Below are 72089 nucleotides of genomic sequence, written 5' to 3'. Positions count from 1 at the left end.
GCTTGACACAATAGGTGAAGAATTCATTTAAAAGATATAAACTGGTCCTCAGTGTTGTCAACTATGAAAATTGAGGGTTGGACCAGATGATCAATAATGTATTCGGTGCTATAACCCCTTGATTTTTTTTTTAAATGTATTTTATTGATTTTTTACAGAGAGGAAGGGAGAGAGATAGAGAGTTAGAAACATCGATGAGAGAGAAACATCGATCAGCTGCCTCCTGCACATCTCCCACTGGGGACGTGCCCGCAACCAAGGCACATGCCCCTGACCGGAATCGAACCCGGGACCCTTCAGTCCACAGGCCGACGCTCTATCCACCAAGCCAAACCGGTTTCAGCATAACCCCTTGATTTAATGGTGATTTGATTCGATTCTTTGATTAAAAGCTGGGTGTGAATAAGACTGTGGAGGAGATTCCTGGAGCACTCTGCTAAGCTGATCAAGAAGACTGCACGCCTGGACTCCACAGGACTCCGGCTGCATAAGGCCACACCACAGAGACTGGGCGTCATAGCAGGTTTATCTAATGTATAGAAACAAACCCAAACAGGCAGCCCTAATGGGGAGACAAAGAAACAGGCCTCCGATGAAAGGACAGGAGAAATCTCCAGAATGAGAGCCAAAGGAAATGGAGGCAAGCAGTTTATCACCAATGTGCCAGCCAACACTGCGGCTCTGATCATTAATGTCACTCAGAGCCTCCCAGACCACTTCAGGAAAGTTCCTCTCTCCAAAGTTGGCTGCTGAGGTATGTCACCCCTCCTGGCAGGCACACCTCTTCAAGGCACCCCTCTGAAATTCAATTAGACCCCACTCCTGAGATACGTTCCAAAATAATCACTTTGATATATGAAGTCAACCTTATTGTTCTGTCCTTTCAGACTAGCGTGTAAGGTCAATTTTCTCTTGAAGAAATTTCTACTTCATTCCTGTTTTTATCGCTCACCTGTATAAAGCCCACTTTACAAGAGAAGACAAGAATATTTAATATTGTTTATAAACCACTTGGTCTTAACTTTTATGATTATTTTTCAAATACTATTACGCATCTTAGAATTACTTCTTCTTATAACTTCCACTATTTTGCTACCAATACAAGTTTATATTAAAAGGCAGTTAACTTGGGCAGGTAATCCCAGCAAACAAATGTATCATTCTTGTGTTATTAATCAACACACTTTAAACCATAAGGAATTATCTCATAGTATCAAGGAATATACTGTCTATGATAGTATCATTTTTCAATATACTTAACTCCCAATTGCAAACTATTGACGGTGAGTAATTTTATAGTTCTGATCCAGTCCATTGTCTTATCTGTTTCTGTGGCCCAATGCTTCTGCTCTGGACTTGAACTAAGGAGAAGTTGCTCTTCACCTTCCATCCTAGAGCAGGACCACTAAATCATTCCAGCCACCGTCTTCCTCTCCTTACCATTTGCTCTGATTCTGAAAGTCTTATGCCTTGGAATATTTCTTTATGCCTTCTTTACCTTTTTCACTTTTGTTAACATGGTAATGACTATGTGTCATTTCAAAAAACATTCTTTTTTTTTTTTTTTTTTTTTTTTTGCTTACGTGGTTGTTCTTTTCCTCGTGTGGAAGTGTGCACCGTGAGCTGGGCCAACTGTACTGTTCACTGTTTCCACGTGCCGGCTCCAAGATCAAGCCACTGGAAAACAGCTGCTCTAGAATGGGAAGGGCTATCCCTGAGAGCGTAAGGTCAAAAGCTGCCCCGCCCTAGCCGGGTTGGCTCAGTGGATAGGGCATCAGCCGTGGACTGAAGGGTCCCAGGTTCGGCCTGTGAACCGACGGGTCCTGGGTTTGAGTCCCATCAAGGGCACGTACCTTGGCTACAAGCTCCTCCCAGGCCATGTCCTGGTTGGGGCACATGCAGGAGGCAACCAATCGATGTGTTTCTCTCACATTGATATTTATCTCTGTCTTGCCTTCTCTCTTTCACTCTCTCTAAAAATCAATGGAAAAATATCCTCAGGTGAGGATTTAAAAAAAAAAAAAAAAGCTGCCCATTCTTGCAAACTACCATAACATTTAAAATACATTTTTATTGGTTTCAGAGAGGAAGGGAGAGGGAGAGAGAGAGAGATAGAAGCATCAGTGATGAAAGAGAATCATTGATTGGCTGCCTCCTGCATGCCCCCTACTGGGGATCCAGCCTGCAACTGGGCATGTGCCCTTGACTGAAATCGAACCCAGGACTCTTCAGTCCACAGTCCGACCCTCTATCCACTGAGCCAAAACAGCCAGGGCTACCATAACATTTAAAGAATAATTATTTAGATGGGTCCAGTCCTTTTGTCTTTGAAATGAATGTGTTTGATAGTTCAGTCAACATTTTTTTTAAAGGAACATTTATACAATGGGCTACTCAGCAATAATTGAAACGATCTTTATTTCAACATTTTAATGATATGGTAACATCTTTATGCTATAATATTAAACAAAAAATAAAAGACATATTAAGTGAGGCAGGATAGTAAGAAGTAGGTCAATTCCTTGGCTGGCAAGTGGAATGGGGAAACTGAGACACACAGCTGAACAAAATGGCCCAACAATTTACAACCAGATACAGAAGGTCACCAGGGTGTTAGCAATGGTCAAAACCAGTGCCAGGCCTGGCCGGCATGGCTCAGTGGTTGAGCATCAACCTATAAACCAGGAGGTCAATGGTTCAATTCCCAGTCAGGCCACATGCCTGGGTTTTGGCTCAATCCCCAGTGTGGAGTGTGCAGGAGGCAGCCAGTCGATGGTTTTCTTTCATCATTGACATTTCTCTCTCACTGTCCCTCTCCCTTCCTCTCTGAAATCAATAAACATATATATATATATTTTTAAAAAAAAACAACAGTGCCAGACCTTGGCTCCAGGTTTTCCCTGGCTTTTTACTGATCATTCAGGTCAGACCCTCCCCGACCTTTCTTCCCCAGGGATAACATGGAGGCCTCAGTTGTAGTTCAGCTCCAGGCCCAGAAAAGCAGCAAAACCAGAGGGACATCGCCAGGACCAGCTGCAGTAACTAATGACCCCTGCCCTGAAAGGGCACACCTGGAAAAGCTGATGAATATTCTATTGAGACCCTCCCCTAAGATTTCTCCTAAACCCCCAGCCCTTAAAAACCCTCAAAGCAAAGGTCCCAGTGCACATGCTCCTTCCTGGGAGCACGCCCTCACCTTTCCCTCCCCCCCCCCCCTACTTCCCCCACAGGAGTGCAGCTCCTAACTTGCAGCCAGGAGAGCAATGGGCAGCAGCAGCAGCTCATCCCGGGCTAAACCCTGAACCTGTCCCCAAGGCCCCTTCTCTCTGACTCTCCAGTGAGCTGACAGCGGCTCCGCCTTGGCTCACTTCTTTCTCATAACGTTTCAAGAAAGCTAAAGTGTCCCCCATAGTCTGTCTCCTGTGGCTTCTTCTACCCTAAGCCCTTCCTTGTTTCCCTGTCCCCCTCTTTAATAAAAGTTCTCTCAAAATTACCTGGACTGGTGGTGTGAACTCTTTCCTGCATGAAGTCAGCAACCCACACACTACAGGCTGGCCGGAGGCAGACCTGCTTTGGGCCTGGGCCCTTTCTGATAACATTATGTATGATCTTAACTGGGTAAAGAAAAAAATTCATAAACAAAAGACAGGATACAAATCTGTCAAAATGTTATCCTCTTAGTATGGTGAACAGTTTGTTTTCCTGCTTCTTTAGACTTCCATGGATATTACCAGCCTTCTATGATGAGCATGTATTCTATGATTACGAGATAAAGACATTGTTAAAAAATTAGCTATAAATAATGAAAATTAATGTTCATCATAATACTACTTGACCATAGTTTAAATACTTATGTGTCATTCAATTTGCCTGTATCATCATGGATCTTTATAACGTATATTGCAAGGGAAGCATCACCTCCATTTTACAGAAGGTAAAACAGATCAGAGAGATTAAATAACATTTCCAAGGCATCACTGAAGAAACCAGCAAAACTAAGATTCAAATACAAATTTGTCCCTTTTAAAGGCTGTTCTGTTTCCATTATACTATGGAGGGCTAAAATAATCCCTGTAGTTTCCACCTTCCTGATACCTTTTGAAGAAATACAGAGGAAGAAAAATAGGAATCAGTCAGTTTAAAGATGAAAGGGGTTAGCACGGGTCAGTTTGGAATGGATCCAAAGCCTCATGGGGCAATATGCAATAAGGAACTTGATTCTGAAAAAAAAAAATCCTTTAGGATTTTCCTTAGGCAAACCATGATTAATTATTAGAATTACTTTTTTTAACTATAAAGAAATGAACATGAACCTTACTAGTATTTTTAAAAACTCATTATTCTGCAAGAACTGATTTAGCATATCACTACAGAGAGAACTATTTATTTCAAAAGAGTTTCCTCTGACAATTCCAGGATCAAGTCATTTCTGGGAAAAGTCAAGTCTATTCCTTCAATTGAAGAAAATATACTTTATCGGGGACTGAAGAGAGAAACTTATTTGTCATTGATTTGTAATGTTCTGAATAAATATTAGCCTCAAGTTATTACTCTTTCTAAAGTAGTCTGGTCTTTATCAGTGGTTTGAGGCTTCCCAGATATAATGCTGTACTAGTTTTGCAAGTAACTGGTCTTTCTTCTACCCTGTTATTTTAGTATTACTAAGGCAGTGTGTGCATAATGATGTCTTTTTAAATATCAACTTATATTTCTTTTATATTAATTAGGGTGTTTTGGGGCTTAAACTGGATGTATCCAAAGCAATTGAAAGATAGTGGGTAAAAAAGAGAGAGTTGCCAAAATTATTGAGCTTGTGCATGAACAAGAATGAAATGAAAGCGAGCACAGAATTTAATGTGTTTTCTTAGAGCTGACCAGATTTCAGTACATAGCACCATTGGGGGAAAAGCAGGAGAATTCGAGAGAAGCAATTTCTTTGTAGACCCAGTCTCATCTGTGTTTTGTTTCTAGTCTTCAAAATAAGAGATTTATTTATTCAAAATACTTATTCAGTCATTCAGTTGACACATCTTACTGAACACTTACTATGTCCTAGCAAAGGCACAAAGCCCCATAGTCAAAAGGGTTCTGCACTTGTTTTTCATGTTCTGCTCTTGTTGTCTTGAAATTCTTAATAATTTTTGAACAAGGGATCTCATAGTTTGATTTTGCCCTGGGCCTTACAAATTTTGTGCTAGATACCGGGCTATAGCAGGAAACAACAAAGACATAGTTTGCTTCCTCACATCTTTCATAGAAATAATAAAAGCATTATTCAATTAACAAAACTGTATAATAGGAAAGTACAGAGAAATAATGTGAATATTGACAGTGTTTGGAAGAGCTATTATGTTGTTTAGAAAAGCAGTGAAACAAAATCCACTATCAAAATGATAATAGACATATACACTTTCTATTTTTTCCCATTGCTTCAATCTTGCTCTCTGATGAGAGTTGAAACCCAGTAATTTTGTGGTCTATCCCCTCAATTCTGCTGACCGTTATCTTGCAATAGTTAATATACTTAAGGGAAATCTAGGACGTTACAAGCCAGAACCACATTTGTGGCTTTTTCTGTCTTTGCCTTAGCAATTCTTATTCACAGTGCTTGATCTTGCGGTAAAATAAGGTTGTAATCTGGGGTTGCAGTTTTGGTAATGTTCAAAAGATGAGTCAAGAGAGAGTGCTATCATTAGTTCTTGTCATGTGAAGTTAAAAAGTGCCTTGTCCTGCCATAGTTCAGGGGAAACTCTGAGTATATCTGCATTCAGCATTTTAAGCAATTAGCTATTTCATAGTATGTTGGATTTTTTCAGGTTGTTAAGGGAAAAAAGATACTCTCAACTTAACATAGGTCATGGCTGTTTGCTATAAGAATAAACAAGAAAAGAAGCAAAGGAAATCTAAGGTTTTTTTAAATAAAATTTTTAAAAAGGGTTTTGTAAAATCTCTTGGCTTCCTGGTGCCTTGGATTAGTACTGAATGCACAGTACCCCTTCCAGAGAATGTTGACCTAGTGATTCAACTCTTTTTTCTTTCTAAAGCTGCTCGACTAGCCCGGCCTCTGTGGCTCAGTGGTTAGAGCATCACCTATGCATCAAAGGGTCTCGGGTTTGATTTCTGATCAGGGCACATACCCAGGTTTGGGGTTTGACCCTTCATCAGGGTGCATACATGAGGCGATCTATCCTATGTTTCTCCTTACAGTGATGTTTCTCTCTTTTTCCCTCTCTCCCTCTCCCTTCCTCTTTCTCTAAAATCAATAAAAACATGTTCTCACTCTAGCTGGTTTGGCTCAGTGGATAGAACATCAGACTGTGGACTGAAGGTTCCTGGGTTTGATTCCTGTCAAGGGAGTCCTACATGAGATATTTAACTCTTCACCATCAGTCCTTTATAGATATTCCCTGGCCTCTGACTTCTGTGCCCTCCGCCTCCCCCCCCCCGCCCCCCCCACACACACACAGTTCCATCTGTGCGTGGTTTTCTTTAATTTGAATATTTTCTTTTTTCCATCACCATTTATCCCTCAAGCCCTCTTCCACCTCCACCCACTACCCTCCCCCACCCAGCAATCACCACACTGTTGTCCATGTCTGAGTTCCCTTTTTTTTTACTCAGTCGCTCAGCTCACCCCAACACACCCCACCCCCACCAGAGCTGTCGCCTGCTCTCTGTCTATGAGTCTGCTTTTCAATAGGCTTTCTTTCCATTGCACTAACTCGGCCTTAGATGCTTAGCTTTCATTCCTCCCCGTGATTCAGAAACCAGGTGTAGGAGGAAGAAATGTCTGTCTGACACGGTGACACATTTGGCCTCTTTTCCAAACCAACTGTTGGGGCTTATCTCCGAAGCCAGGTGTACCTGCAGTGTCAGCTTAGGGGTCATGGGAAGGACACAGGATCAGGAGAGGGCGGAAGCCAGAGAAGCCATGAGAAACCTGACATGATAAAGACAGGTTTCTGGCTCTCTGAATTGTTGGAGATAGTAAATCCACGAAGAATCCGAGAAATTTTTTAAAAGGAGCGCAAACTGAGAGAGCATCGATGGGGAATATCGGAAATTTGCTCTATGCCTTGAAAGACAGGTCTAAATGACACCACCTTAACTAGCCCCCCAAAATTGCAAGCCATCGAGTATGTAGGTAAAAACAATGGATTTAATTTGAATCTTTGAACTTCTACAGTGACAAAATTACTTAACCTCTCAGAGCTGTGTTTTCTTCACTTAAAAGATGTTTTGAACTAGAAATCAAACTTCCTTTCAGGCCAATGAGATGTCTTACTTCTAGTACAGGATTTACTTTCAAGCAAGATTCATTCCGGAAGTTTCTAGGAGCCAACTGTAATTCCCTGATTATCTTTGTGAACTTTTGTAGTTTCCGGTTGGAAATCCCAATTTCATTCTCAGAAACAGAATCAGTAAGGGCCTCATATTCCTTAGTGATACTAGGAAGAGCAAGGAAAGCATATACTGGAAGTTAGACGTCTGAACTCCACAAGGCTATCTGCTAAGACATGACCTAAGCCATTGTATTTACATGTTCTCTTAAGCAGCCCCATCACCACTTCCTCTGCCTCCACCCCTTTCTGTGAATCATTGCCAAGGGAATAGGCCAGCTCTGTGTTTAGCAATCAAACATCCTCAGTTTCTGGAAGCAGACTTTTCACGAGAGAAGAGACAGAAAGGTACAGTGGTTTGTCTCCATACTTTTTATAAAGTCTGAAGAATGTAAATAAAGGAAGAACATTTTTAATTCAGTGGAAGGGAAATGAAATATCACTTAGATATCTGAGCAAAAGTTAAGGATGTTATGTAAGTGGATCCATACATCGTAAGATATAAAGCTATAAAATGAAGGCACTATCTGAACCGCTCCGGTTACCAGTTTCATTTTTTTCCCCTCAAAGCACATTGCTTACAAAAAGCAGATTTTATTTCTGAACTGTCCTGAACCTTAGTGCTCTCCTCACCTCACCGGGTGTTTGTAACCTTCACTCTTGGTTCTCTCCGAGCCTGTTTTATTTCTTCCCAACAAGATCATCATCAAAGCTTGAAAGACAGACTTCCTGGCAAACAGCCTGAAGTTTTAGCCACACAGACAGCATTTCCACCCCAACCATAACTTGATCATTATATTAAAATATGGTGACAATTCTGTTTAAATAAAAGCTCCAGATTTGTCTCAAATGTCAACAAATCCAACATCAAGTCAGGGCGATATCCTGTCATCAGGTTTTGTGTCTGTTAGATAAACCAAGACTCTCCAGCTTGTCCATGGGACAGTGGGTTGACTAAACAGACAGCTGATGGAGAAGAAATGCAGCCTGTGTGGAAGAACATATTCTTCATTCAGCCTGATCTTCCAGGCTTTGGAGATAACCAGGAACCACCCGTGCATTCTCTCTACTCCCTACTGTCAGACTCCGTCTCATGACATTAACTCTTCACTTCCCTCCAAAGTAGCCATGCACCCTTGCATGGGGGCAGGGGGGAGGGGGGGAGGAGATAGCACTGAGCAGGCTTGGAAAGTTGGTCTTCTCTCTGATGTAGGGTTGTGATTAGGAGCAGGCAAAATGCCTGGCTTCTGCTGCACACGCCCAGACACAGCTGGGACTTTGGGATGTCCTCAGTTGACAGTTTCCTGGGTGGAATTGAATATACTTCATAGCCATTGTTAGCTCATGGGGAGGGAGGCTGCTGATTGTGAATCGGAAAGTTTCCACTTGAGCTGGGTATAATCTTAGCAAAAGCCAACTAGAAATGAGTTGGAATATGAGGAGGATTTTCTACATTTACGCAAATGTCATTGGAAATGACAATTTGTGTGTTAAATTGTAAGAATACAACAAGAATTTACATGTGGCTAGTAGAATTCACTTTAGCCCTACCCAGTTTGGCTCAGTGGTTGGAGCATCAATCCTCAGACTGAAGAGTCCTGAGTTCAATTCCTATGCTGCATGCCTGGCCCCAGTCGAGGTGCATGTGGGAGGCAACCAATCCATGTGTCTCTCTCACATCAATGTTTATCTCTTTCTGTCTCTCCCCTTCCCTTCCACTCTATCTAAAAATCAATGGATAAACAATAAAGAATTTAAAAAAAAAAAAAGAAATAGGCAAATACAAAAATAAAAAATAAATGGGAAAAATATCCTCAGGTGAGGATTAACAAAAAAAGAAAGAAAGAAATTCACTTTATTTTTAATGATCTATATATTTATGTTTTAAGCTAATGATCTATATGTTTATTTCCTTATTATTTAAAATTCAATAGGCCAAAAAGATAAAAGGTCTTTCTCTCTCACTTATACCTTATCCACCCAGTTCTCTACCCTCCCCTTCTCCCACCAACAACCAAAGCCATATTACTCTTGCTAGTCCTTTCCTAGGTCAGTAATGCAAGTCCACTCATACATTATTTTCTTTCTTCTCTTTGAATAAGTGATGGTACCTTATATAAGCTATTCTGCCCCCCACCTTTTTTTTTTTTAATTAATATAGCTGAGAAAAAAATTAAAAACCAGTTCATAGAGATCTTTAATTTTTTTTTTTTATGGTTACATAGCATTTCATTGCAGGAAAATATTATAATGTATTTAATCAATTCTGTTTTAACATTTAGATTATTTCCAATCTTTTCCTGCTTTGTTGAATCATATGAAATACTACAATTTATAACCTTGTATGTGTCATCATGTCACTAAAGTACAAGTATATCTATAGGATAAACAACTAGAAGTTGAATTGATAGGCCAAGGAATATATGTATTTGTAATTTTGAAAGATCTTGGTAATTTATACCATGACCAGCCTGGCCAACTATGTCCTTAAATTTATTGATTTCTAAAAATCTTATAAGAAAAAAATATATATGTTTATATATATATATATATATATATATATATATATATATGTACTAGAGACCTGGTGCACAAAAATTTGTGCACTCCGGAGGGTCCCTCAGCCCAGCCTGTGCCCTCTCACAGTCTGGGACCCCTCGGGGGATGACCACCTGCTGGCTTAGGCCCGCTCCCCGGGGGATTGGGCCTAAGCTGGCAGTCAGACATCCCTCTGGCAGCCCGGGAGCCCTTGGGGGATGTCCAATTGCCAGCGGGGAGCAGGCCTAGCTGCAGTCTGACATCCCTAGCACTGCTGAGGAGGCGGGAGAGGCTCCCACCACCACCGCTGTACTGGAACCGTCGGCCTGGCTTGTGGCTGAGCAGAGCTCCCCCTGTGGGAGCACACTGACCATCAGGGGGCAGCTCCTGTATTGAGCGTCTGCCCCCTGGTGGTCAGTGTGTGTCATAGTGACCAGTGATTCCCAGTCGCTCTGCTGTTAGGGTCAATTTGCATATTACTCTTTTATTATATAGGATAGAGGCCTGGTGCATGGGTGGGGGCTGGCTGGTTTGCCCTGAAGGATGTCCCGGATCAGGGTGGGGGTCCTGCTGGGGTGCCAGGCCAGCCTGGGTGAGGGGCTGAGGGCCATTTTCAGGCTGGCCACAGCCCCTTCAGGTTAGGGGTCCCTGCTGGGGTGTCTGGCCAGCCTGGGTGAGGGGCTGATGGCTGTGTTCAGGCTGGCCACAGCCCCTTCAGGGTAGGGGTCCCCTCTGGAGTGCCTGGCCAGCCTGGGTTAGGGGCTGATGGCTGTTTGCAGGCTGGCCACAGCCCCCAGCCAGCCAAGCTCCCAGTGGAGGCTGGCTGGAAGCAGGTATCTGGGATTTATTTAGCTTCTATAATTGAAACTTTGTTGCCTTTTGTGGAGGCCGCAGGTGGGAAGCTTGGCTTCCTCCATTGCCGGGGCAACCAAGCCTCCTCCTTGCTCCAGCTCCATGGCTGCCAGCTGCCATCTTGGTTGGGTTAATTTGCATATAGTCGCTCTGATTGGCTGGTGGGCATGGCTTGGGTGTAGTGAAGGTATGGTCAATTAGCATCTTTGCCTTTTATTAGCATATATATATATATATATATATATATATATACACACACACACACACAGTGGGGCCTTGACTTACGAGTTTAATTTGTTCTGAGACCGAGCTCGTTAAGGAGCTCATTAAGGAGCTCATTAACTCAAATTACTCTATCAACTCAATGCAAAAAATTGTCCGAGAGACAGCTGGTATCTCATAAAACTTGTTAGTCGGGACACTCGTAAGTCAAGGCCCCACTGTGTGTGTGTGTATGTGTGTGTGTGTATATATATATATATATATATATATATATATATATATATATATATATATATTAGATGCCCGATGAACAACATTTGTGCAAGGGGCTCAGCCCTCACAGCCCTCACGGCCCTTGCAGCCCCTCACAGCCTTGGCTGGCCCTTGTAGCCCCTTGCAGCCCCGGCTTCGTCCAGAAGGTCATCCAGATGTTGTTCTGCTGTTCAGTCTAATTAGCATATTAGCTCTTTATTATATAGGATATATACTTTTTTTTTTCCAGCATAATTTTATCTGTATTTATCTTCTTATAACTGAATTTGAGCATCTTTCCTTATGCACCAGACACATTTTTATTTATTTTTTTATTTGTTTGTTTGTTCCTAGTATGACTATTTACAGAGTGTCCACATTTTAGAATAGATTTGTGTTTCCTAAATGAGATTTCTTACAAGGGGTTCATCAAGATCTAGGGTGTCTAATTTAATTATGTAGCCACTACCTCAAGAGAACTTGACAATAAGATTTTCCTTTAAGTAGGTGAAGAAAGATTTAAGAAATGGTCGTATTCTCTGTCATATTATGGTTTTTATCATACATGATGGAAATTAAGTTAACAAATTTATAGAAGTCTACATTAATAATTTTTCTAATCATAAATTCTATAATAGTAAAATGTTTTTAAATTTATCTCCCCAATTTTATTTCTTCTACTAAATAATAATGCTCCGTTTTCATTGCTATAGTATGTTTTCTTTATTTGCTAGAAAGATTGCATACAATTATCTAATTTATCTGAAAACTACAAGGAATATATTTTCTGTTTCTGAGCAGTCTTTAGTCCCCAAGTTATAATACACTTAGAGGATACCCAGGAACTTTTGGGACCTGAAATAAAGTTATTGTTCAATGATTTAGATGAAATAAAAGGAGATTTGCAAAGTTCTAAGGTGATCACTCTGCCATTGTTGAGTAGATTAGAGCAATTTTAACTTTTCTGGCAGTGAAGTTTTTCAGGCTTATTGAAAGAAAGTGTAGGAAGGTGTGGAGCTTGGGAGTATGAGTTAAAAGTAATTGGCAGAATGGGGCCAAAAAAGGGGAATGAGGAAAGGAATCTGGGTGGTTTTTTCTACTAAGCCATGTTAATGGTAGTTAATTTGTGTGGTAAAATCAATATTCCTATAAATGTCAACTTGCTGAATGGCACTGAGTGTGTTGTACTTTGCCATTCCTACTTTTACTTTTGTTCTAAAAGAAATCATCAGTGTGACTTGTTAATAAAGTCATTGGTAAAGTTAACTCAATTGTAAGCAAATACTTGTTAAGGGCTTACCATGGCAGACTTCGCTCTAGGCTCTGGACATACAGCATCAAATAAGAGAGAGAAATCTCCAGCCCCCTAGAAATTTACTTTCTTGTGGGACCAGAAAGATAATGAAAACAAAAGATACAGAATATAAGAGAAATAGAGACAAAAAGACAGTACTTACAGTTAATAATTGACTAAACAACGCATCCTATGTTTAGTCTTGTGTTCCTAAGGCTTATTGAACTTATTTTTGAAACAACCTATGTATCCCACATGAGTTAATTAGTTATGATGTTAATAAAATAAATCACTCAATTGGAAACAGCTACAAAGTACAGTCTACTAAATTTCTAATCCTCTGCGATATATTAACAATTTGCTAGAGTTCAAGTCTAACATATATTTCTAAGAATATAATAAAATGTGTATGAAACTGTTTGACAAGAACCCTTCCTTGGACAAGAAAAAGATTAAATGACCTGGTGGAAAAAAAAAATGCTTTTGCTAACTGGAACAGTGGTCCAAATTAGACCAATGGGGGAAGGAAATATAAAATAGAAACCTCAAAAAGGATAAAAATGAAATTTAAATAATTATAAGATGAGAGCAGAAAAGGAGAAAAGGCTTAGAGAAACTTCCAAGGGCATGAATTTGGCAATGCTTTAATTGTAAAATATGATTAATGAATATGACAGAATTTGGAGAACTTAAAAGTACAAATTGTTTACAATCCTAGTGCAGGCATAGCTGCTGGCTGAATCTGTAGCTGTTGAAGACTTCTCCACTGTTTTCTTACTTAATCTTCAGCCAAGTACCCATTTCCTTTGCTCTTAAAGCCAGATTAATGACATTTTAATTTTTACATGATCTCTTTTTGCTCCTACCTATCATTTTAGCAGCAGTTTTTTCCTAGCCAACAAATTAAAATTGAAAGCAGTCCAGGGAAAAAGCGATAAACCAAGGAAGAACGTTCCGAATGTTACTTCAGATGTGCAGAGCGTGCTAAGTGTCCGAAACACTTGCTCATCCGTACGTCACTTATTTCTCCTTTCCTCCCCACTAGGAGATAAGCTCCCTGAGGACAGTGCCCTCGCCTACTTTCTTCAGCACCTCCTCCCCCGGTCCCTTTCAGAGTACCGATCACACAGTAAGTGTTCCTGGAATATTTATTTTACAAACAAATCCAAAAACAAAACGTCATTTTAAAAATAGACTTAAAGTCTAACTTAAATTCCTTCTCTGCTACAGCTTAAAATTATTTTCTCATGTTTCACCTCTATTCAATAAAGAAACATTAGTCTACCATAATAAGAGAAATGATTCCTTAATATTTTGATGATGGACTTCAAAATGAATCGGTGCATGTCTGGTGACATGCATGGAGGTAAGGCTATTAACTCCATCGGAGATCCTTGATGACCACATCTTTTCTGAGGATCGTATAGGTCACAATAGACAGATGTCCTGATTTATTTTATTATATGTTTTATTCACATGCATCTCCACGTGTTTTGAAAAGATTTCAGTCAACTTCATGGATCCACCGATGTGTTGGTTGCTATTACTGCTATTAAATTCTCAAATTACCTTACCCACTGTTAGGCACATACAAGATCCCCAATACATCCATGAGATTAGACTATTTACTCAGCAGAATTTCTAACCTGATTAATGACACAGAAAATAATGAACACAAGATCTTGGGTTTAGTTTTCTCCTGTGGTGCTTTTACTGACTTTGCACTTCCCAAACTCCCTCACACGCGCATGTCAGTGTCACCTGTCTGTGGGGTCCTGTCCTACTTATAGCTTAATCCTGGCTAACGCCAGGTAATGAAGGAGGCATATTCATCCTTCTAAATGCCGCATTGTCTCTAAAGCTCTAAAACAGACATTACATTTTGTGAAGCACAAACTGAGCTCATATTGAGCTCACCAAGTTCCTCGTATCTACAATTTGAAGTTACATTGTTTGAGAAAACAGCCCTTACATTCAGAAGCTTTAACCAATCTCCCATTGTCTATGTTGCAGTTTTGCCTGGACTCTTTACGTTCAGCAACTTACAAACAAATATTATATTTATTATGAAGATACATGGAAATCAATATGACCTTTAGCTACACAGACCAGCCCTTAGGTGACAATCTGCAAAAATGATAATGGGTTTAGGGCATTATAGAAAGTACTAATTCTAAAATAGACACGCATGTGGCCATTACAAAAAAGAACCAGGGACTTTTCCAATCCAGTGCCTGTATTTTTAAGATGTAGACAGCCAGGGTATCAAAACAAACCATTCGTGTTATGTCTCCTGTGTCTATTCAGAATGAGAAGTTCAGGAAAATTTGCCAGGTATTTTAAATAAACATTGCTGTTTAATGTCCCTATGCCAGAACAAGCAAAATCTTAAGAGACTCTATTTCTGGTGGGTAGAAAATGCTTTTTATATCCAAAAAAGTAAACTCTCATACATAAATTATAAATTTTCTCATTAAAATACTTTTCTTTAGCCCTGCTGGCATGGCTCAGTGGTTGAGCATCAACCTATGAAACAAGAGATCATGGTTTGATTCCCGGTCAGGGCACATGCCCAGGTTGCAGGCTTGATCCCGGATGGGAGATGTGCAGGAGGCAGCCAATCAATGATTCTCTCTCATCATTGATGTTTCTATCCCTCTTCCTCTCCCTTCCTCTCTCTGAAATTAAAACAAAACAAAACAAAAAACCTTTTCTTTAAAAATAGAAAAACCTCAAACGGTACGATATATGTGGCCTCTCCTCTTCTGGAATTTGACGTCCGTAAGGGCAAGTTCTGCATCTATTTATTTCCATAGCCCCCATACAACTGACAGCCTTGTGCCTCTTGAAAACCATACTCACTGACTGCTTAAATGAACTGATAGAATCTATTGATCTCAGGTCCCTTAAGAGTTTGCTAAATCCAAAAGCAGACCAAGGTTATACTTTGCTAAATAACTCCATATTACAGTCTTTAAAATTAAGCAAATTAATTAGCTGTTCAAGAACAGCAAAACAATTTTTTAAAAAAGGACAAGTGACACATTTACACACACACACACACACACACACACACACACACACACACCCTGAAAGGAAACTTTTCCTTTTGATAAAAATGGAATGTTTCTTTTTGGTTGCTAATTTCATAGCAGTATTTTGCCTAAAAGGTACAATTTAAGGCTCCTTGGGGAATAATACAATATTTTGGTAGCTCTGTAGCTAAATGTGCAAAGTTGTACTTCGTTCCTACTTAGTTTCTAGTCAGGAACAAACCATGAGACAAACTGGCAATTTTGTTCATCAGAGATGAACGCTGCCACTCCTGGCTGTTAAGCCAGAGGCCTCTTTTGAAATGGTAATTCTCCTTCAGAAGGAGAACATCTTCTAAAATGGAAATCAGCGTTTCCTGAGAGTGGCCCTCGTCATTACGTGGCGCACTTAACAAAACAGGGCGATGGCTGGGCTCCTCCTCGGGCCTGGTGGGTCAGAATCCTCCGAGGCTGTGCTCAGGAATCCGTGTGTTTGAAAAGCTCCCTCGGGAAAATTTGAGAACCACCTTCGACTGACCTGACCAAGTCCCCTCCTCCCACCAATTCCTCTGTTCCCTGGGGTCTGCACGCTCCAATCTGCTGCAGAGGGTCTCAACGCTAACAACCTAAACGAAGTCTCAAATTACAAGGAAAAGTTGGCTTTCCAGTGACTGCAGACTGCTGTTGTTTCCACTGGAATGTGGGAATCCACGGAGCAAGTTAGTTCCATCTCCAGATACTTGAGTGAAATTCTTACGGAATAACTTTCCACGAACACTGTCTCTGGAACCTGGTACAAGCCTTACCAACTTCTCCCTTATCACACCCTTCATACGGCCTACATTCTCAGCCTGTATGAGCCCCAAACCGAAGCTGCTGGGCACCCCCCAACCCCCATTCTGTTTTTTACTGGTACTCTGAGTCACCAAATCATCCTGACATCATGATACTATTTCTTGTCCACTAACCTCATTGCTAATGTCCATTCCATTGATGTTTTTTTCATAGTTCCCTCCAGCTCCCGTTGTACCTTCACTGAAATATTTCATCCCTCATGACCTCTCACCTACTGGGAGCAGAGACAGCTCATTTAGCACATCACACTTCTGCAAAGTCTACAGGTCATGTCAGCCTCACGGCTGGCTCTATCTCTTGAGGTTCATGTTATCTACCTCATGAATATTTTCCCCTCAAATGCCTCTGGACAAATAAGTGTCTTCATTTATAATCATCCATTTATTTTTCTCTTTTTCAAATATATTTTTATTTATTCAGAGAGGAAGAGAGATAGAAACATCAATGATGAGAATCATTGATTGGCTGTCTCCTGCGTGCCCCCTATGGGGAATTGAGCCTGCAACCCCAGCATGTGCCCTGACCAGGAATTGAACCGTGACCTCCTGGTTCATAGGTCAACACTCAACCACTGAGGAACACAAGCCGAGTGAATCATTTATTTATTAAATAAAGTTTATTGAATGTTTAATATGTGCCCAGTGCAGGCAATAAAAGATATGTGGCAGAACAGTAAGGGAAACAGGGTGTAAGTCAATGATATTGAGTTATAATTATAATCATATTGTATTATAATTATCATATTATAATAATTACCTGATATTTGAAGAAATTATTACATTCATATGTTCAACTGGCACGATAGAACTCCAAACCTTACTTTCAGATCAGTTGGCTCTTCTGACTTTTTTACAATGGTTGCCAAATTTTATGAAACATTTGAAGTGAAAGTTGTCGATATTTTCCCCTAAACTCCTTCTCCTGGCTCTCCTATCCCTCATTATCATCAGCCATGCAGGTCACTCAATTAGAAACCATAGTACATGGGTAGAAAACTCAAAATGGTTACAGAGTAGAAATAAAACCCATAAGTGAGTGATTAAGACAGCGGTAAACAACTGGGAATGGTGAAAACTGTGGCAAACTGAAAACCATGGCCTTAGTTATAGGAGATAGTCCAGCTGTGGGCAAACTACGGCCCGCGGGCCGGATCCGGCCCGTTTGAAATGAATAAAACTAAAAAAAAAAAAAGACCGTACCCTTTTATGTAATGATGTTTACTTTGAATTTATATTAGTTCACACAAACACTCCATCCATGCTTTTGTTCCGGCCCTCCGGTCCAGTTTAAGAACCCATTGTGGCCCTCGAGTCAAAAAGTTTGCCCACCCCTGAGATAGTCACTGGTCCATTCCTAACCATTATTATAGCTCAGGGATACTGGCCCAATGTTGCCACATCTTTCAGTTTTTTACAAGAACCTGGGAATCCAGACTTTTTAGGAGCAATTTCCTAATTTTTCTAACATTGTGCAGCCATTAAGGATCACTAAGGTATGCAAAAAGCAATGCATGAAAGGTTGTTTGTTAGGGAGCGGTATAGACATAGCATGTTAGTTATTGAGGACGAAAAGGAAAAAACATCATTACAGTGAGAAGTCTGGTGTAGACCACCTTGAGCATGCGATCAAACTTCACATCACGAATAACAACAATAAGACAAACTGACTTATGTGCCCCCGCTATGATTCAATGGAAAGTACTGCCCAGGCAGCGTGGCTCAGTGGTTGAGCGTGGAGCTAGGAACCAGGAGGTCACGGTTTGATTCCTGGTCAGGGCACATGCCCGGGTTGTCCGTTAGATCCCCAGTAGGGGGCATGCAGGAGGCAGTTGATCAATGATTCTCTCTCATCGTTAATGTTTCTATCTCTCTTTCCCTCTCCCTTCCTCTCTGTAAAAATCAATAAAAAATATATTGTTAAAAAAAATGTCACAAAAGATTTTCTTCCCCTTATTAGTCTAGCATTCAAAACCCCAGTCACATCCAGTAGGCAAGGGCACGTACTTTGGTTGCAGGCTCAATCCCCAGTAGGGGGCATGCAGAAGGCAGCTGATCGATGTTTCTCATCAATGTTTCTAACTCTCTATCCCTTTCCCTTCTTCTCTGTAAAAATCAATAAAAAATATTTAAAAATATATATATATATGTATATACATATATATATATATATTTAAAAAAAAACCAACCCAGTCACAAATCAACTTCCGTAAGTTTCAACGTGCTCCTCTGAAAGCATGAAGGTACTCTTCCTGTGTTTCCACCTACATGTCTATTGTACTCTGGTCTCTGCTGCGTGTCTGTCTCCCCTTCAAACTGCATTTTCCTAGAGAGGAGAAACCCAGGCCTAGAATGACAGCTAGTGCTTGGGAAACCTAAATAAACATTAATGAAACAACTGACTTTTAAAAATTGCTTTATTCAGCCTGTTTCTCTTTTAATACTTTCTCTGCAAAAGCTTGACTGTGCAGGAAAGGTACAAGATGGGTGCCCTGGGAGAGGGGACTAAGCATTCGAAGGAAGGTGACAGAAAACAAACCGACAAAGGGCTGTGGAGAATCGCTCGCTTCAAAGGCAGAATCGAGTCTCTGGGCCTGTCTCCGACGGGGAGGAAATAAATCCCAGAGCCAAGGCCTTCAAAGCAGGACAAGAAGAGTTTTGTTGCTGTGAGGTGTGAAAGGCTTAACTTCTCCGCTTCCAAGCGTCTGCACTCGCAAGCCCTCCTTCTGCCCCTTGGGAAATTCTAAACACGTTGCCGTGGCCTTTCCAGTGCAAGGGTCTGTTTCCTGTAACGCCGCGCCTCCTTCCAATTAAGATCAAATGGAATCTAACATTAAGCGGAGCCGCGACTCTTCCGTAAGCTAACGTTAATTATAACCTTCGTGGATGCGTTGCAGCTTGTTCTCAGCTATCTGATTTTATGAACAGGCAGGCGCAAAGCTTCAAGGAGCCTGAGTACTCTGCCTCTATTATTGCCCTGTTTGCCTGGAATCACACATAGGAATATTTTTCTTCCCAGAAAAACCTTTATGTATTTCTTATACTGAAAACATCAATCTTTCCTAAAAAGTAATGATAAAATTGTCTTTTTTATTCATTCTTGCTGTCTTTTTTTTTTTTTTTAAAGAAAATGTTTATTGATTTTTTTTTTTTTTTACAGAGAGAGAGGAAGGGAGAAGCGAGAAACATTGATGTGAAAGCAGAACATCGGTGAGCTGCCTCCTGCATGCCCCCTACTGGGAATCGAGCCCGCAACCCAGACATGTGCCCTGATCAGGAATCAAACCAGCAAACCTCTCAGAGCAGGTGACAATGCCCAACAAACTGAGCCACACTGGCCAGGGTCACTTTTGCTATATTCTTTAGGTAATTAACAAATTCTCAGATACTTTGTTCTCACATGTTTAATGTGAAATTTGCTACCTCAAAAAATATATTCACATAATCTACTGTAGTGTGATAGGAAGACAATCACCTCTGAACCAGTCTTCAGAATAATACATGATATTCTAAGTCAGTGATGGTGAACCTTTTGAGCTCGGCGTGTCAGCATTTTGAAAAACCCTAACTTAACTCTGGTGCTGAAAACCCTAACTTAACTCTACATGTCTATTGTACTCTACTTAACGTACTTTCTAACATTGTGCAGCCATTGTGCTCCTATATATAGAAACATTGTGCTCCTATATATAGAAATTTTTTGATATTTGCAACCATAGTAAAACAAAGATTTATATTTTTGATATTTATTTTATATATGTAAATGCCATTTAACAAAGAAAAATCAACCAAAAACTGAGTGTCATAGGTTCGCCATCACTGTCCTAAGTGAAGGTCACTGACAAACCTCGAAGGTGGGTACACATCACAAGAGCCAACTGTTCCTTTAAACTAGAGTTTACAGAGTGGTGGGTGACACAGTTAGGTTTGCTAGATAAAATGCAGATAAGCAGATACATTCAAATTTAACTGGAAGTCCTGTATTTTTATTTGCTACACCTGGCAAGTCTACTTGTAGGCTGGGTATACTTAGTAAATGTACTGTTTTTTTATAACCCACATTTTTTTTTAATAGAAAGGTCTGGCAACATAGGGCTCACATGTTTTTATTCCATGAGCTAGAACTCAATATATACTTCCCATTTTTTAAAATATATTTTTAATGCATTTTATTCTTAAATGCAGTCACCACCTGGCCCCTTCTTGATTCCTGGATTCCTGCAGGCATGAGTTTTGCAACCTTGCTCCGATCCACTCTCTTTATTTACAAACGATGTAGTTGCATACACCCACCAGCTGTGTCGCCTGCACCTTGACCATGGCCAAATTGCACTTGAGAAGCAGGCAATTTTGTTATGATGGTGCACATGGGTACTGTCAATGTAGGAAATGTCCAACCCTGTGGAGAATTTTTATGAGTTTATTTAAGCTAAAACTGATGACAGTTACCGGGAAGCAAATCCCAAATGCTCCCGAGAACAGTAGTTTGCAATTTCTTTTATATATTTGAAATTAAGAAGAGAATTTAAGGAAGATTGCATGAAGGTGGGAGAAAGCAACATGGGGATTAAAATACAAGATAGTTAAGATCATGTGCTCTCTTGAGGGTGGTATTCTGGCATTCCAGAGGTGTATTAATCGAGATGCACAAGAACAATAGACAAAGTTGGCAGCAACTTTTCAAACTTCTTTCACTAAAGAAGTTATAGGTCTGAGGTGTAACTACCCACTATGACCTACCCAGTTAGGAATGTATATTTATTATAGCACCCCCCTTTTTTTTTTTACCACAGTACTTACTGATTACACATTGCTGTATCCCATCATATATACCTCAAAAATACAAGTTATTTTATGTAGTTTTTTTCTCTAGCCCACCAGTTAGTTCAACGTCAGCTCTCAGCATTTTATTTTATTTTTTTTTTAATTAAATCTTTATTGTTCAGATTATTACATTTGTTCCTCTTTTTTTTCCCCCCCATAACTCCCCTCCTCCCAGTTCCCGCCCCACCCTCCGCCCTCACTCCCCACCCACTGTCCTCATCCATAGGTGCACGATTTTTGTCCAGTCTCTTCCCGCATCTCCCACACCCCTTTCCCCCCCAGGAATAGTCAGTCCATTCCCTTTCTATGGCCCTGATTCTATTATAATCAACAGTTCATTCTGTTCATCAGATTATTTATTCACTTGATTCTTAGATTCACTTGTTGATAGATGCATATTTGTTGTTCATAATTTGTATCTTTACCTTTTTCTTCCTCTTCCTCTTCTTAAAGGATACCTTTCAGCATTTCATATAATCCTGGTTTGGTGGTGATGAACTCCTTTAGCTTTTCCTTATCTGTGAAGCTCTTTATCTGACCTTCAGTTCTGAATGATAGCTTTGCTGGATAAAGTAATCTTGGTTGTAGGTTCTTGGTATTCATCACTTTGAATATTTCTTGCCACTCCCTTCTGGCCTGCAAAGTTTCTGTTGAGAAATCAGCTGACAGTCGTATGGGTATTCCCTTGTAGGTAACTGAGTTTCTTTCTCTTGCTGTTTTTAAGATTCTCTCTTTATCTTTTGCTCTTGGCATTTTAATTATGATGTGTCTTGGTGTGGTCCTCTTTGGATTCCTTTTGTTTGGGGTTCTCCGCGCTTCTTGGACCTGTAAGTCCCTTTCTTTCACCAGGTGGGGAAAGTTTTCTGTCATTATTTCTTCAAATAGGTTTTCAATATCTTGCTCTCTCTCTCATCTTCTGGCACCCCTATAATTCTGATGTTGGTACGCTTGAAGCTGTCCCAGAGGCTCCTTACACTATCCTCGCATTTTTGGATTCTTTTTTCATTTTGCTTTTCCGGTTGGGTGTTTTTTGCTTCCTCGCATTTCAAATCATTGACTTGATTCTTGCGCTCCTCTGGTCTGCTGTCGGGAGTCTGTATAATATTCGTTATTTCAGTCCGTGTATGCTTAATTTCTAGTTGGTTCCCCAATATAAGATCGAGGGTCTTATTAGTTTTCTTGTAGATCTCATTAAGTTTATCGGCGGCTTCTAAACAGTTCTTGAGAGACCTTAAAAGTGTGGTTCTGAACTCTATATCTTCCATTGACAATTTTGTCCTGTTTCTTTGTCTCCGCATTTTGTTATGCTTCCTTGGTGCACCCCCTAGTGGTCTTTGTTCGCAGTCTTATAGTTAAATCTTGATTGTTGTAGCTAATTCCAGGGAGGGTTTGACCTCCAGGCCAAGTGGCTATGAGAATCAGCTGTGTCAGCAGTGAGAGAACTTCTGTCCTCTAGGGAGGTGCTAATCTGGCGTTTGCCTGAGGCTATCCGGCAAATGCCTCTGTGCAGGGCTTGGGCGGGGCGGGTCGCACAGGATCAACAGGGTGGGCCAGAGAGAGCAGTTATGGCGGCTCTCAGTCCTGTCCCCAGGGGCTCTGCCTCTCTGAGTCCCAGCACCCGCTGCAAAGCTCGGAGAGAAAGCTGCACTCGCTCTGACCGAAGCCAGACAGTCCCGCTTCTCCCGTTTGAGTCTGGGTCCCTAAAGACTCGCCCGGATCTGGAGCTCAGAGTCTGCGACTCCCTCCAGATTGAAAACGCCAACCGCGCCCTCCGCCGCCAGCCCGCTCTGCGCACTCCGCACCTCAGAATCTGACTTCAGCACTGCGCCTCCTCTGAGTGTCCGTATGCGTTTCTCTTTCCTCCTAGTTGTAGGACTTCCACTCAGCCAGCGTTCCTGTGGTTCTGGGTGATGTCCCTTCCGTTTTTTGGTTTCACTTTTGAAGTAGTTGTTCAAAGCAGCAAACTCCGGCGTTAACCTATGCCGCCATCTTGGTTCTCCAGCTCTCAGCATTTTAGATGAGATGCCATGCCATAGTGGAAAAAGTAGTGGATTTTCAGTAAGAATGGGGAACATTTTTAGTCCCTGGCTTAATACCCAAAATAATCATGTGACTTTGGAAGGTAATTTAGCTTCCCAACATCTCAGTTTTTCCATCTGAAAAATGTAGAGGTTTGATAAAATGGCTATGGCTTTACATTTATTGTTGTTAAGAAATGACTCTATACAGTTAGTTTATAGTCAAGGCTTTCTGAAACTCTACAATCAGGACATCACCTCCTGCGGCAAATAGTTCAGTAACGTTCCTGTATTACTGTAAAGTTTTATGACGTTGGAAAACATCTATCTGTTGTCAGACTTGCATAGCATCACTGCAGATTGCTAGGAGACAGTAAATGTTTTCACAAGCAAAAAGCCTTTGCTTTTTCCTACTGCTATCTATTGAAAAAAAAAAAAAAGGTTGCACAGCTACTAAGTCAAACATACTCCTTTAATTGACTCAGAGCTATAGATCTGCCTTTTAAATATCTAAGTGGAAGAAAAGGGAAAAGCTGCTTATTTTCGTTTGATCCCCTCAGCAGCTCAATGAAAGGAGGGAAAGGTCTGTGTAGACACATCTGAAAACAATGTCCTTGAAGAACAATCCCAAACAGAGCTTTGGTTGATTTCGATCTACCAGACACAGTGGGTTTTAAAAAGCAGGGATGAGAAACTGTCTTCCAGGCTGCAGAGACAAGACCACACCTGAACACTCCCACTCTCCCTGAAAGTATTAAGCACCTACCTCATCATTAAAACCTCCCTTTATGCAAACTAATCAGATTGCCTCAACCTTAAATGAACACAATTAACACTTTCTCAGTAGATGCTCTTATCTTTCCTCACAGTTTTTTTTAATGTTTCTGTAATTAAAGATCATTACTTCTCAAAAAGGCCAACATCAATCCTTCTCTCATTCTCACAATTAACTTCCAAATTTAAATTATTCTGTTGTAAAACTATGAGCCAGACAAATGGTATCCTGGAGAGAGAATTGGTTAGCCATAGGACCAGAAAAATTATTCTGAAGTTTATTAAAGTTCTATCTTTAAAAAATAATAATAATGGATGCAGACCGGGGAAGCAACTAAGATGGCGGCATAGGTAAACACCGGGAAATTGTCGCCTCACACAACAATTGAAAATTACCGCAAAGGACTGAGCAAACATCATCCAGAACAACAGGAAGGCTGGCTGAGTGTAAATTCTACAACTAGAAGGAAAGAAAAGCACGCTGAGAGCCAGAGGAGCTGCGGAGGTGAAGTGCAGAGGTACGGCCGGCTTGCGCGCGCGAGGAAAGGGGGTAGCACCTGAGGACGCGGCTGTCTTTTTGAATCACAGGCTCCTGACTGCTCTGAACTCCGGTTCCGGGAAGTCTCTGGGGACCCAGGTCTCATACGGGGAGAGGCTGGTCTGTCCGGCAGCGGGCGAACTTGAGGGCGGCTTTCCCTCAGAGGTGCTTGCAGCCGTTACCGGGACACTGGGACGCGCGACTCCGGGCGGAGAATCGGCCATAGCTGCTTCTCCGCCCTTTGACTCTCTGAGACCCCGCCCCACCCAGGCTGCGGCAGAGGCTTTTGCATGTGAATGTACCTAACTGCAGCCGAACCAGGCAGACCCTGAACTTCCAAGAGAAGGCCCAAGGCCCCGCAGCGGCTTGCATTGATTCACAGCTGAGCCTCTTCGTGGCTCCTGCTGTGTGGCCTCAGGCAGAGGCTGAATTAGCACCTCCTTAGATCCAGGAGCCACTGTACCCAGTGGTCAGAGGGGGTCCATCCAGACTGCAACTCCTCAGATCCATAAGGGACACACTCAGGGAGCAGACTCAGTGAGCACCAAAGCCCCACTGAAGCAAGTCTTGCCCCAGAAGGGTGTCTTCAGCACAGAAGTTCTCTCACTTTAGACACAGCTGATTCTCACAGCCAATTGGCCTGGAGGTCAATTCCTCCCAGTGATTCTACAACAACCAAGGCACCAAGAGTGCACCAAGAGTGTCCACCCCAGGTAACTGGGGAGGCTGAGCTACTGGGCCCTACAGGACACCTGGCGCACAGGGCCACTCTATCAACACAGGGAAGCTGCCAAAATGCGGAGACAAAGAAACAGGTCACAAATGGCAGAAATGGAGGAAAGCAAACGATTGGATATAGAGTTCAAGGCCACGGTTATAAGGTTTTTCAAGAATTTTATGGAAACCGCCGATAAATTTAATGAATCCCTCAATAAGTATAGTGAGACCATGGAGGACATGAAAAAGGACCAACTAGAAATTAAGCATACACTGACTGAAATAAAGAATAATTTACAGAGATCCAGCAGCAGACAAGAGGATCTCAAGGATCAAGTCAAAGATTTGAAATACAAAGAAACAAAAAATACCCAACCGAAAAAGAAAAAAGAAAAGAGATTCCAAAAATATGAAGATAGTGTAAGGAACCTCTGGGACAACTTCAAGCGTACCAACATCAGAATTATAGGGGTACCAGAAGGAGAGAGAGGGCAAGATATTGAAAACCTTTTTGAAGAAATAATGACAGAAAACTTCCCCTACCTGGTGAAAGAAATGGACTTACAAGTCCAGGAAGCGCAGAGAACCCCAAACAAAAGGAATCCAAGGAGGACCACACCAAGACACATCATAATTAAAATGCCAAGAGCAAAAGATAAAGAGAGAATCTTAAAAGCAGCAAGAGAAAGACAGTCAGTTACCTACAAGGGAGTACCCATACGACTGTCAGCTGATTTTTCAATAGAAACCATGCAGGCCAGAAGAGACTGGCAAGAAATATTCAAAGTGATGAATAGCAAGAACCTGCAACCAAGATTACTTTATCCAGCAAAGCTATCATTCAGAATAGAAGGTCAGATAAAGAGCTTCATGGATAAGAAAAAGCTAAAGGAGTTCATCACCACCAAACCAGCATTATATGAAATGCTGAAAGGTATTCTTTAAGAAGAGGAAGAAGAAAAAGGAACTCTTACCATTTGCCACAGCATGGATGGAACTGGAGAGCGGATAAATACCACATGATCTCACTCATTTGTGGAATATAATGAACAACATAAGCTGATGAACAAGGACTGATCCAGAGACGGAGAGGCATTGATTGGACTGTCGGGACTTGGAGGGAAGGTAGGGGAGGGAGGGGGTAAGGGGGAAAGATCAACCAAAGGACTTATATGCAAGCATATAGGCCTAATCAATGGACATGGACAACGGGGGGGTGAGGGCATGAGCGGGGGTGGGGGGGTGGGGGGTAGAGGGTAACGTGGGGACAAGGACACATATGTAATATCTTAATCAATAAAAATATATTAAAAAAAATAATAATAATAATAATAATAATGGTCCTGGTCAGTGTGCTCAGTAGTTACAGCATTGGCCCATGTTACAGGTTCGATCCCCAGCTACATACAGGGTTGGGAGGGGACAACTAATCGATGTGTCTTTCATATCAATGTTTCTCTCTCTCTCCCCCCCCCCCCCCCTTCCACTCTCTTTAAAAATCAATGGAAAAAATATCCTTGGGTAAGATTAACAACCCAAAAAATTATAATAAGCCATTGTTATACCTAGTAATTATATTGAATTAAAATGAACCAAAGTAGCCCAGCCAGTGTGGGTCAGTGGTTGAGCATCAACCTATGAACCAGGAGGTCACAGTTTGATTCCCAGTCAGGCCACATGCCTGGGTTTCAGGCTGATCCCCAATAGGGGGTGTGCAGGAGGCAGCCCGTTAATGATTCTCTCTCATCATTGATGTTTCTGTTCTCCCTCTCTGAAATCAATAAAAATATATTTATAAATAAAATGAGACAAAGTAAAGTAAAATGAGAGAGCACAATAAAAGATGTGATCAAAATTTACAGAAAAAAAATCAAGATTTTTGTAATGACTCTATTCTGCCTGTTATTTAGGTTTTTTTTAAAAATGTAGCAGAAAACATAACATTTAATTGTTAGGCTCTGAATATAGATTATATGTGCAACATTATGTATTACCCATATCTCTAGAATTTGCACAGAAAAAAATTTAGTCATGTTCCTGTGGTAGGCAGAGACAGACATGAGCAGAGTAAGGTCAATGGGCTGGTACAGAAGGTCGCTGGGTAGAAAGTCCCAGGTGCCTAGCAAAGGGCAGTTGTATGATGGGACTTTGCCCACAGGGTGACCTTTTCTCCCCTAGTAAATGAAGTTTGGACCCCCTGACCTTTTCTCCCTAGAGATAACATCTAGGCCAGTGGTTCTCAACCTTCCTAATGCCGTGACCCTTTAATACAGTTCGTCATGTTGTGGTGACCCCCAATTCCATTGTTACAAATTGAACATAATTAAGCATAGTGATTAATCACAAAAACAATATGTAATTATATATGTGTTTTCCGATGGTCTTAGGCGACCCCTGTGAAAGGGTTGTTCGACCCCCAAAGGGGTCTCGACCCACAGGTTGAGAGCCGCTGATCTAGGCCTTCAAGGGAGAACAGCCTCTCCCTTCCTCCTCCCCTTCCCTCCTCCCCTACTCCCCATTAGCCTCCTCACTCCCAAGCTCCAAGGGCCCTTCCTTTGCTTCCATAACTTGTTTCCTCAGCCCATTTCTTCTACGAATTACTTCTTCAACCTCTGTGATTTAGTAAATAAATGTTCTCTTATAGTTTGAGTCTTGGCTCTGAATTCTTTCCTAGCCAGAATCCAAATACCAAGGTTGCAGCACCCGGGCCTGGTCTGACCCCACCTGTCTAATACCTGGTGGCCCTCCCACCGCTGCCAACAATACTATTTTGAAATTAATAAAAGAAAGGCATTAATACAGATATATTACTGCAAATAGTATAAAATTATCCCCCAGAGAGTAAGCATTCTAAATGTAACCTCAATCTACCTCATCTCTATTTAATGTGTTTGACCTCTCAACAATGAAGTATAGTATGAAAGAAAAAAAAAAGATAATCTCAATAAAATAAAGATGCCATGTCAATGTGCTGCCATTTCATGTTTAGTCTATAAACAAGTCAGTAAATGTCAACAATACCTTATATTATACTTATAACTGATAGTAGGCCCGGAAATGCCTTAGAAAGAGAACAAAATTACTAATTACTGACGATTAGGAAAAAATGTTGGAGCAGTTTAGAGCAACCCAATTAAAAGGATATTTTAACAAGGATGCTAGAAGTCCTATATACCATATATGCTACGGCGGCATAGAGCCTCAGTATGCAAAAGGCAGTACTAATGAAAATGGTTTTAAATGATGCTCAGAAAACCTTTCTGAGCCTCCCCCCTTTTTTAAAGAAAAAAATAAGAATAAGACTGTGGTTATTTTGTGGTTAAATATATGCAATTACATATATAAAACAAACCTCATAGAACAGTGCTTAACACAGATGAAAAATTTTAAAATACTACCAGTAGCTATTCCAATTTTGGTTTGTGGGAGGACATAGCAGGAGCAAAAAGGCAGATGAGAACATTCTTTTTCTATGAAAACCTCTTCTGTAAAAGTGCACAAACCATGTTCTGCATTGCTTGGAAATAACACTGCCTTTTGGACTATGTAACTACAAGTTTGAATTCTGGCCCTTTAAAATTTTGATGGCGAAAATAAGAGATGTGGAAGTACTAGTGTACATGAAGGTGGATGTACAAACACAGCGAGAAATAGAAAATGGCTAAGTTTTCAGCTTTTAAGGGCTTTCATAACCCTTCTTCATAGGACAATGACACATACACACACACTGTTTTTTAAAATATATTTTTATTAATTTCAGAGAGGAAGGGAAAGAAAGAGAAACATCAATGGTGAGAGAGAATCACTGATTGGCTGCCTCCTGCATGCCCCCTACTGGTAGTCAAGCCTGCAATCCGGGCATGTGCCCTGACAGGGAATGGAACTGTGACCTCCTGGTTCATAGGCTGACACTCAACCACAGAGCCATGCCGGCTGCACCACCCACACTATTTTTTTAATTGTTAAGTGTAAGAGTTGAAAAATTAAAAAATACAAATATACTTATTAGTGGGGCTCATTCTTATAAGATTGATTAGACAATTTCTAACACGTTTCAAGTCACATAATTACACATTTCAAATATGTGTAGAAAGTAAAATATATAGCTTCATCAACTGTTCTTTATTCCTATGAGAAAACTAGGGGACCAGCATGCGAAATCATGCGAGACCCAGGACCCAGAGTCCCGTGGCTCGGTGGGACCCAGAAAGAGTTCCGTGGCGGCTGCCGCCGCCACTGCCACCGCCACCGCCACGGAAGGCGGGACCCAGAAACCCACCTGCGCCTCCAATCAACTCCTCCAGAGTCAAGTCCCCGCCCACCTGCCCACACGCAGCCCCGCCCACCCAGCACACGCAGCCTCCTGCTGATTGGTCATTAGGCATGATGGCGTGATGACCATAGGCTTTTTATATAATAGATGAAGGCTTTTATTCATAATTGAAAAAATATTTACCATTGGGTCCCACTTTGTTTTAAATAATGTGCAAGGCACTGAAAATGCAAAGATACACACAGTGTTTGTCCTCAACTCAATCCCTTAATTTATGGAGAGCAAAACTATCTTTACATGCCAAAGAGCAGCACAGAAATATTATATTCAACAACCAGGGTAACATTTTTCACTGGAGTGTTGGCAATCACTTGGAAGGAAAGACAAAAGGAAAAATATTTAGAAAAAATTAAATTAAAACTAGAGAGAAAAAATAGGAAAGGAAAAAGTATATAAATTCGATCTAAATGGTATGTTGAGAATAGATAATATAAAAAGAAGAGTGGTGTTGACAGTAATGTTTATTTAAGGTTAATATGTTTAAAAAGAATAATTTTAATCTCAATTTTCTTACTTTGGAAAATCAGTGATGAGAAATACAAGATGCAATGTTCAAAAAAGTCAAGCGATTACAATTAGACCAAAGGATGTGTACTGAAAAGATATGTTTAGGCTTCATTCTCACCCTGTAATTCATGTTGAGTGGTGGAATAGAATGAGATCATCTTGGTGATTCACAATGGTTCACTGGGGGGAAGAACTGGCATAGTGCCCTTGTGAGTAATAAATGCTAAGTGTGTGACTATAATTAACAGTCTGTAATATAGTAAGAAAATTTTAAAGTTTAAAACTAATATATTACACATGAAAGGTACAGTTACAGAAGTGCAAAGGGAAAGTCAATTAAGTAACAGTTTATTGGATATATTTGTTTCTAGAGTTTAAGCAGTGAAACACTGGTCAAAATATGATCAATTGCACAAACACATAAGGATTTCCCAAGTAAAATTGTTTTCCCTGCAAAGAGGTAACATTACTTTAATGAGACCTTCATGTTATAGATTATGACTCTAGAATTCATGAATAAATTTGAAATTGAGAAGTCATAGATGACTGGGTTTGGGATATCTAACCCCAAAAAGACTGGGGTATAATTGCAAGGCCAATGTATGTGTATTATATTTACTGATATTTTGCAACCACTAAGTAGAAGTGGCATAGCTATATTCTTTTCATGTAGGCTGGTCTCCATGGAAAGTCACTTTATGATTGGATAGTTGAGCAGAAAAGAGGAATCAGTTGTGTGATTGAATATTTAATGTCACTAGGCACCACAGGGATGAGATACCTACCTCAAAACTTTTATTATATACATGTCAATTTCTGGCTCATTGCGATTTTATTTTATGTTTTCTAGCTAAATATTTCTTTTCAGTTTGAGCTTTTTATACATTTTACATTTCATTAGGCTTGCGTTGCTAAGTGATATTTTACCCAGCATGCTTTGTTAGAGTTTTGGGTATTTCTAAGGTCTTTAGTTAGAAATTTCAACCATCTTTCTGGTTATTCCCACAGGTAACTGATCGTATGGAATAGCTGTGGATTGTACTAGTTTAACTCTCAGAAGCCATCTTCTTTCTGTAATTTGCAAGTGGTTGGAATAATACACATTCTTTTCAGGTTCAGCTTATAAACTTTATTTTTGTCATATAGCAACCTCTCAAGTGAAATTGGGGCGGGGGGAGAAATATACATTTTTTATCTCATTTAGTTAATAAATATATGCTATTTTTTTGCATTCCACTCTACATAATATCTTTATATCCCCAAAACCAATATATCTACATATTGTGAAATAGTAAGAATATAATTTTTTTTTTCTTCAAAAAGCTTTATTGTTTCATTTGGTCCAATGCATGGGAGAGGGCTCCAGGGTGGTTAAAAGAATGGCTAGTAGTTTCGGGAAGAGGCTCAGGTAAAAGCCAGAGACGCCAGGGGGGATGTGTGTGTGTGTGGGGGGGGGGGGGGGGGCCTGAAAGGCCTCTGGGCTCCAAAGGCTCCTAGTGGTGCTTGAGGGTGAGCCTTTTGAAGAGACACTCACCCAGCCCAGCCTGGGGGCCGGCAGCCTGCAGAGGTGAGGCAGGTGCTGCCCATCTCCTTGATGAGTTTCTCCTCCTCATCCCAGAAGTGGTTCTGCAGGAAGTCCCAGAGCTGAGGGTCGGTGGGTAGAACCCAGGGCCAGCAGCTCCACAGGGGCCTAGTTCAGGTTCTTCTCCAAGGCCAGGGCGGCTTCCATGGCGTCCTGAGTTTTGCCCCAGTCATTCTGGGAAGGTTTCTGCACATACTGGGAGAGAATGCGGCCGCCATGCTTGTTTGCAGCTTTAAGAGATGCTCAGCGCCCTCGTGCTTCTTCTCCACCAACTCGCAGAAGAAGCGGCCCCGTCCTCGAGAGCCACGTCACCGTTGGTGGGAATAGAAGCCCAGAGAGAGGTAGGTGTGGAGGCCCGCAGAGGCAGGCTGGCCAGGCGGGTGACTGCAGCCTCCACCTCTCGGTGGAATAATTCTGACGAATTTGGGAGCTCATGGTTGTTCGGCAATAAGGACTTAAGGTAGAAAAAAACCCGGTGTGTTGGCTGGTCTAGGAGGTGGTCCTGACGGTGGTGACTGATACGACGCAGGAGAGAGTCTGGAGGCTGGAAGAAGGGGCGTCCCTGGGTCTGTTCCGTCCAAACACTGTTGACACAAGAGACAGATCCGGGACTTCTGAGTGCGCTGCCAAGAATGTAAATATTAATGACTAAAATTAAATTATATCCATCCGTGAAATAGATAGTAGTACTATTCATACCTTCAGAATTCCAGCTACCACGCAGATTTGAGGGCACAAGATTAATTTTATCTTGAACAAGTTATGTTTGTATTCCTTTGAGTGTTTTTCCAGAAGACCGTTAATAGTGACATATGCATCTCAAGGATGAAGAAAGGGTAGAGTCCTGGCTTCAGTTGGTTGAGTGTCATCCCATGCACCAAGAGGTCGCAAGTTGGATTCCTGGTCAGGGCATATGCTGGGATTGCAGACTCCATCCCCCGTAGGAAGCATGCAGGAGGCAACTGATTGGTGTTTTCTCTCTTTCCAGTTCTCTTCTTCTCTTTCTCTAAAAATCAATAAAAATGTATTTTTAAAAGGAAAGAAAGGATAGACAACTATGCCTTGGTTATGACAATTTATGTCATTGACAATTATATGAGAATGATTTATCCTGAACATGAAGCAGAAACCAGATTTCAGTGGGTGGGAAAGTATATGAGACATGTTTAAACAGAGTATAGAGGAGATTATTTCAAGAAGCTTGGCTGTGAAGGGGAGGAAAAAAAGAACCAGGTTGTTGCCAGGCAGAGCCTGAGGTGAGAGAGGTTACTTTGTGTTTTTATGGGAGAGATTTAGGCATGTTTAAATGCTGAATGAAAACCCAAACAAAATAAGAGGTAGAAGATACTGCAGATGGTATCTTACAGTATTAACATTACAAATATTTGCACAGAGATTAAGCAAACTGATGTCATTTTAGGCATTATGCAAATATTTAAAAAAAAAATCATACCCTAGCTGGTTTGGCTCAGTGGATAGAGCGTCGGTTTGTGGACTGAAGGGTCCCGGGTTCAATTCCAGTCAAGGGCACATGCTCAGGTTGCAGACTCGATCCCCAGTAGGGGGTGTGTAAGAGGCAGCCTACCAATGATTCGCTCTCATCATTGATATTTCTATCTCTCTCTCCCTCTCCCTCTCTTCAATCAATAAATCAATAAAAAAATATAGTTAAAAAAACACTGAGTGATGAAAGTGATAAACTTAGAAGGGTGGCAGGCAGGCTGGAAGTGTCATGGTTACAATTGGATTTTTTTAATTGATTAAGGTATTATATATGTGTCCAATTGGGGTTGTCTTATTGTGCTAGGAGCCAGTCGCAGCAGGTGCCATGGTGCTTCTGACCGTATGTGGGGTCCGCTGAGTGCCAAGGGAGTCAGCAGCAGAACCTTCGCTGGCTGTGGCAAACCACTGCACTTTCCTCTTGGTTTGCTCTATGTACCAGGATACTTCCATCTGCCTTGGCTAGTTCCCCCACCCCCCCACCCCCAAAACCTTTGACTTCATATCATCAATTTTCTAAAGAACAGCTACCCATATTTAAAGCTTGGACCCTAGATATATGAAATTTCTTTTAAAAAATATTTTTTTATTGATTTCAGAGAGGAAGGGGGAGGGAGAGAGAGATAGAAACATCAACAATAAAAGGGAATCATTGACCAGCTGCCTCCTGCTCACCCCCAATTGGGGATCTAGCCTGAAATCCAGGCATGTGCTCTGGCCTGGAATTGAGCTGTGACCTCCTGGTTCATGGGTCCACACTCAACCACAGAGCCTCACTGGCTGGATTAAGAATTCTTAAAAGGAACAGATTTAAAGAACAACTCCATATCAAATTATAACTTTGGAAAAAGAAATCAGGCAAAAAGTTTAAAAAGAAAGTGTTAATTCTGCGTGAAAAACTTTAGAAAGTAGTGTTTCTGACTCTAGACAGATTCTTTTTTAAGATTTCATTTACAGTCATCAGCTTTGCCTATTATGAACCATCCTTAGCTTTTAAGAAGTATAATTGATATGCCAAGAGAAGAAATACAGTGGAATCATATGAAGTGCTTACCTAATACCAGAGAAGGCAGCAAAAAGAGTAAAACACATAAAAGAACAAGGCCACGAATAGAAAACAGTTACAAATTTGGTAGATATTTATCTCCAGTGTGCTCAGAAACAGGACTGCCTGCTACTGTGATGGTGACAGTTACCGCCTCTTCTGCGTGGATCACTTTGTGCACCAGCTGGCACGGGTTCTGATACTTAGAAGCCATCCCTGCCGATGCTGGTGATGAGAAGAATGAACGGAACCTTTTACACAGCAGTTCCCCCCTTATTCATGGCTTCGCTTTCCATGACTTCAGTTATCCATGGCCAACCGCAGTCCGAAAATATTAAAGGAAAAACTCTAGAAACAAAGAATTCCTAAGTTTTAAATTTAAATTGCATGCCATTCTGAGTAGTGTGATGAAATCTGACACCATCCCGGCCTGTCCCACCCTGGACATGAGTCATCCCTTTGTGCAGCGTATCCCGCTGCATATGCTTAGTCACTTCGTAGCCACCTGGGTTGTCAGATTGACTGTCGTGGCATTGCGGTGCGTGTGTTCAAGTAACCTGTCAAAGTGACCCTACAGCTCAAGAGGTTCGATGCTGGCAATTCAAATACGCCAAAGAGAAGGCTGCAAAGTGCTTCCTTTCGGTGAAAAGACATGTGTCTAGGAAAACCCATAGGATTCAGTAGTATCTGTAGTTTCAAACACCCACTGGCGTGTGTGTGTGTGTGTGTGTGTGTGTGTGTGTGTGTGTGTGTGTGTCATAGAATGTATCCCCTGCAGAAAAGAGGGGACTCCCGTAGTCAGTTATAATCCTTACAGCGGTGCTGCCATAAGTTCCACGTATCTTCTAGAAGCTTTACTGAAACACTCCTCTCAGTTTCATTCCTCAGTCCTTTCTCTAGGACTAAATCATGAATCCATGTAAACTGGGCCCAACAACTGTCTGAACAGCTGCCACATCATTTTACTCAGAATCACTGTTCGTTCCTTCTCTTCCTGAGATAATGTTCTTAAATCAAACTGCATCCACTTATTCTAAGGAGGTATTATATGGTGGGAGGCACTGGTGACTAAGAGGGACTAGAACCCAGTTCCTTCCCTCAATAAGTTCACATTCTAAGAGAAAAGGTAGAGAACAAAATAGATGATTACAATATAGTCTAAAAGTGCTATGACAGAGAAAAGAATATAAATATAGAAGCACAGGGTAGAAGTACTTAACCCAGACAGAAGGACTATCTACAAACAATATCACAACAAAGATATGTTTTGAAAGATGGGGAACAGTTAACTAGCTGAAGAAATATGTTGCAAACAATGTTTCAGACCATGTAAACAGCATGCACAGGAACACGGAGTGAGAGCCCGGCGTTTACAGGGCTATGATAGCTCTCTTAGGATAATTTCCCTTCCAGAAGTCTCCTTGGTCCTTGGTTCTTTATATGACGTGAAAAGAACTGTCTGGGCCTGCACCTCAATCCACCAGATGCCCAGGGGCATTTCTTAAATCAAGGGCTAACGTTAAAGTGCAAAGTGGAATCATGTCTCAGTAAACATGTGCTTTGCACATTACAAAGAGAATAGACTAGGAGAGGTAAAATAAGAAGAAAGAAGAGAGACAACATCTAACTCCACGCCCCTCCTGAGATGTCAGGAGATATCACATTTCATGTGCTCCTTAGTTCTGGGCCGACAAATGGCCTGGGGAGGTGGTGTCCTCCCAGTCATGTCATACAGAAGATATTTGCACTAGCATATTTGTGACCTGAGAGGTGCCAATACCAGGTGGTAATACTATGAGAAAACGCAAGCCCTTGTCGGCAACTGACTAAAATGGCAGATGCTAGCTTTCCTATATGACCCTAACCAGTGCGTTCTCATCATTTGCTGCAAAAACAACTTCAGAAATTATCTGATGAGCTGATGCCCTGTACTAGTCATGGTCATTCGACTTCCCTAACATGTAAGATGTTTGCCAGTAAGAGAAAGGGTAGTTATGTTTTTGAAGCCGTATGTTGGGGTCTCACATTTCAGTATCCACAGAAAATCTAGCTAATTTTTATGTTTGCTTGTTTTTAATCTTTATTTTGAAAGTATTACATAGCCCCCCCCCCTTTTTCTCCCATTGACTCCCTCCAGCCTGCCCCCACCCCCCTGCACCAGGCCTTCACCACCCTATTGTCTGTGTCCATGGGCCATGCATATATGCATGTGAGGTCTTTGGTTGAATACCTCCCACCCTCCCCAACCTTCCATCTGAGATTCACACTTAGTTCCATGCTTCCAATCTAGCTAATTTGTCTTTAATTTTCTTTTCACCTTAATACACAGTGTACTACCTAGAGTTGAGAAATCAGCCAATTATCCCTAAGCAGCCTTAGATGTCAATCAATAAATTAACAAACAAGTGTTAGTGAGGATGTGGAGAAAAGGGGACCCTTGTGCACTATTGGGAATGCAGACTGGTGCAGCCACTGTGGAAAGCAGTATAGAGTTACCTCAAAATATTAAAAATGAAACTATCTTATGACCCAGCGATTCCACTTCTGGGAATATGTCAGAAGAAACCCAAAATACTAATTCAAAAGAATATATGCACCCCTATGTTCATTGCAGCATTATTTACAATAGCCAAGATCTGGAAGTAGCCCAAGTGCCCATCAGTAGATGAGTGGATACAAAAGCTGTGGTACATTTACATAATAAAAAAGAAGGAAATCTTACCTTTTGCGACAGCATGAATGGCCCTGGAGAGTATTATGCTAAGTTAAAAATACTCAGAAAAAGACAAATACCATATGATTTCACTTATATGTGAAATCTAATGAACAAAATAAACTAACAAACAAAATAGAAACTAACTTACAGATACAGAGAAAAAACTGACAGCTGTCAGAGGAGAGGAGGGTTGTGAGTGAAAAAGGTGAAGAGCTTAAGCAAAAAAAAAAAACAAAAACAAAATTCATAGACACAGACAATAGTATAGCAATTACCAGGAAGAAAGTGGGGTGTAGGGAGGTAGAAAATGGTCAAAGGGTAATGGAAGACTTGACTTGGGGTGGTGAACACACAATACAATCTACAGATGCTGTATTACATAATTATGCACCTGAAACTTATATCATTTTGTTAACCAATACAAATAAATTTAATAAAAATACTAAAAATATATTAGGCTTCATATTACAAACAAGTTAAGCAAACTGCAAAGCTTGAAATGTCATTCTCACAATATGTACACATAGCAATAAATTGTGAACTTAGTATGTTAGGTAGAGCATAAAACCAAAATAATTAGTCATCTAAAGTTCTTTCTGCCGAAACCGGTTTGGCTCAGTGGATAGAGCGTCAGCCTACACACTGAAGGGTCCCAGGTTCGATTCCGGTCAAGGGCATGTACCTTGGTTGTGGGCACATCCCCAGTAGGAGATGTGCAGGAGGCAGCTGATTGATGTTTCTCTCTCTCATCGATGTTTCTAACTCTCTATCTCTCTCCCTTCCTCTCTGTAAAAAATCAATAAAATATATTTTAAAAAAATAAAAATAAAAAAGTAAAGTTCTTTCTGAGAGTATCATGCTAAGTGCAATAAGTCAGTCAGAGAAAGACAAATACCTCATGATCTCACTCATATGTGGAATCTAAGTAACAAAATAAACTGATCCAGAGACATGGAAACATGGAACAGAGTGCAGAATCTTGGAGGATAGGGTGGGTGGGTGGGAGGTAATCAACCAGGGACCTTATCTATATATATAAAAGCCTAAGTGACCATCATGACTGGAACTACCAGTTGACCAGTTGCTATGACGTGCACTGACCACCAGGGGCAGACACTCAATGCAGGAGCTGCCCCCTGATGGTCAGTGCACTCCCACAGCCAACCTCCGGTGGCCGGCCAACCTCCCACGTTCCCTCCCCCTAGGCCAGTCCCTCCCCCTATCACTCCCCAATCTGGCAGGCCCCAGCCAGCAGTGCCAGCAGGCCCCAGGTAGCAGCTGGCAGGCCCTAATCATCCTGACCCCAATTGGGACTGGGTGAGATGGCCCCCAATCGGCCCTGATCACTGGCCAGGCCTAGGGATCCCACCTGTGCACAAATTTCATGCACCGGGCCTCTAGTATGCATATATGCATGGCCCATGGACACAGATGAGGCCATGTATATATGGGATGGTGAGGGTCTGGGGCTGGGGGGAGGGCTGGAGGGAATCAATGAGGGAAAAAGGGGGGACATATGTAATACTTTCAACAATAAAGAATTATTTAAAATAAATAAATAAATAAAATAAAGTTCTCTCTGACATGGCCCCGGATTGCAAAGGAAAGAATATTTCAGAGCATGAATAAAAATACGTAAGCTTGACTCCTTGCCTGTCCTTCCTCTTCTATTCCTTCTTGATCAAGATTACTAACTGAACAAAGTATTTTTGATCTTTTACCGTGATTTCATAACCCTGTTATCTCTAGCTTCCCATCGTCTCACTTTTCCCCTGGATGCAATTCACAATGAGCAGAGAAACATATCCTCATCTGTTGCTCAAACCACAACCAGCCCACTCCTCTTTCGTGGCATTTCTTTCCTTCGCATTACGACCAGGTTGTTTACTGGAAAACAATCTATTTTCTCAGATTAACTTTTGAACTAAATGAAGGAATTGTGTAGATTTGTTTTCTACATTTGTTTTCAGAAAAATTTGATGTGCAGAAGAATTGAAAATAATACATTACTTCAGAAATTATTGGTTTATGTAAGTCTTTTAGGTCTGGTGAGAACCTATGACTCAAACCTTTGGATTTCAAAACACCTTTAGAGAGTTAAAAGGGTTTAAAGTAGCATCTGGAAAAATAGATAGATTAGAACATTTAATAAAAATAGATTTCAGAATAGTAGACTGAGCTCTAAAACGCCCTTCTAGGTAATAAAATCTATTCTGAAATAAAAAATTAACTTTTTTAACAAAAGGAAGATAAACAATCCAATAAAAAAAAAATGGGCAACGGACCTAGATAGACACTTTTCGAAAGAGGACATACAGAAGGCCGAAAGACATATGAAAACCTGCTCAAAGTCACTAATTATACGAGAGATGCAAATCAAAACGACAATGCGTTATCATCTCACACCTGTCAGAATGGCTATCATCAACAAATCAACAAACAACAAGTGTTGGAGAGGATGTGGAGAAAAAGGAACCCTTCTGCACTGCTGGTGGGAATGCAGACTGGTGCAGCCACTGTGGAGAACAGTATGGAGCTACCTCAGAAGACTAAAAATGGAACTCCCATTTGACCCAGTGATCCCACTACTAGGAATATATCCCAAGAAACCAGAAACGCCAATCAGAAAGGATATATGCACCCCTATGTTCATAGCAGCACAATTCACCATAGCTAAGATTTGGAAACAGCCTAAGTGCCCATCAGCAGATGAGTGGATTAGAAAACTGTGGTACATATACACAATGGAATATTATGCTGCGGTAAAAAAGAAGGAACTCTTGCCTTTTGCAACAGCATGGATGGAACTGGAGAGCATTATGCTAAGTGAAATAAGCCAGTCAGAGAAAGATAAATACCACATGATCTCACTCATTTGTGGATTATAGAGAACAACATAGACTGATGAAAAGGGACAGACCCAAAGACTGAGAAACAGCAATCAGGCTATCAATCCCCAGAAGGAAAGTAGGGGAGGGCGGGGGTAAGGGGAAGAGATCAACCGAAGGACTTGTATACATGTATATAAGCCAAACCAATGGACATGGACAACAGGGGGATGGGAGCATGAGTTTGTGTGTGGGGGGGAGGTTGGGGGTTAATGGGGGGGATGAGGACACATTTGTAATACCTTAACTAAAAAAAAAAAAAAAAAAAAAGAACAACAACAACAACAAAAAAAAATTAACTTTTATGAGGCTATTATAACATAAACTAGGCACAGATTTGATGGACCAGAACTGACTTTATAATATGTAAATTATAATGTAATATAGGAAGCATCACAAATCAATGAGAAACAGATTGGGAATTCAAAAAACTGCACTGGCCAAAAACTTCAATGTCATAGTAAGGGCAGGAAGAGACTGTAGTGACTTAGTAGACACAACAGAATGTAACATATGGACTTTGTTCAGTCTCTGATGCAAAATGTAAAAAGATACCTCTGAACTATCAGGAAAATCTGAATATGGACTGAGTATTAGTTGGAATTAAGGAATCATTATTAATTTTGTTACATGGGACAAAGAAATGGTAATTATATATATTTTTAAATGGAGGTGTCTTTCGCAGAGAAACAAACTAGATTATTTAAAGGTGAAATGACTGGATGTCTAAGATTTGTTTTAAAGTATTTGAGATTTAAAAAACCATACAAAGCCCTAACCAGTTTGGGTCGGCGGAGAGAGCGGCAACCTGCGGACTGAAGGGTCCCGGGTTCGATTCCAGTCAAAGGCATATGCCGGGTTATGAGCTCGATCCCCAATAGGGGGCCAGGAGGCAGCTGATCAATAATTCTCTCTCATTATTGATGTTTCTCTCTCTCCTCTCCCTTTGTCTCTTAAATAATAATAAAAAAAGAACAAGTGGAGGAGAGGGGGAAATAAAAACGACAAATAGTCATTGGTGAAGTCTGGGAATTCATTATGTTATTCTTACTATTTTTGTGTGCTGTTGAAAATTTCTACAATGAAAAGCTATTTTGAAAAACAGCAATCAATCTGCCGGCATGGTTCAGTGGTTGAGTGTTAACCTATGAACCAGGAGGTCACAGTTCAATTCCTGGCCAGGGCACATGCCTGGGTTGTGGGCTCAATCCCCAGTGTGAGGTGTGCAAGAGGCAGCCGATCAATGATTCTCTCTCATTATTGATGTTTCTCTCTCTCTCTCCCTCTCTCTTCCTCTCTAAAATCAATAAGAAATACATATATATATATAATTTTTATTTTATTTTTTTAAAAACAAGCAATCATTTATTCAAATGAAATCTCACATGGAACAGGAGAAAAGAGGCAAAGCATTTTTCTGGAGGAAGAGAGAGGAGAGGGCTGCAAGCTCCTCCTACTTCTTCACCCTTTCCCTGGAGAGCCCTGGAAGCGTCTCCATGGAACAAGATTCGAAAACTGCTGCATCTGGTTCAACTCCCTAAGAGAGCAGAGGCTTTCTTGAAGCACCCTTGGATTTTGGCTAATTTTTAAATTCTTTTCAAATGTTCTCTAATAAATATTCATTACTTTTATAATTTTGTTAAATGTCGTCTGGAAATATATGCATTTCACTCGCAGTGTTTATCATTAGTGTTTCTTGGGAAAGAATGGCATAGAAGTCAAGCAATCTGAGTCACTCCCTGATCTTCAGAGTGATACACTATGTCATAGTGAGATTTATTGGTCCTTTACTTACAGGCCTTTGTGTCACGCAGCTAGGTAGGTAGAAAGTGAAAAGGAATTGCTGAGAGCAGAAGAAGCAGAGGTCTCTGGCAGAGCTCTCGAACTTCCCTTAGCAAAATGCTCAGAGATTACGAAAGATAATGCCTCATATTATTCTGAACCAATACTTTTCCTACCATGAGCCAAACATACTGTCAATCATATTAAGAACCATGTGCTAATTAAGGAGCATGATGAAATATTTGAGATATGTCACTTAGGGGGAAAAAGGGGCATTCTACTGACTGAATTTTTTTCTTTTAAATTTAAATACATTGCTAGGATATGTGTAAAAGTATTGCAATACTATTTGTTATAATGACATATTTGAGGGGGGGAGGACTGAAATGCCCAATAAAAGAGGAATAATTAAATATAGTACAGTATATTATTTTTGTGAAATATTATATAGTAATTAAAATGAGGTAGATCCATATATTTTGACATGAAAATTTATTGTTAAGAATAAATCAAATAAAAGGAGACTTGTGTAATTCTTTAAACAATAGAGAATTTAAATTTAAAAAAATAAATCAAACAATTCACAAACTGTATTTTTACCAATGTATAATTTGGTTACCTTCAGGGAATGGGTTGGAAGGGGCCTTCACTTTTTTACATACTTTTCTGTCTTTGTTTGCATTTTTGTGATGAGAAGATGCTACTTTCTTTTAAGTATATTTTTATTGATTTCAGAGAGGAAAGGAGAGGTAGCAATATCAATGATGAGAGAGAATCATTGATAAAAACATCAGTGATGAGAGAGAATCATTGATCGGCTGCCTCCTGCATGCCCCCCTCTGGGGACTGAGCCCGCAACCTGGGCATGTGCCCTGACCAAGAATTGGAATAAAACTGTGACGTCCTTGTACATGGTTCGATGATCAACCACTGAGCCACACCAGCTGGGCAGAAGATGTTGCTTTTATAACTAAAGGAGGAAGAGTAGGAAAATAAGAAGAGGAGGAAGAGAAGAAAGAACAGTAACAGTACCACCCGAGCAGTAGAGCAAGAATTTAAAAAAAGGGGGGGGATTTGCAGCTGCTCCACCAAATGGACATAAGGCCATTCTCTCAAGTTGGCCTTGACTATCCAGAGCGGGTGTTATACCACAGCATTATCTTAGGGAAATCAAAGTAGGCCAGAGTACAGTTCTAAATTTTTGCCCCTCAAATGTTGGTTTGCCAAGAGCTGATTTATTTCTGATCTGCCTATTAGGTAGGCCTAAAGTTTTCTTCCAAATAGGATGCAGATTAAAAACAAACAAACCTGGGAAACCACTGCATACATTTACAGTTAGGAACAGCTATAAATGTTGGACCGGAGACTCACATTCTCTGATGAGTTTAGTCCCCTCTCCATCAAGGCCATTTGGGAGAGCAGAGTAGTTAAGAGCATGCAAACATGGTTTCAGGTCTTGACGGGGCCACTTACAGTGCAGTACTGACTTTTGTCAAGTTACGTAACCACGGTTTACTAATCTGTAAAGTGAAGATATGATAGGCAGACAGGCAAGAGCATAGCCGGATGATGGACCAGGTACAGAAGGTCACCAGGGTGGAGAGCCCTGGGTGCCCAACAATGGAACTTTTACCCCCCTAGCATATCGCTGGTCAATTGATTTGGACCCCCAGACCTTTCCTTTCTAGAGACAACATCTAGGTCTCAGTTGTACTTCAGCTCTGGGCCCAGATAAGCAACAAAAGCAGCCATGGCTGAGTCAGGACCAGCTGCACTGAATAATGACCCTCTGCCCTGGTGTCAGCCAATTAGTGAAAAGCACAACCCTGAAAGGACACATGTGGAAAGCTGCTGAATCTTCTATTAAGAACTTCCCTTTTCTTTTGCCTCTGTAACTTGTTTCCTGAGTCTGTTTCTTCAACCACTGACTTCTACCTCTGTGACTTTCTAAATATATTTTCTCTTATACAGTAGCTAAAAAAAAAAAAAAAAAGATCTTCCCCTGGGACCCCCCCCTAAAATCTCCATCCTTAAAACCCTTAGGATAGAGGACTCTGCACTCCCCCTCTCCTGGAGCACACCCTTCCCTTATCCTTTCCTTTCCTTCCCCTTTCCTTCTCCCCCTCCCTGCCTCAGGCACATTACCAGTAACTTCCTCATTCCCAAGCTCCAAGGACCCACCATTTACCTCTAAAACTTGTTTCCTAAGCCCATTTCTTCTAGGAATTACTTCTTCTACCTGTGTGATTTACCAAATAAATGTTCTCTTACAGTTTGGGTCTTGGCTCTGATTTTTTTCCTAGCCAAAACCCAAGTACCGAGGTTGCTGAACCCAGGTTTGATCTAACTCCACCTGTCTAACACCTGGTGCGGTTCCAGCGGCCTACACCAAAGACACTAGCCATTATTTCTCAGGTTTGTTGTGCAGAAAAGGACATATTAATATACTGAGGAGGTAATTTGATTAGCACAGAAAAATGAGGGGGAAATTTGATATGAAAGACTAGTTTAAACTTATGTACCTACCTGCCTAATGGGGATATAGTTGACATAGAAGCAGAGAGTTATACCTGCTACAATTGCACTCATTAATTAGTGGTCAGAAATTGTTAGTATGCCGAGACCGGTTTGGCTCAGTGGATAGAGCGTCGGCCTGCGGACTGAGAGGTCCCGGGTTCGATTCCGGTCAGGGGCATGTACCTGGGTTGCGGGCACATCCCCGGTGGGGGATGTGCGGAGGCAGCTGATCGATGTTTCTCTCTCATCGATGTTTCTAACTCTCTCTATCTCTCTCCCTTCCTCTCTGTGAAAAATCAATAAAATATATTAAAAAAAGAAAAAAAGAAATTGTTAGTATTTTTGTTATGACTATGCTAGACAATACAGCAGAGAAAAAGACAGAAAAGGCTCCTGTTTGCACAGTGAGTACGTAGATTAAGGAAGTCAGACTGAACCACTCAGGCCTTGTTGGGATAAGAAGGGAGAAAGTGTTATGGGAGCATAGCATGGGCAGCTCCAGGAGGTCAGAGAAAGGTTCCAGAAGGAAGCAAGGTTTCAGCTAAGGATTAAAGGATGAGTAGGAGTGAGCCAGGTGAAAGAGAAGAAAGAATGTGACCCACACGGGAAATTGTTCCTGCAAGGAACATGGGTGGGAAGAAACTGAGAGCTTTGGAGATAGAGCCTAGAACTAGCAGGGCTCAGGGAGCTATGAAGAGCAGTGAGATAGCAAGATCCAGCTGATGTGCTATTTTAGAGGCATGCTGAGAGGCTGTGGCCATTATTTCCATAAAGATAAAGGGAGCCATTAAAGATTTCTGAACTGGCCCTACCTCAGTGGTTGAGCGTTGACCTATGACCTCCAGGTCATGGTTCCATTCCTGGTCAGGGCACGTGCCTGGGTTGTGGGCTTGATTCCTAGTAGGGGGCCTGCAGGAGGCAGTTGATCAATGATGTTTCAATCTCTTTCTCCCTTTCCCTTTCTCTCTGAAGTCAATAAAATATATTTTTTAAAAAGATTTCTAAATTGGAAATGTATTCAGTCTACCTCCTCTATTCTTCTCCTTGATATGTTAATAATACTCCTTCTTCTAACAGCTTTATGGTAGGGACTCATTCTAACCCTTATTATTATAAGTTGATATTCATTCATCAAATTCTCATTTCTGAAGCTCATTTATTATGTGTGCCTATCTACTGTAGAAATTGAATTTATTTAAAGTGCTTGTTCACCTTTTCTCTTCATATTTATACTATTCTTGTTTTCTAGTCCTCACAACAGTGAATGTGATGTAAAGAACTAAGGTTTGTTGTTCAATGGCCTTATGATTATACAAATTGGCATATCATTGTTTTACTTATTACGATATTTATAGAATTACAGGTAATGATTTGGTACTCAGAATTTGGCCGTACTGGATTTCTGCCCCCCCCCCCCCCCCCCCCCCCGGGCAGGCCTAACTTGTCCTTTGTTAATTTCCCTTGAGAGAAATTGCAACCATCGGTTAATACCTCCTATTTCCCAAGGAGTTAGAGCATATGCTACCCACTTTGCTCATATCTCCTTTAACCATCACAATAACCTTGCAGGAATGAATTTCCATTTTTGTTGATAGTTGGGAGACTGAGGCTCAGAGGTTATACAGGTCTCCCCTGCTATTTGAAAGTAGGGCATTCCTAAGTCAAAATGACATAAAAGCCAAGAAGCAATGACCATCAGACACATCTTGCTAACGAACGCACAAAATAAATGCAGATAAAACACAGATGCTCACCACACAGTTCAAAGCTATGGCAGCCTGATGCCCAGATGCTGACTGTAGCTCCCCGGGAAGGAGCTGGGCAGGTCACTTTCTGCTCAGGATGTGCACTGACTTGATAACAGGTCAGCTTTTTCTTTTGTTTTTAATCAAAGCAAAATTTATCTTTGTATTTCCCCCAGTTAGTGGAAACAGCTACTAGTAGAAATCTTTTGTGAAAGCGAAACTTTCAAAAGCGGGGGATACCTGAGTATCTTGCTGAAGGTTAATACATGACAGACACAACCCAAAGTAGTCAGCTTCAGCTTAGCTGTGTTTCTACCAGCTCCAAAAATTCCTAGAACCATAAATTTGGGGGGAATAAATAAAAGTATTCCTAGAAAGATGCAAAAAAAATTATGTTTGAAATTATTGGTATTGAAAGCATGAGAGGAAAAGTATTCTACTCGTCAAACTTCTAACCCACAAACAATTAAGAATATGCAAAATCTGATCATTGATGAAAAAATACATGTTACTTGCTATACATGGAAATGAATAGTAGAAGTAAAAGTAAGTACACCGTGTTCAAACCATCAATACAGCTTTGCCCTGACATATGGTTTTATTTATGGTTTGGGAAGATACTAAAAATAACAAGAAAGGACACAAGACTTGTTAAAGCACCATCTTTTAAAAATGTGTAGTGTATAAGGAGGAACATAAGACCAAGTCTTATTTAATGTGGCAAGAATTTTTTCAGACACCCTTTTTTTTTTGCAAATTTCTCATCAAATTCCAATTACATAATTTTTTGCTTGACATAGAATTTCACCACATAGCACATGTGCATTGATTATCCAAATTTTCTGAACACTTTTCAAGAGGCAACAGAGTTTCTGTTCAACAAATATTGGAAATTCCCCAGAAGTCCTGGGATTTTTTGGAAAATCTTAAGACATTCATGTTTCTAATTCTTGAAAACATTCGCAGCTTTAGTGTAATGTGGCTTTTAAAAACAGTGCCTGGTTTTTAAAGGTCATCCTGCATTTAGCCACAAATTGAGCTGTTAAAAAATATTTTTTCAAATAAAAAGGAAAATCCTGTCTAAATATCTGAACCAATGATCAGGTTATCTTTGTTACCATCAACTCTGGGCTTAGCCCTGTGTTAGACCGATCCATGGCAAATTTAAAAAGTGGATTATTTTTATTGTTGTTGTTTTAATAATTTATTTCCAAAGCTATGGTGCTGCCAATACACAAACAGAAACCTGTAAATTCCTTTGTTAACCAGGTAATTACACTTTTTCCTATCATGACTACTCTATTTTTTCCTTACAAGGTTAGAGTACTTTTACATGAACAGATCCCCACACTGAAAATTTTCTCTTACTTAATGTAACCTGTAATACATTAGTGCTTCTTTGGCTTTTTCTTTTTTTCTGTCACACATAATACAGTGGGGCCTTGACTTACAAGGGCATTTGCCTGGGTTTCAGGCTCAATTCCCAGTAGGGGGTGTGCAGGAGGCAGACAATTAATGATGTTTCTGTCAGTGTTTCTATGTCTCTATCCCTCTTTCTCTCTCTCTAAAAGTCAATAAAAGCATATATATGTATGTATATATATGTGTATATATATATGCATATACACATACATATATGCAGAAAATGTAGCAGACAAATCTCTATTATAATTCTAACTTACATTGAATTATAGATGATAAGAAGCTGGATGTAGTTACATTTAATTCCCAAATTACTTCAGTCTCACTGAAATTTGAATGTAAAGTGGCTCCTCCAAATATTTAAAAATTACCTGCCCACAAAAAGGCAGTCATTAACAGGCTTGGCCAAAATATGTAAAGTTGTCTCAGAATTAATGTTTTCTTCAACTAGTTCTGCACTTGTGTCTGTCTTTGAATATAGTGAGTAGCTTGGATGATTAGAAATTAATATGCTAGAAAATTATAAAGGTCAATTCCATTCCACTTGCTTCAGCCACATTCACATTAAGTCTTCCAAGGCAATAGCCAACTCACACTCTGGGATTCGGCCAGCAGTTGAGGTTTGCCACCCTGTTTTAACCAATCTCAGCATTTTACCGTTTATCCTTTAGAATTATTTGCATTCAGTTCAATTGTGTCATTTCTCAGGGCTTCATCTTAAGGTTAGTTTCAATTTTCAGAGGGAGGGGTTTCTAAATTAGGCAGCTGTGTTCAGAATTAATAAATGTACCTGCACATATGAAACATCTAACTCTGAATCAAGTGTTTTGAAGCAGAAAGTAATTCTACACTTCTGTTTGCTATTCAAATAAATTCACTCATGGTTTCTGCTAACAAAGCAACTAAAAACTGTCTTTCTATCTATACTAATTTTTTTTAAATACATTTTTTATTGTTGATAGTATTACAGACATCTCCCATTGCCCCCCCCCCCCCCCCCCCCCCCCCCCCCCCCCAGTGTCTGTACGAATTCTGATGCATGGCTTTGTAAAGAGCAACTGACTGCCAAGAGTTTCTAGCACAAATGCCAGGCTCCATTTCATTCCATATTGCACAGGGGCAGATGGCTCATTGCAGCAACTAAGGCTTGGGCCCCGGGTTTGCTTTCTAAAGTAGGTGCCTCTCGAGACAGTTTTTATAATTAACAGGAAAGTGTGTGGGCACTGAAATTACTCTACGCGTCATAGCCAAAATAAGCGGTTGGTTGTTTGAAGGAAACATCCGGAGCCCAGAAGAAATAATCTGACTTAAAATTTCAACGTTTTTGAAGACGAAGAAACAAATGTAAATTTTTTTTCCCCCATCCAAATTGGCTTTCTTCCTCACAGGATACCCTTCTTATTCTATTCTTCTTGAAGCATTGTTTCTATGGTGTTGTTCCACGTCTGCTCTTGAGTTCTGAAAATTGCCAGCTGCAAATTCTGACACGCCAAGGGCTCAGCTATATTTGCCCAACCAAGAAAAGGTAAAAACAGAATCCTGGAGCCAGTAGATTATAAACATGTTTCTACCCCGTTGGTGTGCTGTTTATAAAAAGAACTCACTTTAAGACTTTAATAAGCCCCCAAAGTTCATTATTTTGCTCTCCCTCCAAGTAGAAAGCACACAGATGTTTTGGCATGTTGGTATTTGAAGTTTGGAATTTTTAGGAGAGGCCATGTGTGGGCAGGGAACTAGCACCCTGGGCACGCTGAGGTTCAGCAGTTTTCTCAAAATAAGGTAAAAGAACAGCCTATGGCGTGAGAGCTTAACGAAGACCCACAGGGGCTGGGATGTTAGTACACTGAACCAAGTACAGGCACTGGACTTCTTCCCAATATTTGAAGACATTAGACAATCCTGCCCCCCTTTTTTTTTTTTTTTTCCTGGACAAGAGGCTTTATTTGGAAAAAAATCATGCTACACCAACTTAAATTCTTTAAAATGAGATTTCAATATGATGTGTATCAGGGCACTTTGCAACTTTCTGGGTAATATTAAAACACAAAGAAGAAGGGATGCTTTCTGTAACAAGATGGGTAGGGGGTAATTTTAAAAGAGCACACCTATAAGAAGAAATCCTAATCGCCAGAATACACGGCCTTGTTTTTATGGTACCGATATGAACATGTTTAAAGTTGTCAAGGTATGTCAGAAGCTTGCAGACAATCCTGCCATTTTCAAAAATACGCAGCATAAGTTGGTGTATAAAACTCTGAAGTAAAACAATGGCAATATAAAACAGGTGATTAACAAAAGACTAGGGGATTTCATATTAAAGCAGAAGCTTTACGTAAAGTAAGAGTCTGCTACTGTTTAAGAGTAAGAAATACTGTTATGATTATAAAAAGGACGTTTATCTTCCCTATTCCCATTTCTAACATACTATCCTCTCTTCAATTTCCACCCAATATTAAACACCCCCCCCCCCTCCCTCCAACAGGCTCTAGAACTTCACTGCCCAATACCTTAGCCACTAGCCACATGTGGCTATTTAAATAAAAGGAAATTTTTTTTTTATTTTCCCTTTACTGATTATATTACAAATGTGTCCTTCTCCCAATGTCCTCTTATCCCCCCAATCCTGCCCTCACCCTCACCCCCTGTTGTCCACATCTATCACTTATGCTTATCTGCATGCATACAAGTCCTTTGGTTGATCTCTCCCCCTCACCCCCACCCTCCCCTACCTTCCTTCTGAGTTGAGCATCTGATCGATGCTTCTCTGTCTCTACATCTGTTTTTGTTCATCGGTTTATGTTGCTCATTATAATCCACAAATGAGTGAGAGCATGTGATAATTATTATCTTTCTCTGACTGACTTATTTCACTTAGCATAATGCTCTCCAGCTCCATCCATGCTGTTGCAAATGGTAGGAGTTCCTTCCTTTTAACAGCAGCATAGTATTCCATTGTGTAGATGTGCCAAAGTGTTTTAATCCATTCATCTGCTGAAGGGCACTTAGGCTGTTTCCAAATCTTAGCTATTGTAAATTGTGCTGCTATGAACATAGGGATGCATATATCCTAGAAGGAAATTCATTTTTTTTACTCATTGGTCACATTTCAAGTGCTCAAAGCTGTGTGCGACTAGTGGCTACCATAGTGTACAGAATAAAACATGTCCACCATCACAAAGTTCTACTAGTTCTAGAAGATTCAAAATTTTCTGATTTTTTTTTAATTAAATCTTTATTGTTCAGATTATTACATTTGTTCCTCTTTTTTCCCCCCATAACTCCTCTCCTCCCAGTTCCCGCCCCACCCTCCGCCCTCACTCCCCACCCACTGTCCTCATCCATAGGTGCATGATTTTTGTCCAGTCTCTTCCCGAATCTCCCACCCCCCTTCCCCCCCCAAGAATAGTCAGTCCATTCCCTTTCTATGTCCCTGATTCTGTTATAATCACCAGTTCATTCTGTTCATTAGATTATTTATTCACTTGATTCTTAGATTCACTTGTTGATAGATGCATATTTATTGTTCATAATTTGTATCTTTACCTTTTTCTTCCTCTTCCTCTTCTTACAGGATACCTTTCAGCATTTCATATAATCCTGGTTTGGTGGTGATGAACTCCTTTAGCTTTTCCTTATCTGTGAAGCTCTTTATCTGACCTTCAGTTCTGAATGATAGCTTTGCTGGATAAAGTAATCTTGGTTGTAGGTTCTTGGTATTCATCACTTTGAATATTTCTTGCCACTCCCTTCTGGCCTGCAAAGTTTCTGTTGAGAAATCAGCTGACAGTCGTATGGGTATTCCCTTGTAGGTAACTGAGTTTCTTTCTTTTGCTGCTTTTAGGATTTCCTCTTTGTCTTTTGCTCTTGGCATTTTAATTATGATGTGTCTTGGTGTGGTCCTCTTTGGATTCCTTTTGTTTGGGGTTCTCCGCGCTTCTTGGACCTGTAAGTCCATTTCTTTCACCAGGTGGGGGAAGTTTTCTGTCATTATTTCTTCAAATAGGTTTTCAATATCTTGCTCTCTCTCATCTTCTGGCACCCCTATAATTCTGATGTTGGTACGCTTGAAGCTGTCCCAGAGGCTCCTTACACTATCCTCGCATTTTTGGATTCTTTTTTCATTTTGCTTTTCCGGTTGGGTGTTTTTTGCTTCCTAGCATTTCAAATCATTGACTTGATTCTTGCGCTCCTCTGGTCTGCTGTCGGGAGTCTGTATAATATTCGTTATTTCAGTCCGTGTATGCTTAATTTCTAGTTGGTTCCCCATCATAACATTGAGGGTCTCATTAGTTTTCTTGTAGATCTCATTAAGTTTATCGGCAGCTTCTAAACAGTTCTTGAGAGACCTTAAAAGTCTCTGAATTCTATATCTTCCATTGACAATTTTGTCCTATTTCTTTGTCTCTGCATTTTGTTATGCTTCCTTGGTGCACCCCCTAGTGGTCTTTGTGCACAGTCTTGTTGTTAAGCCTTGATTGTTGTAGCTAATACCAGGGAGGGTTTGACCTCCAGGCCAAGTGGCTGTGAGAATCAGCTGTGTCTGCAGTGAGAGAACTTCTGTCCTCTAGGGAGGTGCTAATCTAGCCTTTGCCTGAGGCTATCCGGCAAATGCCTCTGTGCAGGGCTTGGGCGGGGCGGGTCGCACAGGATCAACAGGGTGGGCCAGAGAGAGCAGTTATGGCGGCTCTCAGTCCTGTCCCCAGGGGCTCTGCCTCTCTGAGTCCCAGCAACCTCTGCAAACCTCAGAGAGAAAGCTGCACTCGCTCTGACCGAAGCCAGACAGTCCCGCTTCTCCCGTTTGAGTCTGGGTCCCTAAAGACTCACCTGTATCTGGAGCTCAGAGTCTGCGACTCCCTCCCGATTGAAAACGCCAACCGCGCCCTCCGCCGCCAGCCCACTCTGCGCACTCCGCACCTCAGAATTTGACTTCAGCACTGCGCCTCCTCTGAGTGTCTGTATGCGTTTCTCTTTCTTCCTAGTTGTAGGACTTCCACTCAGCCAGCATTCCTGTGGTTCTGGGTGATGTCTGTTCCGTCTTTTAGTTTCACTTTTGAAGTAGTTGTTCAAAGCAGCAAACTCCGGCGTTAACCTATGCCGCCATCTTGGTTCTCAATTTTCTGATTTTTAAACATAAAATTTTATGCAAAAGAACCCCAAAACAAACCCAAAACTAGTTGTAGAATGAGACTGCATCATTTTCTCATCATTTTCAATTGTGGAAAGCAGGCGGTCAATTGAGATAAGCAAGATGAGTGAAGCAGCATTTTTAAAAAAACTTATGGAAGTCTTGACATCCTAAGCTTCGTGGGGCAGGGACTGTGAGGTCATTCTAAGAACCACCACTACTTAGGGTGGAGTCTGCAACTTTTAACAGGAATTCCTTTTGGAAATTAAAACTTCTCTGATGTGTATGGTGGAGAATGCGGAGAGGTGAGAGGTTTCATTTCCTATTTCATATACTTTTGTAGTTTTAAGACTGTGTATTTATCATGTTTAAATGCTTTTTTGCAGTGAAAAGCATTCAAGTTGGGAAATGTTTAGAATGTACTATGACTACTTCTCAAAGATGTAGCTTGCCCTCCCACCTCATCCCACCAGAGCCCCATTTTTAATTCCATCTTACTACTCGAACATTCAGTAGTATGAACCACTTGTAGGATAGACGAACACATACATTCAAATCTTCAGTTTCTTTATTCCCCATATTAAGTGGAAACACTCCAGGCAGAGAAAACCTGCCTCTCCCATTGGATTCTCAGCCAGCCAAATGATACCTGAATTGCTGCCACTACTAATTATGTGAATTGACTGGGAAGCTGTTTATTAAATAATCCTTTGATTTTAAGAAAATCTCATAACTTTTGTTAATCAAAATAGAAAAATAAAGCAACTGAAACGGACTAAGTTATTTCAAAATTAGTATTTTTATGTTCCAGTAATCTAAGTTAGCGTTGTGCTAATACTTATATAAACAATTCTAATAGGTTAAAAATCTTTCTGGAAATGTGATTAAAAATGTTAATATACTTATTATCAATTGCCCAGAATTGTTCTAATTCCTCTAAATAATTTGGTTTTCTTTGGGCATTAAGAATTTTTTTTAGCATGCATAGACCTGGAGAGTATTATGTTAAGTGAAATAAACTAGTCAGAGATAAGTATCACATGATCTCACTCATATGTGTAATCTAATGAACAAAATAAACTGGTAACAAATAGATCCAGAGACATAGAAGCATGAAACAGACTGATGAATTTTCAGAGGGAAGGTGGGGGGTTAAGGAGTGGGTGGGGACCGGGGAACTTATATGGATAGCCCATGGACACAGATAATCGAGTGGTGAAGGCCTGGGAGGGGTAGAGGGGTCACTGGGAAAACAAACGGGACATCAGCAATATTTTCAACAAGAAAGATAAATTTTAAAAAATATTTTTCAAAATCTTATTTTCAGTATGTTGAAATAATAAAATCATAGATATATTTCTTTTTTTTTTTGTCACAGCAATCTCAGCACTTGGACATATTCCAAATTTAACTTCTATACTTTTTTCTTCTCAGTTGAATATCCAAAAATGTTAACACTGTTGCACTAAACCCAGCCAATGATAAGTATTGTCCTTTCAAAGATTTCTGAATCTTGTGATCCTTATTTGCCCAAATCCTCATAACCAATGGAAATGTCTTTGATGATTGTGAATAGATGCAATAAGTTTTAGAAATCACACAGGATGTAGAGGCTATTATTACACTAAATTAAAACTTTATTGAATAAAGAACACTCTCCAGAACACATGATCCGATGGACTAGGCCTACGTTACATGCAATGAAGTTGAACTTGACAGTAGTTTAACATGGAATGTCAAACAAATTAGTATTTCTCATTGTACAAAACTGTTTCATGTAGATGGCATGCAAGAAGAAAGGTATAATACTCTGCATTTTCACTAATCATCAGTGATGAGTTTCAAAAAGGCATCTGAAGAAACTGGAAGATTTCTTTAACATATATTTCAAATAAATTAGTTACAGGTGTACTACTGAACTGCCTTCAATCTCTCTTGCATACCAAATAAAATCTTAGTGCAAACATCAAAGTTGCTGGTCACTCCAAAAGACTGTCAAACTCATTAACAGAATACAAGTTCTGAATTAATGTGCATTAAGTAGGACAAAACCAAAAATACCAGTTACTGCAAAATTCATTTAGGCACACTTAATAGTCCATTCTAAGCACTTCTTCTAAGTCTCTCACATTAATTACTAAAGCCTGTTTACAGTACTAAAATTCTATCATTCAAGCATCAATGATTACATTTCAGAAAAAAATCATTCATTTCAGCAATAGCATTATTGCTATATTCTAAAAAAAAAAAAAAAAAAAAAAAAAAGAAAAAATAAAAAAGAATCATAGTTAACAAAACCAGTATCCACAATAGGATATACAGGGAAAAACATTTTAGGAAAAAAGTGTGCTTTACTTGCACAGCAGGAATTATAATGTAAACACCATTATTGGCCCACATCACAAAATCCATGAGAAAGGTTCAAATTTGAACACTGTGGGTACATTATTTTCAATTCTGTTTGTGAGTTTCTTCTGTATCTGTTTGTACCAATACATGACAAATAAAACACACTCTTTCACACACATACACATACAAGTGATTGTTAAATATTGAGCATGGCTTGCTTCCCTGACTCAATTCAAAAAATGTTAAGTGACATACCAACTGTTTTTAAAAAAATGTTTACAGAAATCATCAAATGAATGTGAATAGTAGTTGAGGAATGATGAAAAAGTGACGGCAATACAATGTGAGTGGATGTAAGAAAGAATGCACATGGAACTTGGCTGAGATTGGCAAATGCATGGGAAGTCTTTTCCTGTGGGCCTTGTCTGAACTTAACTAATACCAATAAAACACATAGCAACACAAGTCCCCTGACACCTGGAGGGTCACGCCTAGAAAGCTTACCTTCAAAGTGCAAATTTTAACAATGGAATGTTTTAGCAGGGATATAAGGACAATCCTCTGTCTTTTTCTTGATTAAAAAAAAAAGAAATAAGATGTTCAGAAAGTATTTTTTTCCTGGACACAGCTATTTCAGTTTCATGGTAAAACAAAATGCATTTATAGCCAAAATATCACCCACTCTTTCACATACACAGAACTATCCTTAGGGGTCTGGGGGAGAGAAAAAGCCCTTACCTACGTATCACCTAATGCGACTTGTATTAGAACGAAGTCCTCTGAATCAACTACATTAAATACCAACATGTACCTCCCTTACCCCGCCCTCTCCACCCGCCTATCCCAAGCACCCCCAATGAACCCAGGTATTCTAACATCTTTGTGTTTCCTAAGCCTCATGACGAAGGCTGTTGAGTACCACCTCACTGGAACAAAATGAACACCTAAGGTGCACTTTCTACAGCACCTTTTTCTTCTCCACAACTGAGTGGAATCTTGATGCTCGCAAGCCCGGATCTAGATCTCCAGGTCATCGGGCCGAGGTCGGCTGCTGGCACGGCTGCTGGCTCTGCTGGCAGGCCGCTGGTCCACAATGGCTAGTGGCTGTAGTTCGTGTCCAGCAGCCAGCTTTTTAGAATTCTGGTTGTCATCGGGGAAGTCAAAAGGCTGTGCGTGGGAGTTGGAGATGGTGCTTCCTGCCTGCCCCATCCGATTTTGTTCTGCGCTGTAATTAGCCCAGTTTTGCTCACTTGCTTGCTTGTTGTAATTGCGACAGGAAGAATTGTTTCTGTCTCCAGTAACCAGCTTGTACCCGGGAGGAGACATGGGCGAGAGGGGAGCAGTTGGCGAGGAGCAACCATTGAAATAAGTGTATTTTGGAGACCCACACTCTTTGGAGGGGCTCAGTGGGCCGGTGTTGGCGTGGTAAGGGTCGCTCTTCCCCTTCACACGATCCTTCACACCCTTGAAGAAGACATAGAAGAGTTCGATGATGTTCAAGGCAAGAGACACCAAGGACACGACCAGCATGAAGATGATGAAGATGGTTTTCTCCGTGGGACGCGAGAGAAAGCAGTCCACCTGATGTGGGCAGGGATCTCTTTTGCAAGTGTAGACGGCGCTCAGGGTGAATCCATAGATGTACCACTGGATCAGCAAGAAGGCCACCTCGAAGACGGACTTGAAGAGGATGCTGATGATGTAGGTGCGCAGCAAGCCCCCGCGCATTTTCACCTTGCCGTGCTCCTCAATGCCGTACTTGAACTTCTTTATTTCGATCTGCTTCAGGTGCATCTCCACATTCATACCATCGGTTTGGGCAACTTTGAGTTCCTCCTCCCTCTTGTTCAGCTTCTCTTCCTTGCGCATCACGTAGAACACGTGAGCCAGGTACAAGAGTGTGGGAACGGACACAAAGATGATCTGCAGGACCCAGAAGCGCACATGAGAGATGGGGAAGGACTTGTCATAGCAGACGTTCTCACAACCAGGCTGCTGGGTGTTACAACGAAAGGCAGACTGCTCATCACCCCAGGCTGACTCAACCGCTGTTCCCAGCAGCAGGATTCGGAAGATGAACAGCACCGACAGCCACACCTTCCCTCCGGCAGTGGAATAGGCTTGAACCTTGTCAAGGAGTTTGCCTAAGGCACTCCAGTCACCCATGTTGCCTGGGCGCCCTCTGAAAGGAAACAAAAATACAACTGAGTGATCATAGTTTAATATAGTTTTTTTTAGCAAAGTATTGCAAAAGGTCTCAGATCTTTTTAGCAATCTTACCAAAAAAAAAAAAAAAAACACACCAAAAGTAAACTCTTCCTGCCCCATTTCCCTTGCCACTGCCCCCACCCCTGTAGAAAGGTGTTACCAGTTTCTTGATATAGTAAGACACAGAAGCAACAGAGCTATGTGCCAATGAAACAGCAATCTTAACCTGGGAAGCTGTAGTAGTTGCTCTTGCTCAACCACTGCCTCTGCACGTGGCTTCTGGAGCTGTCTGTCTGCTAAGTGCCTCTTATTTTATCCCTCGGATAAATGACGGTTCTGGCCTGGTAGGCCTGTATCTGGATGCCTGCCTAAGCAAAATGCTGATGTGTGTTATTCAAAAAGCCTGGTATCGCCTAGCTGGTGTGGCTCAGTGATTGAGCGTTGACTTATGAACCAGGAGATCACAGTCCGATTCCAGGTCAGGACATATATGCCCAGGTTGCAGGCTCAGATTCCCAGTGTGGGGCATGTAGGAAACAGCCCATCAATGATTCTCTCATCATTGATGTTTCTATCTCTCTCTCCCTCTCCTTTCCTCTCTGAAATCAATATATATATATATATATATATATATATATATATATATATATATATATATATATATATTAAAGCCTGTATCTAAGAATTGAGGTGAGGACACCCATGAACACACATACACATGCAGATACTGACATATGTAACCTCAATATGTTTCCAAACCTCAATCTTGTTATATAGCACTTTATTCCTAATTGTATTATGAAATGTTTCTCTTTGGTATTTCAAGTGCAATCTGTACATTCTATATAGTATGGTCACTTATATTTCTGTTTCATCCTAAGCAGTGACTTAATGTGGTTCAGAATTCTTTCTTCTGCCCAAATAAAATATGTTGTACTGAAATACACCATTTTGACACAATGTGTCATTATATGCAGGAACCTACTTCCAAAAACAAGAACTAAATGCCCATTACATTTCAAGTAAAAGTTCAACTTGTCTCCTTTCTAATTGTACCCTGGAAAATAAGAGACCACTTTCAAGTTTACCTCTAGCAAAAACAATTGGTTTTCATTTTTTTATTGCTCTATACTTACTTCAAGTTTCCTTACTGGGTTTTGGGCCTCTAAGCCTAAAATTGTCTCCATTATTGGAGATGAGAAAAAGGCCCAAGTCTGTAGACATGGCAGATATCCCAAAAGTTGTTTATTTCACTTTATATGTCTAATTACCAATAACTCATTTAACTGATGAAAAATTGAGGTCTTAAGGGTACAGGAAATATTTAGCTATCAGTAGAGGCAGAAAAAGAGTTATGATCCCATGTTCAAGGCTTTCCAATGCATCACACTGGTTATAAAATTATAGTAAAGCTGGCTTACGGCTAGAAATGTTTCCATGCTTTGATATATACAATCTTGTTGAGGGCCAAAACTTGGGAAGAAATAAGTAACATCACATGTGGCACGCAGAGAGTATATAGTCTAATTTTCAGCAGAGAATAGTAATGGGAGGATTTAGAAAAGGATGAAGTAGTCAAAAGATTATTTAATAATTAAAAACAAGTGAAGCAAAGACTTTCCAGGAGCTTAGTAATAAATTTTAAATAGTGTAACTAAAAGTAGGATTATACAGGCTTTTTAGAATTATGCTCGTTATTTGAATATAGAGTTTTCTCATCTGGTATTGAACCACGAGCCGTTTCTCCTTGGAGGAAGTAAATGAAATCCTTCTTCCCCACCATTCAACATTACGTTCCTATTAATGCTTGCACTTCCTGGCTATGGAGCCAGAAAAAAAATGAAATGGAAATGTTTCCCGTAATTTCCTGAATGAAGCGAAGAGATGGCTGATCCATAAAGTGAAACTAAGCACCAGCTATCTAAATTAACAGATGATGGGTATCTTCGAGGACAGCCTCGAGACTGGTGCCAAAGAATGCTGGGGTAGGCGTGGGAGGTGACTGGGCAGGTCACAGGAATAATGTTCTCCCAGTGGTCATAAAACAGGGAGCATCCCTTCTACTTTTAGGAAGGACCATTTTAGATTCCGTGGTCACAAGCCGGACAGTAAAACTGATCTGTGAAAAGAACAGTCAAACAAGAACAAAGGATTGTAGGGTTGACAAAGAGGGTTAAATCACCTCGGGAAGGCTTGAAGTGTGAGAGAGTAATTTAGCTTTGATGGACAGTTTGAAGGTGAGAGAATGTAAAAGGAAAAAAACGAAAATCCTACAACGTAGCAGAAAATACTACATGGAGAATGAAGAAGAACAGCCCACGAGGGTCAAACAAACAACAGAATTTTTGGAGCTATATCAATAGACAGTTTCTATGTGATGATGTGTAAATTGGCCCTAATTCTGTTTGTAGAGAATTGCAATATTTTGCCAGTGTCATCTGCTTTTGCTCAGATATCCCCATTGTGGTGAGGGGTGGAAGTAGGGAACTACAGAAACAGATAGAATGGTAAATTGTTTGCATACATATCACATTTACACAATGATCGTGTCCATGACAAACTTGACATATTTAGACATGTGACCAGGCACATCGAGAAGTTGTCATTTCGGTCAATGTTTGATCATTATTCAAAGTAAAATAGGATTGTATAGATGCTTGCGGCAATTAACTACTACACTTTTTTTTTACCGTCTATTCAAAATAAAACTTGACTTTCGTGTGATTTTGAGATGCCACAGCAACACCCCATCCTCCCACAGTACGTGCATTAGGTCATTGGGCAAATCTCTAGGGGGTAGTCCTTCATTAATACACCAACAACTTAATTGCAAAGTTGTCTTTCCTTTAAGCACCCACGCAGTTTTCATTTGCATTAATGAGGTATATACTCTTTCATCTGAATAAGAGGAATTATCCAATTGGACACCTAGGATCCTGTAACATGTAGATGCCTGTCATTACCACTATCACAGAGATCATCAGATTATGTTTAATGTGATGGCTTTATGTCAGTGATTCTCAAGGAGAGGTAACAAAAATAGTAGGAACCTGTTTTGGTAGTTGTTCACTTTGTTGTGAACCAAAAGTTCTGTCAAAGGATTGCCTTCCCCCATTAATATTTTCATTTTTTTTCAAGTTTTAGTTGAAAAATTAATGTACTTTTATGAGGGCATAATTACGTGTCTAGAATCCCTGGCATTGATTTATAGACTATATGCCTCATTCATATTCACCAAGATACAGGTATATTCCTTGTTTGACATGTGGGAAAACCTCGGCAGCTAAACGAATACGATGTGAGTTTACGCCTTCACCTCCAGGTTCCAAAGTTGGAACTTCTTATGTAGATGAAGGTCTAGGTTAAGGAGTTGTGCAAAGTTCTCATTGGGAGTCAGTGCTTGCCAGCAGCTGGACCGGCCTTCCCTTCATGTGCCTTCTTTGTACCGTGTTAGAGCACACTCCCTGTGTGATCCAGACTACAGGCCAAAAGTCACAGGCACCCAGGGGCGAACTGCCCAAGGACCCGCTGGTCCCTTTACAGTGTGGTGTTTGTACTACATTACAATCACTTGGCAGCATTTGTTAAAAGCATACAGTCCTGGCACTCACCAGTCTGAATGAATCTGATTCTGGGGAGGTGCGAGGGACTGGGAAATCAGTTTTTTGTTTCTTTTCTTTTCTTTTTAATATATATTTATTGATTTCAGAGAGGAAGGGAGATAGAAACATCAATGGCGAGAGAGAATCATTGATTGCCTGCCTCCTGCACGCCCTGCACTGGAGATTGAGCCTGCAACCCGGGCATGTGCCCTGACCAGGAATCGAACCGTGACCTCCTGGCCCATTGGTCGATGCTCAACCACTAAGCCACGCTGGCTGGACTTTCTGTTTCTTTTCTTAAAACAAACAAACAAACAAACAAACACACTAGGTGATTCTGAAGTAAGGTTTGAGGCTAGGAAACAAATAATGGTTCAAAATATCCAGGAGAGCAGAGGGATAGACAGTGTCTAAGAAGGTTGGGGGGTGGGGTAGGGGCACAGCAGAGGAGCAGGGCCTCTCTGGACACCTGGGAACTGAGCTCACGCACCCTTTCCTGCCCCCACCTCCGCGTCAGTGTCACCACCAACACCTGCTGCTCCCCAAGAGCACAAAGACTCAAATACTTTATTAAAAATGAAATTAAAGCTTCCATTTAAATTACTTTCGACTATCTCGTTTGCCAGAACCTTAAGAACAAATCACTGTGCCAAGGCTGCAGTCCAGTCGCTTCGCCTCACTAATGTCCTAATAATTACTAGAATTAGAAAATATCTTCCTTTCAATTTTAAAGACTTTCCCAAGAAGAGACAACTGTAGTGAACTGAGAGTGGGGACTTAAACACTTAGGGAGATGAAGGCCATTAATATTTGAAAGAATAAAATCATGAAATCTAAAAATGCATAAGGAAATGTCTATGGAAGTTCCTGGCAAAATCATTTCATGGATTTCTTGGGCGGGGGGGGGGGGCCCCAAAACCAAAAAGTTTTTAATGCACCCAAAACCAAAAAGTTTCAAGCCCCAAAGCTAAAATGCAAACCCCTGTACTTTGCAGTCAATGTCTGAGAGGGCTGGCTCAGTTTTGACCATTCCTCCACAGTTACAACATCCAGATGTTCTTTTGGTAATATTCATACCCACACATAATCACCATTGCCCATTTTCAACCCATCAGCAAATACTACAGATTTATCTTCCCCACCAAAACCCAGACTAGGGCTGTCACCACCACTCCTGCTCTTAGCCTGGTCAACTTGCCAACCTGTTCTCCTCAAACAGTCAATCTTGAAAAAATAAACAAAGGCATGGATCTGCCTCCATCAGCTCTGCCCCATCTGCATGGCTCACTTGAGGTCTCGGCTCTGGTTACACCTCAGCAGCCATCAATCCAGCCCTGTCACTTCCTATTCCCCTTGCCCAGCTTTTTTTTCTTAATGGCCTTTAGCTCTATTTGACATGTTACGTATTTACCTGGTCCTTGTTTGTCTCCCTCCATTACTATCTGCTTTTCTCCACTACAATATGAGCTCCATGAGGGAGTTTGTTTCGTCTAGTATATCCAGTGCTTAAAAGAATAAGAGTAATAGATAAATAAATATCTATTGAATGAGTTAAATGGGGCCTGTATCCAAAACACAAAGAAAAAAACCACCAAAACCCCCCAAAAAACAGGTATCACCAGGTTTGTTTGTTTTTATATCCTTGGGATTTTCTTAATTATATGTGTCCCAAATTTCTTAAGTTTCAAAAAGGGAACTTTCACAGTAAAAAAAAAAAAAAAGTATTGTAAGCTTCTCATATTAGGCAGACTATTAAATTTCCAAGTGCCAATTGCTGAAACAGAACTGTCTGTTGAAACGTGTTTCCAATACTTCATGAGCAGGCAATAGGACTGAGCCAGGGTCCTTGTGACCTGGGATGCCTGCAGAACTGCAACATGTATCCCAGATGTTTATTCAGTTTCCCTGTTGGTTGTTGCAGGTTAAGATCTAAAAATAACAACAGAACCATGTTGTTGTCCCCCACTTCCGTAGTATTCTAAGTCTGGTTGTACCACATGAATTTATTGTCACTGAGAACGCAACTGCAAGAAGAAATAGCCTGTTTATACCTGTGTTGATTTCAAGATGACAAATCTTGGGCGAAGGTTGGGGTCGGAAGAGGAACAAGACTTGATGTCCACCCTTGTGAATAGAATAACATCACTACAGAGTCTCAGTCTATGCAGGAGGCTGCCTAATGTGTCAGGTGCCATGGAACATATTCCCCGTTTGTCAGAAAATACACAACCTTTGCTTCCTTCTATCTGGACAGTGAGCCTAACTTTGCAGTGTATCAAATTCCATGTACTAGTAAACATCTATTCAATGAAAAATCCTGCCTCTGGCTCCGATTCTCCTTAAATTTTCTTTGTAACATTTCCACAGGTATTTGTGCATGGCTTTGAACTGCATAACATTTTTTGTGGGGGGTGAAAAACATACCAACAAGAGCTTCTTTCCTTGGCTCTCACCCCTCTTCACCGCATAGTCGACCTACATGGGCCTCCACAGAACAATGAGGTGGGGGTTAAGGGGTGAGGAACTCCATCCAAAGGGCGGGTGACGGCTGCCAAACAGGGACAGTTCAGTCCCCTGCAACAGCTCTCACCCAGATCCCCCATGAACACAAGTTTCTCTCCCACTTCAGGGGTGTTGGGCAGGTTAAAGGCCGCGTTCTTCTATTACAGCGTCAGATTTAAAAACACTTTTCTCAGCCCTTGATGTTTTCTTCCGACCCTCACCTCCAAATTTTTACTGAAAAGCCTGATTATTTTATCTTCATATAAACGTACCCCACTAAGACCCTTACAGTGTTTTAAGACCAATCTATTTTCTTCAATGAACACTGAATGAGCTACCTCATGCAAATGAAGCTCTAAATAAGATCTCAGTAGAGTTAAGCTATTACTCTTTAGATGTAAATACAGCTCATTTGTTTTCTAATTTGGCATCTTTAACAAAATAACAACTAAGAAATGATTAACATTTTCCTAATGGTAATCAAACTTAACTAGTTTTCAAGGTGCTCTTGTAATGAGTAGAATGTTGCTATTTTAGCAATCCCTTTATGAGAATTTGCTCTTTATCAATTGATAGGGAGAAAGGCCATGAAGAGTATCTGCCTTCCTTGTGTTTCTTTTCTTTTCTTTTTTTTAAATATATTTTTATTGATTTCAGAAAGGAAGGGAGAAGGAGAGATAGAAACATCAATGAAGAGAGAGAATCATTGATCGGCTGCCTCTTGCACACCCCCTACTGGGGATCAAGCCTGCAACAGGGGCCATGTGCCCTTGATCGGAATCAAACCCAGGACCCTTCAGTCCACAGGCCAATGCTCTATCCACTAAGCAAAACCGGCTAGGGCCCTTGTGTTTCTACTTGGGGACATCTCTCCCAAAATCATAAAAAAAGTCCTACCTTACAGAATGTATCTGGCCCGCAGAAGTTGGTAAAAAGAACACTATTTTTTATATTATTGTAAATATTTAGGTATTCCATAAAACATATATCTTCTAGAAATTACTTAGAAAGGTAGGGAAGTTCCAATGAAGAGTATGGAGCTTCTTTAAAGCTGAAGTCATTTAGCTTAACCTCCCTGGAGGAGAAGAAGCTCTGAAGAATTGTTTCTAACATGACTTATCTATACTGAGTATTGACATAACAACACAAGATAACTGCTGTTCTTTCCAGAGCTGATTGGTAAGCGTGGACAAGCTCCCACAATCTGCTCAAACAGCTGAGAATCTTGAGGGGAAGTCGGAACAACAGGAAAGGTGGAGTAGAAGGTATTAATCACTGGTCACTTTCCTATTATTTCCTCCCCCCCGCCCGCCTCCCAACACATGTAACATATATAAAGTCCCTGAGGCTCACACCCAGGGACACCTCTGGATAATATAAGTGAAACCGAGGAATGCACTGTTACCCTGAGTTTTCCATCTTTCTCTATGCAGGAATTGGAAACATTTAAGTAACAAGGCAACTCACTGTCGGTATCTGAAAACACACCCTTTTAGATCTTTGCGGCTGAGTATCTCTGGAACCCGGTTTCCCAGGGAGAGCCAGGCACCCAGACAGCACATGGTCAAGGGCGAGGGGCTGAGTGTGTGGAGGTCTGAGCTGATCAACCTTAAACTCCCCTTCCCAACCTCCCTCACAGGTAAGGGCATTAGGAAAACCTGGAGTGTTTACACAGGGAGGAGAGCAAGAGCAAAGCACTGCCGCTGCATTTTCCAGGTGAGAAATACACCCCGACTTTGGGAACTACACGGCATCTCATGTTGGGGGAACATGCTTCCGTGGTCCAGGATTCAGCACATGCCGGGACAGAAGATGCTTCCTGCCGTTGGAGTCACTTCCCCTCACTTGGGCCTACCCAGAGGACTCATTCCTCTTCCCTGAGGTGTTTCCGATCTTACCCGGCTTCTTTCCCTGGGGATGGAGTTAATTTAATGAGATCTCCGCATGAGGACAGGCTTTTATCCTCAGTAGTCCTTATACAAAAGATGAGGCTTCTCTAAAAATATACAAATTTTTTAAATAATCTCTTTTTTTCACTTGCCAGGGGGGCCACTTTTGACTGGGTTCAAGTTTGCCCCCTTTTCCAGAAGGTGAAATTAAGCATCTCCTCATGACTAAGCTGGTGTGGGAAGCAAAGGGAATTGAACCCACCTCCAAATAAAGCCATGCCTGCATCGCCCAGCGTATGGCTTTCTCTCCCCGCCCCTTCTCTGGCGGCCAGAGGAGCACAGGGGCGCCCTACGTGTGAGGGGAGGGGGGTTGGGAAGGGGAGTTTAAGGATAACTTCGTCAGAGATGCTCAGTGAACGTGTGGACGGCTAACGAGGGCCACAGTGTGGGCGCCCCGCTGCTCGGAACTCGAGGGTTGATTTCCGAATCCTGTGCCCATCAGTGTTTGGACACGTCATTAGCTCTTACCTAATTTAATTATCTCCCCCCCCCCCCCCGCCCCCCTCGCTTCCGTGCCCTACCCGACATTCTTGGGAAGCTCTGAGGACTTCCAGGAGAGTTACAAGTGCAATTTCAGCACGGCCATCCCCAAGGCACTCCGGTTTCCTGACCCTCGCGTAGACGGTAGGAATTCACCGGAGGAAAAACAAAAACCCAAACCCACGGCGGATGCGGGACAGAGGTTAGCTGGGCTCGCTTCGTTACACTGATCACTTGCTCTCCCTTTACAACTTGGCCCGCAGTTCCATCCCCGATCTCCCCCCCTCCCCCCGCCGCCCCCCTCCCCCTTTCCTCTTCGGTGGCGGAACTCGGACCCGCGCTGGGTTCGACGTGTAAGGAAGGATCCGAGGGCGATGGCTCCCCCAGCCGCTCCCCATCCCGGGGCTGCGGCCTCCGCTCAGCTTCCATGTCTACGGCTTTTCAGCATTCTCGGTGCAAGCGGTTAAACTGCGAGGTCACACCGAACCATTTTGGATTGTGGCGTTAGACAACATCCTCGGCGAGCAGGCCAACAGAGCGTGCTGCCCACCAGAGCTTTTAAGAGATCGAACCCCCGTTCATGACACACCAGCACATTCATCTTGGCCTCCCGGCAGCTCCCACTGCAAACTGTTCCCAGGTCTCTGAGGTCTGCCACAGGTTCGCGCAGGCGGCGGGCGGGGGGTGGGGGTGGGGTGGGGGCTGCCAGCTCCCTCTAAGGCGCCGTTTAAGAAATTTCGATTCATATTCTTTCTAGGAGAATCTGGTTTTAGGAGACGGTTTTGGAAAAGCGCCCTGGAATACACTCTTTTCTGAACATCTGCCCCGTCCCCATCCCCGTCCCCCCCCCCCCTCCCGCCCCTCGCTTTGTAAGTAACCACCCACCACCCATTCAAGGGATTTCATCTCCTGAACTGCCAACCTGGTTAGGTCCAGAGTGGCTCTCCTGAGGGTCTCAAAGTTTTCCACGGTGGTTGCGAAAACAAAAAGTAACTGTTGCTTTAAAAACCTCAATATTTCAACACTGACTCTGATACCTTTTTGTTTACCGGGGGAAATTCTAGGAAGGGACCACGTGGAAGTCAAGGAGCCGCAAGGTCCTAACAAAGCACTTTGTTAAGAAGCTTACTTTGCAAGGCTATAGGAACAGCACCCAAGATTTCCATCTGAAAAAAGCAAGGCGTGTAGAATTCCCCAGCGAGCCAGCCGAGCAATTTGCACTTTGATTCCTGCGACATTGTCAGTCAAATCCCCACCCCAGGCCCCCAGCTAATCCCCCCACCTCCACCCCAGTGACAAAGCAGCGAGACTGTTACCGATTGCGGAAAAAGTAAAAGTATCTTCTAAAATGAAGAACCAGTGATCCCGTGAAGCAGTGCTGTCTTCTCATCAGAAAGATCTGAACCTTATTTTACCTGTTGCATTGTTAATAAAGACTTTTTTTCTTTAAACCGCCCAAAAAATAAACACCCAGCGTTCCGTTTAAACTTTCAAACTCCAGAAACACTTCCAAGTTCATCACTGCAATTACAGTCTCATGGCAAAGGTACATTTATATAAAGACACTTAAAAACTAGAGAGGAGTTTTACTTGTAGAAAAAGAAACGAGTAGGTAGAAATTTCAAAAAAAAAACACACACACAAAACAACAAACTTACTCTTTCTCTTAAAAGAAGTGAAGTAGGCACGCCAACTGATTGAACTCCTTAGAGGGCGAAGTAAAATGAAAAGGCAGGTCCAGGCACTCAGACCTGCCTGTGCTTAAAAGTTTTAGAAGTCTGCTGCTGCTGTTCGGTCCTTTCCTCACTCCTTCCCCCTAATGAAAGAAAAGTGCTGGTACCTCGTAAAAGCTTTTTTCTAACTTGGAGCGCAGAGCTTTTAAAAGTTTCAATACTGACTCAAGAGAGGAGGGGCTAGCAGGGAGGAGCGGGGAAGAGGAAGGCGGGGAGAAGGGAGGGAGGGGAGCAGGCCCGGGGGCGGGGGCGGGGGGGAGGGGGGGACGGGGGGAGTAGCCAGGTCCAGTTGATCAAGTTGTAGTTTAAACTTGCTGATGAGAGAGGGATGAAAGCGTGAGGGACGTGAGTGCTGCTACTTGTTGTTACTCTTTACAGATAGCAATTACTGGTTTTAGTTAGTGCTTGTTTTACCAAAAGTCCGGGGATCATAAAAAGTTGTATATTTTATAATACCACAAACTTTTCTAAAGTAAAAATATATATATACATATATGTATATATGTATATTAAGTAAATAAAAATGATGGAAAAGAATATAGCAGTACAAATTTGTTTCACACTGGCCAAGGTGTGTGACGTTAAAGGTAGGTGTGAGTTATTTGATCATCTGAGTCCTTTTCTCTTATTTTAACTAGGGACGATTAGCCAAGGAAATGGAGGGGATGGGAGAGAGAAAGGAGAGAGAAAGTGGACAAAGGCGGTGGTGTTCCCACCCCAAAGCCACCTTCCAACCCCTGGACTGCTGTGAATTTTTACTCTTTCCTTGTATGTATAACTTTATACATAATATATTTTGATCTGATATACCTCTATGGGATCTCCAGGGAACTGAAAGTTTAAACTATCTCAGTCCCACTCATGCCAATGCACTAGACACTGAATCTGCTTTGTAGTGAAATGTCAGATCGTTTTGATGAAATCCTGATGTGATAAGTTGGCATTAAGTGGGTCTCAGAGCCATCAAACCTTGAGACCCTCTCCTCTAGCGCCTGCTGGAGACGGCTCCGCCCAGTGACAGTGGAGCTGAGCAGATCATTTTTTAGCCCCTTTCCACCGTTTCCATGTCTCTTCCTGGTCAGCATCCTGTGTTAGGGTGTCCTGAGTCATGTGGCCTCTTTCTTAGAGTGGGCAGCCCCTCTGAGGACTCCCCAGACACCACACCCGAGGGCAGTCTTAGGACAACTCCCCATAAACAGGCTTCGGTGATGCTCCCCAGGATGGGCAGGGAAATCTCTTGGCTATTATTCTGGGAAAGAAAGCAAATTCACCCAGGCTGACTATTCCTTATCCTTTTCTCCCTGATACAAATATCAGAAAAAAGGAGCAGGGCAAATATTTTCTGGGAGATACCTTTCTCTAGATATAATTTCACTGAAATGATTAATAAAACACCTTTAGGAATGTTAGTTTTACTACATGAGTTTGCTCTCTCCTGTGTTGGCTATACTGTTTTCAAGATTATTTTCTCTTTAAGTTAGGGAAGAAAAAAAGTAGAAATTGTAACCTGACTTTCAAGTTCAGTAACCCATAAGTATCATTTTGGTCTTGTATTTATATAGTTTACTTTCAAATGTTTTGTCCTAACTAAAAATTATTTCATTTGATTCAGAATACAGTTCATGAAAATATGATTTATTCTTTTTATTATAAGAAAACTTGCTTCTCCCTTTCTTTTTTAAAAAAGAACTCTATGCTTCATTTAATTTACATAATTACTTGGTATATTTTTGTAAAATTATTCAAGTACAATTATTACTGAAATTACCAATTTTATTAAAAGGGTCTCCTAAAATATGAATTCTGAATTATTTGCATGAAAGAAAAGTTGCAATTGACTATTATATAGCAGGGTTATTAAAGCAAAAAATTGTGTTTATTTCCAGTTATGTTTTGTTAGGTCTATAAAAGGACTTTGATATCTAAGGATTTCTTTTTAGTCTATTGCTTGTGTGACAAATTGGAAATAAAACCTAAGAACTTCTTTATACCAAATTAAGTTACTCATGGATATCACCTGAAGCATCTCCTCAGCTAAGTCATAGCACGAGCCACTAATTGCATAGTTCTCTTCACATGTACGATGTACTTACTGTATCTTACATTTCTAAAATGATTTTCCCACGATCTTTCGTAAAAGATGAAGACATTCAAGTGATTTTTCTCTCCTTTTGTAAAAATGGCACCCAAATGTGGCCCAATGAGTAAAAATGCTCCAGAGAAACAGGGTTACTGTGAATGGCTTCCCTGCTGGAACAATTACAGCACAGTTTTCTCTCGCGGACGCTTAGCAGCTTCTCCAAATGCCGAGTAGTAACTCCTATTAGACCTCCTACGCTGGCATCAGTGCCATTTCATTACCATCAACCCTGACTTCCCCGAACTGTATCATCTCCGGTTGGCAAGCCTGTCTGTGCAGAAGAAAGGGATGCAGCCTGATTTGCTAGTCAGGCAGCCCTGCTCCAGGGGGATGAGAGACAGTCACTTACAGTTCGTCACCTGCAGGGTTTCATTATCATGACGCTGGCCAGGCCTTGGACTCTCATTCATGTCGCTGTGTGTCTTGAGGAGTGCGCATTGTTGGCACAGCGGAGCGTGCGCTCTATTTCAGAATTGTGAAAAGTATTTCTTAATCTGAGAACCAGCTGCATTTTTGAAGTTTTACCTGTGTTTTCGAATATCAATTTCTGGAATTATAAGAGATGGATGGATTAAATTTTAAAGACTTTCAATGCCTATCTCACACAAATTCTGGTGAATCACTCTCACTTTGATGAGTAGCATAAATATTCAAAAATATTTGGGGGCTATCGATTGGAGATTATTAAGGAGAATATGGTAATGACTGTGGACAAAAAAGGGGTGCTATAATAAATCATGAATTTCTAACCGGGCAGGCATATAACTTTAGTAAAAGGTTTATCTTTTCCTTAAGCCCTGTCCATTGTTTCTTGTATCTAGATCAATACACCTCTTTAATCACCCTATCAGACTCCTTCTTCTAAGATGTAATTACCCTCAAAGAGCAAATCATCTGAACCACCCTGTAATCCAATCCCCACCTTCCGATCTCCCACCTCCTTGTAATCTTTCTTATGTCTCTTCCTTAATTTCAAATTCGTAAAAGAAACTATAAACTGTTAGGGTGGTTAAGGGACTGGGTGAAAAGGTGAAGGGATTAAGAAGTACAACTTAGTAGTTGGGAAATAGTCACGGGGTTATAAATTACAGCACAGGAAATACTGTCAATAATATTGTAATTAGAAAAAAATAAAAGAAATAATTATGCTGTAATACTATGTATGGTGTCAGGTGGGTACTGGGATATCAGGGGAAGCACTTTGTGAAGTATATGATCATCTGACCACTATGCCACGCAACTGAAACTAATACGAAACAATATTGAATGTAAATTGTAATTAAAAAAAAAAAACCTACAAAGAAAACTTTAAGAAAACAAAAACTATTATTCTCTGGAGCATTTGAGATCTTGCTCCCAGGAGATGTCATCGATTTGGCTTAGATAAACTTTTGTTAAAATTCTGTATAGATTTGGATGTTTCCTACACCGACATGGTAGAGGAGTGAGTTATAAGAACCCGAACTGGGGTACGAGGAGTAAAAAAGGAGAGGAAGGTAGAATTATCAGAAACTGATGGCAGATTGAGTGAGGAGGACACGGGAGAGAGGTGTGGAAGCTGATCTTGGAGTTTTGATTAGGAAAAAGTTACTAACACCAAAAAGGAAGTACAGAGGAAGAACTGATTGGCTGAGATTTAATGATTTCAATTTGGAATATTTTGGTCTGAATAACTGAAATAGCTAGGTAAAGATATCTGACTGACAACTTAAAAAAAGGACTGTGGGGTTTAGATTAAAATTGTTATAAGATTTCGGATTGCCGAAACCGGTTTGGCTCAGTGGATGGAGCGTCGGCCTGCGGACTGAGGGGTCCCAGGTTCGGTTCCGGTCAAGGGCATGTGCCTGGGTTGCGGGCATATGCCCAGTGGGAGATGTGCAGGAGGCAGCTGATCAATGTTTCTCTCTCATCGATGTTTCTAACTCTCTGTCTCTCTCCCTTCCTCTCTGTAAAAAATCAGTAGAATATATTAAAAAAAAAAAAAAAGATTTCGGATTATGCTCATAGAATTGATATTTGAAACCACAGGTACAGATGAGATTCCTAAGAGAGGCTGAAGCAGTATGCAAAAAAACAAACAAACAAAAAAACCCCCACAAAACACAAAACACACACACACACACACACACACACACACACACACACACACACCAGTGCACAGCTCGGTGGATTCCCTCATTTAATGCAAGTGAAAAAAAAAGTCAAAAAAAAAGAGGCAAAGTAGACTCTGGAAAAGGGAAGGGCATTTAAAATGGCTACAGGTGGGCTTGCTGTTTGGACAATATCCACTGGGGACTGTGAGGAGTTTCAACTTTGAAAAAAAGGACAGTTACTCCTTTGAAACAAGAGAGAATGCAGACTACAAAGGAAAACAATTGTTCTGAGGTGGAGAGTATGGACACTGGGAAGCTCGGGTTAAAGGCGGCCTCTCAAGGAAGGTGGGGTTATCGGCTGACTGAGATAAGAGCAAACTGAGCAGGCTTGGAAAGGTTGCAGTGCCTCTGGGGGAATCCAAAGGCAACGCAGAATAAATGGGTTATCCAAGACTGGGAGGGCCTCACTTTATTGTAATGGAATAAGACTGCATTGCCTTTTGGAGTGCCTTCATTAGCATCAGTATATTCCTTTCTAGGCACCAGATTTCCATTTTATCTAATATTACACAGTGAGGAAGGAGAAAAAGGTCATTGGGACCTCAATAATATGCAGGTT

At 41.1% G+C, this 72089-nt stretch overlaps 1 protein-coding gene and 1 long non-coding RNA gene across 2 annotated transcripts; one reads left to right on the top strand and one right to left on the bottom strand.

Annotated features, from left to right (window-relative positions):
- Positions 1-54033: 54033 nt before the first annotated feature.
- GJA1 (gap junction protein alpha 1) lies at positions 54034-67372 on the bottom strand. The gene is made up of 2 exons (XM_036317075.1): positions 67163-67372; positions 54034-56945 (listed from the first exon to the last, which is right to left on the bottom strand). Exon 2 carries the CDS (start codon positions 56927-56929, stop codon positions 55781-55783), a length of 1149 nt encoding a protein of 382 aa, XP_036172968.1. The 5' UTR covers positions 56930-56945; positions 67163-67372; the 3' UTR covers positions 54034-55780.
- Positions 65545-66955, top strand: LOC118660059. Its single transcript, XR_004968810.1, has 2 exons — positions 65545-65706; positions 66569-66955. It is a non-coding gene; the product is annotated as an uncharacterized LOC118660059 (long non-coding RNA).
- Positions 67373-72089: the final 4717 nt, after the last annotated feature.

The sequence above is a fragment of the Myotis myotis genome, unplaced genomic scaffold, assembly GCF_014108235.1.
Source record: "Myotis myotis isolate mMyoMyo1 unplaced genomic scaffold, mMyoMyo1.p scaffold_m19_p_7, whole genome shotgun sequence".
Lineage (NCBI taxonomy): Eukaryota > Metazoa > Chordata > Mammalia > Chiroptera > Vespertilionidae > Myotis > Myotis myotis.
The sequence above is the reverse complement of the archived record's forward strand: the minus strand, read 5'-3'. Positions and strand labels throughout refer to the sequence as shown.

Coding starts and splice junctions, on each gene's coding strand:
- GJA1 (XM_036317075.1), bottom strand. CDS start 56,929: ATGGGTGACTGGAGTGCCTTAGGCAAACTCCTTGACAAGGTTCAAGCC.